We start from the raw sequence: 72,089 nt of genomic DNA, 5'->3' as shown, positions 1-72,089 counted from the left end.
TAGGATGGCTAAACTTTACCCATATCTGACCTGCGTGTAGGTTTTCCTCATCTTTTGAGGATAAGTTAACCTTTGAACGTGGTTGATAATAGGTGTGAAGTTTTGCTTCCTCTTTCGTGATTGTGCGGGTAGAACCGTCACTTGCACTTAGTAGGATGGCTAAACTTTACCCATATCTGACCTGCGTGTAGGTTTTCCTCATCTTTTGAGGATAAGTTAACCTTTGAACGTGGTTGATAATAGGTGTGAAGTTTTGCTTCCTCTTTCGTGATTGTGCGGGTAGAACCGTCACTTGCACTTAGTAGGATGGCTAAACTTTACCCATATCTGACCTGCGTGTAGGTTTTCCTCATCCTTTGAGGATAAGTTAACCTTTGAACGTGGTTGATAATAGGTGTGAAGTTTTGCTTCCTCTTTCGTGATTGTGCGGGTAGAACCGTCACTTGCACTTAGTAGGATGGCTAAACTTTACCCATATCTGACCTGCGTGTAGGTTTTCCTCATCCTTTTAAGAATTTTGTTTTGAACCTTTCGACGCGCGGTTGTCAATAGGTTAGTGTTCAGTTTCCTTTCATGATTCATGCGGATAGACCGGCACTTTCATTTGATGGGATAACTGAACTTTTCCCCTTCAACTGACCTGCGTGTAGGTTTGCCATTTTTTGGGTTTATGCGGGTTTTGCCGCCTTCCCCACGCAACGACTTTCCACGTATTTATGCGGTGAAAACCGGCATATTCGTGTTAGTTCATAAAAATGTAAAATCATCAGCGTCAATGTTTTAAGGAGAATCGTTTCCATTAGAATTGGCTCTTGGCCTTTTCTTTACAAATTTGGAATTGATTTACATGCAAACTGTGTAAATGAGCTCCCTTCCATGTTGTTGGGATGGGAGTGCCATCGAGCCGATACGCACCTGGTTCGGGATCTCGTTCTTTACGCAGCATGCAGTCTCCACATTGAAGCTGGAAATTTTATTCGTGTTTTCCCCCGCTGGGGTTCTACACGCATCAGCCTGCTCAGCGTTCATTGCGCCACGAGGTGCGCGAGCGTCCCATCTCGGACGAATGCTTCGACCATGTCCTTCACGTCTATGCATTCTTCGGTGTTGTGGCCTTTTGTCCTGTGAAAGTCACAGTATTTGCTCCGATCAGCATTGTGACGATGTCGGATTATTTGAGGCTTTGGCCATGGGAGCTCCTCGGTGGCGAATATCTCGGTGACGCTTTTGGTGAGCGGCGTCCATCTGGAGTTCTTGGACTGTACGTTATCCCTTCCGCCTAACCGATGCTGCAAGCCGGATGAGGTGTCAAAGTTTACCCTTGACTGCCAAATGCCTAGCTTCCGTTTTTTGTTTAATCGGGCGGTAAAGACGTTCTCTTCCCTTGTTTTCTGGGTGTAGAGGTTTGTGCTCTGTGGGAGATCTCTACTTAGTTGCTTCTCCGTTTCCGCAAAGCGTTTAGCTGATGTCATGATGGCATCCCATGTGGATGGCATGCCATCTTTACCCGTTAAGGTGCGGATGAGCTCTGGGTCGTTCGCGCCCTGGATAAAGGCAGCGCGAACAAGATCTTCGCTGATATTACCCAGACTTAGCTTCTTCGAGTTGAAGCGAGTGATGAAGTCCAGCAAAGATTCATCTTTTTCTCGAATGCACTTGAGGATTGTCCATTGCTCCTCGGTATACTTTCTTTGCTGGCTGAAGTGTTGGCTAAACTTCTGTTGGAAATCAGCCCAGTCGTAGATGTGGTTGACCGGTAGACGATCGAACCACGCTCTAGCTGCCCCGACCAGCGTCATTTGGAACATATAACACCATGTAGGTTCCGTCCAACTACTGACGGTTGCCCCCGCTATGAACATGTTCAAATGATCGTCTGGATCAGATATACCATCATATGTGCCTATGCTGAACATTTGTTTAGCACTTTTTGGGGCGATTGCTTCCGCAATGTCCCTTGCAAATTTGGACGTTCCCGCATTTGCAACGTTTGGTCTGAATGTTTTGGAGAAGTCTCGTGGACTTCCACCTGTGCTTTTTGGTTTGAAGGCTTGTCCAAAATGCCTTCTCGGTTGGGAATCCGTTTCCTTACGCTTCCCTTTTGCCCTATGGCGAGGGTTCGCGTCGGAGTCGGATTCCTCCGAGTCATCCAAGTAATCTTCGAATTCATCAGCCTGTTGGACGTTGCGCAAGCGTTCGTCCAACTCGGCTTGGAATTCCCTCTGACGTGCCTCCGCCCATGCCTTAACTTCATCGAGTGTTTGGCGGGGGAGTCTTGTTCGTTTCTCTAACTGGGTATCGGTGAATCCCAGTGAGCGATTATTTACTGCACTTGCCCCAGCTTGGGTAGCTGGGGTAGTGTTCGTAAAGTTTACTTCACTTGCCCCGGCTTGGGTAGTCGGGGTAGTGTTTGTAAAAACTGTGTTGCCGGTATTCCCCCCAGTAGCTGGGGTTGTGGTTACCGTTGTTTCTTTAACCATCTTTGAAGTTTGAAAAAACTGGAGAAGAATAAAGTTCTAGCTTTACCCACGGATGGCGCCAATGAAGAAACACTAAGTGAACCCCTGTCAGATTACTGGTAACCTGGGGGTTAGATAGATGTTTCCCACGAGGGGTGAGACCCTGAGAAGATGGTTCTTCTGATAACCTGCAAAACAGACACCGTGAGCTTGTCACTGAGAAGGGGGGGGGGGGTTCCTCCTTGTGACCACCCTCCGGCGTGAGAATCAGACTAGATTGCTCTTTAAATATAAATGTATATTAAGAGATTGCTAGAGCAGATATCAGGTATAATATGATGATACAAGATAAGATGAGATGGTCATACCATTTGTGGTATTTATAGCCGAAGGTAGGTTTCCAAGGAGGTGTGGCCGGCTGCAACAGTGTTCCTGTTCCACCAACAGTGGCTTACGCACGTGCCCTGCTGGTAGTTGGTGGGTAGGCAGCGGCTGATAGTGACCAGGCCTGCTGTGTACTATTCCTTTTCCACCAACTGGCGGCTACGCACGTGGTATGGCAGTAGTTGGTGAGTAGGCAGCGGCCTATAGTGACAGTACAGGAGCATGCTGCTCGCCATACTGTTGTCAATAAGCTGTCGTATCTTTAGTCAGATCTTTTTCCCATACCTCGTCAGGTACAGTACAGAAGATCTTCCCGTATCGTACGGACTGGCTTATTTGGGCGGGAGTATTCCCCCTCCCGCCCTTGTGCGGGATTGTTCCCGGCTTCGCTCATTCCTTCAGGTGACACTGAGTGATTGAGAGCTAAGTGCCTTGTGCGTGTAGCCTTGCTGCGCGGGTGGCCTTCCCTGATGGCTTGTATCCGAGGCTGCGGGGACAGGCGGAGTCCTTCACCATCGGGAGGCATTTCCTGCGGGACCAGCTTGCGTACTGCGCGTAAGGACGTCACTTCTCTGAGCATGGTTGGTCCTGCGGATCCAGTTGGTTTCTGCGCAGACGTCCCTCTTCAAGGTGAGTCTTGCGGGTCCAACTGGACTCTGCTGAGACCTACCTCTTCATATTGGATAAACATTTTGTACAAATCATTGAACATAAACATACAAGTCGTCAAAGCTACTTTTATTTTTTTTCTTTATTGATTTTTTTTGTTTTCTTACTGCACCTTATAAAATATGATGTTTAACAAACTTTTGGATTTTCTGCTATGTCATACTTAATTTTATCAGTTTTTTACGTGTCTTTAAAAATTGCATTCACGACATACTTTTTTAATCAATGTTTTGATATTTAAGTTAGAGTTGCATCAACATCATACAATTCTCTTTACATACTTTAGCTCGTCAATGTCACCGTTGTAACGTGATGCCACTATCGCCTGGTTGTTATTAAAGGTATTTGTGGACAGTATTATAGTTATGTATGAAACTATATGCTATATTAAAGAATAACCTCATAATCATAATTTTCAATATTTATTTGGAGGTGTTTTAAAAAGTAAAGGAAAAGAAAAAGACTTAATCGTAATGATCAGAAACTTAAATATAAATAAATAAGATAAATAAAATAAAATTGATGAGATTGGAACGTTAGCTAACATGGAATCTTGAAAATGAAATTCAAATCTACCTATTCTAATAAAGTAAAATAATTGTGACACGTGTCAGTTTGTGGTTAATTCTTACAATTTTTTTCCCTCCAAAACTTATATATGGCAAATATAAAAAAAGTATTCACTTTCCTTTTACACTCTATTTATATTATATCTAATTAAATTATTCACTTTTATTTAAACTCTATTTGTATTATATTTATACATTTTTATACAAATAAATATTTACATATTATACTAATGTACATTGTTAAAATATATTTCACAACATACTTGGTGAAATTAAAAAATCTACAACAAACCATGTTTATTAAATATTGAAAATTTGTGAAAGACTTTAGCTATATCTTTTACGCCGAAAGGCCTCATTGTTTTAAATTTTCCTTCAGTGACATTGCTTCGTTATCGTATACAGATTGTAGAACAACCCATTCTCGATTTAAAAGTCAAATATATTTAATGATATAATACGACTATATTTGTAATACATTTTTTATATAATATAAAGAGGCTTAGTTATCTTTTATTAAATTATTCTTTGTAATTTATACATTAATTTATCCCGTGTAATACACGGGTTTCTAAAGCTAGTAATATTATAATGGTGTTTAATTTATTAAACATTAGTTAAAGACAAGGGGTAATTTGTAGCATGAAAAACACCACAAGCGCCAATGTTGTCATGTTAATGTAAGGTAAACTATTTTCTTTTTTTGGCGTTGGTTTTTGTTGGCGATTATTTTTAATAATTAACTTGTTCCAAAATGTGTTTTTCTGAACACGTAAACCGGCCCATGCTAGATCGTTTCAGGCCCATCACGTAAGAGGTAAATCAGCCTCACTCAACGGCAAGGCGATTGACGCTTAAGATCGGTTTCGAACCCACGACCTCTAGGTTATTGTTCCAAGTCTTACGCCCCCTTAACCAATTGAGCTACACGGAGGGGACTAATAATTAACTTGTTGAGGCTAAGGGTAACGAGGCTTGGTTGAGCCCCAAGTGATCCAATCAAAACCCGACACGTATGCGATGACATTTCCATGGATCAAGCCCCTCAACCAAACCCTAGAGGGTGTAGTGGTTCAGGTGACCAGGGGCTTGATCCAATTTTTTATTTATTTTTTATTTTTTGTTATGAATACAGTTATAAATTAAAATACTTCATTAAAACATAAATAAAAAGGAAAATAAAAAATACATATAAATAGCGTTTTTATTTTTGTGTCGCAAATTCCTTCCAAATACGATATTTTTCTTCCTCCATTAGCGTTTGGTCGTATGGCGGTAGGTGGCTAAAGTCTTATACTAGAAAAGCCAAACTCTTGAAACGATTTCTTTTATGTCGAGCTTCACCAATCGAGAAGATGCCACTTGACAATCTCGTAATTTCTTTTTTATAGTCGCCATCAATAACCGTTTTTTTCTCATTATCCCTACCTGGAGGGCGACTACAACCTTGGTCTTTTAAAAGACCTTCGAACAAGTTTAGGTCGAAGTCAATTTGATTCTCCGACCCGCTCGAAGAGACGTATGTGCCGGACACACTAGTTTTTGTACGTTTTGCCCCATCGGTCACGTCCTCCGCACATAGTTCAATCCATTTCGAGCACTTTCTTAGCACCTCCCACAAGTAGCCCTCGTCAAACGTCTTCACCACCCCGTACCTCCGCAACACCTCTTGTTTCCATTCATCACAAGTGAATCGGTAAACCGCGAGATCATTGGACCCACTCGGCCGCATTCGGTTAGCATTGCGGTTATGTATGTTGGTAAACAACCCTACATATTTACGAGTATCGGTCCATCGACCCGATATCATATTATCGGTACGAGCCCTACTCCCCACTTGATCATAAAAACATTCCCGAACCTTGCCCCAAAAAACTCGAGCTCTTTGAAAGTCGGCTACAAAATAAATAAAAAATGTAATAAGTACACACAAAACTTAAAAGATATATTAAACAATAAAATTCACGAAATAATTTACCCGCATTCCAATCTTGGGATGTTTCAATCCAAGCTTTCGCCAACGCAAGTTTCTCTTCTTTAGACCACGGAGTAGACTTCCGCTTCTCTGGTGCCAAAGGACCATCCGCTTCGCCGGCTTTCTTCCCCTTCTTTTTGTGGGATCGTTTTGCCGGCTTCTCCGGTGTCGGCTCCGGTTGTGTTTCTAGGATCCGAACAATCGGGTTGTGACATATCCATGAACGCTTGAAACGATTCATCATCCATGTAGTTCAATCCCTCGGGAAATTGAGTGTCGTTGATGTTGATATTACCGTAACCCGGGCCCGACATGGTTTGTAACTTGAGAGATTCTTAAATTATTAGAGAGAAATGTAGTGAGAATGGTGTGTTATTGTTATAAAATGGAGTAGTTATTTATAATGGGTTTGTAAAAAAAAAGATTAAAATAGCCAACGGCTATTTTTTAAAAACCAAAACCTCCAACGGCTCACTACAAAAAAATTGACTTAAGGCAACCTTTATTTCACATAAAAAGCTGCATTAGGTGAAGTTGCATTAGGCCTAATGCAACCTTTTTATTAGATAATGCAACTGCTTCTTTCAAATGCAACCCTTTAAAAGTGTTGCATTTGAAAGAAACAGTTGCGTTATCTAATAAAAAGGTTGCACTAAAACTAATGCAACTTCACCTAATGCAACTTTTTATGTGAAATAAAGGTTGCCTTAAGTCAATTTTTTTGTAGTGGCTATATATGCCCCACGGTCCCAGCCATGGGGCTCAACCACGCCCCGGCTCACTTGAGAGGTGTAGCGGTGTTCGCGAGCCACATCATCAGCCACGATGGACCGCGCCCCCCGTTCACCCGCCATTACCCTCAGTCTTAACTAATTCTAACTATACCTTTTAGTAGGATTAAGGATATATTATATTGCATACGTTTGTACTTATCCAACTTAACTTTTCAGAATTACGTATATTGTTCTTAGACTATAAGCTACTGCATATGATAAATTATAATCAAGAAAAATAGCTTAAACTAACAAATTTGATAATTTGGGGAGCATTAACCGGAAAAAAAAAGTGCAGAGTCAGCAAGGAACTTCATATGTGACAATATATCTAGAAGCACACGTTAGTGTTATATTTTAGTCCATGCATGTCAGCATGTGTGAACAGACTTGAGAGTTGAGGGTACGAGAGTATAGACTTGAGAGTTGAGGGTACGAGAGTATGTTGAAATATATTTAAATGTTTTAATTCAATAGAAAATTAATATTAAAAATATATATATGAGGTTTTTTTCTCATCACTTGAGAGGTTGGTTTCCTTTTAACAACAAAAAGAAATATCCAATTACAATAGAGAGCCTGATAAGCGGGCAACAAGCTACTCCGTCGTCCCCTTTTAAATTGCAAAACCGATCCCACTGAGAACAAAGTTATCGTTCTTCGGCGTCATAGAGTTACTGCACACATCCCGGTAAGATCCACACAAACATCCCCCCCCCCCCTCCGCAATCCAAACACAAGAATGTCCACCGATTGGAGAGTAAACCTTCTGTCAAGCAGATCTGACAAGAAATTCAGAAGAGCCTCATTTTTTGTCGGGATTCCTGCCTGTTTTAACATATCACAAAGGACATTCATGACCAAATCATGTCTATTAAAAACATTAATGAGTTTATTAAATCTTGATTTATAAAAAAAATGTTGTGTGTACAAATGAGCTAGGCTATATTAGATGGGGTTTTAGCTACAGCTGATCAAAATGGGCTTGCGATTGATTATTAAACCTTTAAACCAGTGAAGCGAAGCAGGCCTATAGTTGGGCCTCATACATTTTAGCCCAGTACTATTTACTGGTGTTTTAAATGTCAAAAGATAAACGTGTTTAATTAACGCCCTAAACGATCTCTGATCTTACCTTTCAAAATCTCTCTCAGTCTTCGTCTTCATCTAATATAGGGTTTCATCACGTTAGCGATTTTTAGTTCTTTTGTGATTCTAATTGTATTCATTTGTGTGTCAAATCTTCATTTTGATTATTTGAATTTTGTTGTCCATTTGATCTGGTTTGTGTTTCTTTGTTTTTGTATTGTTCTTGGGTTAAACAATTGTGATTTGGACTAATAAAATAAGATTCAACCTTTTGATCCTACGTGCGATTATACATGGGATTGTTTGCTACAAAGAGTATTTATCATGACAAATAAATTGTAACAAATAATCCCATCTACGTTTTTATTTATGTAAACTTTGAAGATAATTATCCTTTTACGTAATTTTTTATTAGCATCTAGCTTAAGAGATGATTTATATGTAAACTAGTCTGAAAATAATTACCCTCTTAATCATTTTTATTAACATCTAATTAACCTAATAATTAATGCTTCAATCTTTATACCTACCTATAGTTTTTAAAAAAAATCCTCAAAATGATATAAAAATTTATAGAAGAAAATAATAATATTATCATAAAACTGTTTTAAGGCCACTCAAACCAGACCACATAGTCACATTACACTTTTTGTCAAGATAAAAGGTTACACGTGGCATCAACCCATTTGATATTATCTCCACAATATGGATAACAAACTGATCACCTTTCACATAACCACTTTAACCTAACATATTCAACCAACCAACACTTGTGTTCTCCAAATCACAAACTTCTAATCCACTAAACAAATGGCATCAATGACAATGGCATCCTCATTCCTCGGTGGCTCCATCGCCACCACAGCCACCAAGCAGCCCACCAGCCGCCGTGGACTGGTGGTGATGGCCAATGCATCAAAGGTGGCCAGTGTTGAGAAAGTGGTGGTGGATGAGAAGAAGCCAAATGGACGTAGGGACATGATGTTTGCGGCTGCGGCGGCTGCGGCGTTGTCGGTTGCGAACGTTGCATTGGCGGATGATGAAGAGCCGAAGCGTGGGACGGAAGCGGCTAAGAAGAAGTATGCTCCGGTTTGCATCACGATGCCGACTGCACGTATTTGCCGGAACTAGGTGGTGCATGGATGGATGATCATATGTGAAATTGTTTGTGTTTTTGCTTGTTTATTTGATGGAAAACAAATGTTTATTATGCTCCCGAAATATTATCCTTTTTGGTTTATAATTATTATTAGGGTTGTCACTTTTACCCGAAACTCGGGTCGAGAAAACACGTACCCGAACCCAAACTAACCTGATCCGAGAAACCCGATCCTGAGAAAAGGCTTACCCGAATCGAAGTAAATCAGGTTGATTCTTGGGTCCGAATTCTAGGTTACAGGTCAATTTGAAAAACCCGAATAAACTTTTAGTTTTAAATTCATATATGTTATCAGAATTTAGTCCAAATCAACTGTTATCATTCCAGCTATTATGAATCGATTGTTTATTACTTATTAAGGTTTCAATTTATGATTAAAAGCAATTATAATTCAACACCCTAATCACGCCATATTGAAGACGATTATGTTGGTCTTATCTATTATGGTTGAACTTGTTAAATTTTATTCTTTTTAGGATGTTTTATCGGTTTGTTTTTCTTTTATTAATTGTTGGTAATTTATTTACATTAGAAGTAAAGAAGAATTTGTTGCATTTAAATTTAGGAATATATTTTTTTTTCTAGGATACTCAAAACCCGATTAACCCGAACCCAAATTACCCGAACCCGAAGAAACCATGAGAAATTTGGGTTGGGTTTCGGGTCTAGATTGAAAACTTTGAAACCCGAAAAACAACCCGAAAACACCCGTAATTATTATAAATGAATAATGAAAGATGGTTTGTTAATTAGGTCTTAAATATTTACATTTCCAATGAAAATGAAGCATAGTTTAATTAAGTATGTTGTCATACACTTTTGCTTAGGACAGTATGAAAGATAACGAAATTATGGTAGACGTTAATAAGCATTAGGCCGGAGGGTGTTTCATTGTTGATATTTAATCAACTTTATTCTCCCGGCCAATAATATAAGCATATGTAGATCTTCATCAATCATCATTGTTGCAAATATTTAGACTTCAAGAGAAGATTGAATATTTGACTTCTAGACTCTAGTACTTGAGGGTCGTTTGGTTCGTTTAATCTTTTAGAAGGACTTGTAAATAATCCAAATAGAAATTTAATGGAATTAGATGTAAAGTGTAAGTACGAAAAGTTAATAGAAATAGAATTTTGGACACATTTGTTGATAAAAATGACCATGTTTGATTTGTAAACATGTTAAAAAGGTTAGAACGTCGTAGTATCCATAGTGGCGACGAGGGGTGGCGGTGATGTTCGCGTGCAAGGCGAACGCGGTGGTTACCACGTTGGTTGTGGCAACTCATTTGGTGATTCTAGAAGTGGAGACAACAAGAGTAGTGGCGAAAGAGTGATTTGCAATTATGGGGAAAACGGCATTTGTGTTGGCAATGATGATCAGGGCCGGCTCAACGAATGTGGGGGCTTAAATCGAAACAAGATTGTGGGGCCTTTTCATACCAATTTTTAAGAAAGAAAATTGTAACCTATACTTTAGTAACAATCAAGCCTACCACCATAACAATACATTTATTTAAGTTTACTATACTCATCATAATATATCTATATATAATGTCTTTTTTTTTATTTGAAAGCCTTAACCGAGCGTGGGTCTAAAGCCCTAACTTGTTTTCACTGTCCCACGAGCCACCCCTGATGATAATGGGGTGCCAGGGTGGTGGTGAAATTTTAGAGTGTTGGCAATGATGATGATGGGGTGGTGGGGAAATTGTAGATATCAGTTCATATAAGCTAGATTCAACTTTCATATAAAAACTGGCTAAGGTAATGACAAAAACTCTTAAACACTGATATTAACATGGTAGGTTATATAAACTTTAAAAAAAACAAAAAATTATGAACGTGCTGTTCGCATAGAAACAAGTCTAACAATTAAATAGAAAAGAAATAAAAGGCCCTGGTAATATGAAGATAAACACTTAAAAGAGAGTCGAATATGACATCGAAGAACAAGGCGTAAACACTGATTCGAATGAGAGGTTATGTAGTAACCAATGTAGAAAGATCAATTATCACGTAAAGTCTTGAAAGTGTTTCACAAATAAATTCGTTGACTTAGAAAGTTTTGACTTGGTAAAACAGTTATCAAGATTAACATAAAAATGATTAATGTGATGACATTAAAAATTAGTTAAGATAACATAACAAAACCAAAAGTACAAATCTATCCTATTTATGAATTCCCAAGGCTAACCGTTATAAATTTCATCATCTTACTTGTTTAGTAAAGTGAACTAGTTCAAGAAATCACGGTCACAAAAATGAATGGCTCTCTATCGGTATCCACACACAAATCATGAACCACCATAATCTCAAGCGCTAGCAACCGAGATCTACTATGTACGAAACCTTAAAGTTATTTTTTTTATCGTGATATGTTCTGATCCCATACCATAAATGCATCATTTCGATTTATTTAATACGGTGGTCTCATATGAGAAGAAAGAAAGAGTTAAGCTAGGTAAAGATAAGAAATAAGACAAACATCATCATCATCATCGTACTCAGTATATCCCACCAATAGCAATGTTATGATAGGGTCTGAGGAGGGTAAGATGTAGACAACCTTACCTCTATCCCATAGGGATAGAGAGACTGCTTCCGGTGAGACCCCTGGCTCGATAGTAGTTTTGCATCAAGCCTTGGACATAAGGCACATAGCACTCAATCATCGGGACACCAGCTGATTGGTGCATGTGCCATTGTCTTTCGCCTATTAACGCCACCACATGATGCCTGATTAACCTTCCGCCACTTTTAACGTTATTTTCATGATATTAGTAAAATAACGTCAAAATTAGTGCAATTTCACTTTTGCCCACCCGAGGGTTCACACATATATACATTATATGCGCACACCGCAAGCAAGGCGTCTAAGAAATAAGACAAACGCTAATTTAATATCAAGAGAAACTAATAGTTTGATCAAGATTTCCTTCAAGTACAAGAATTAAAAGGACATAATATTATTATACACTATAAACTAGAACACTGATCAAAACTAGAACACTTGATCAAAACATACCAAACCTAGTTACACCACTCATGGTTACCTTATCTAAAAAATATTTCATGGTCACCATGTACAAGTCCCAACTTCAAATCTACAAGATTTGGTCCATCATCATCAAACTAATTGTTTCTACCACCACAACTCGTAGCTATATCATTGATTATCATTTTTATTATCGTGCCCCTTGGTGGAACCGGATCTTTCGTTTTATTTGCTAGCGTTTCGTTTAAAACCTGCATCGTTCTTCGAGTCGTCTTGCCAACTAGCAGCTTGGGTTGGGTAGGTGGGCACGGGAGAGCATGAAGTGAGGCTGGCCACAAGAGAGGAGCAAGTAACCACATTATTATATAGATGATGATTGATGATCGAGTGACGCAATAAATAATGACAGAATGCTTCTTATTTTCTATTTTGAATCATCAAGTGACGTAATAAATAATTAAATTATCATATACCGTAAGATATTATATTTCATATTAGGTTTGATGAATACTAGTCGTATTTCGATAAGGTTGAAAAGCGAGATAATGTTAATATATTATAAATCAAATTAAGGAAACGCTTTAATACATTCTAAGATTGTTAAAAACACAAAACACTTTCAAATGACATGTAGTAAGGTTTTTGATCAAAACAAAAGAACATAACAAGTATGACCAACACCACAACCCCCCCCCCCCCCACCCCCACCCCTTGCGCTCGCGTTTTTATCCAAGCTTCACCAATGATTAAAATTTCAAGTAAGAGATAAATTTATATAGGCAATTTCATTTCTTATCAATAATACAATTATTCAAAAGTAATATTCATGTCTAATACATCACCATTCAAGTTATTCAATGGACAATTGAAATTACTAAAAACAGCAATTTATATACCAAGTCCAACTACCACCCAAAGAGATATAGAAGATGTAAACTATGGGCCTATGGGGGACCAAACGAGACACAACCACAGTAGCACCAATCAGATTATCAATAATTTATACAAATTGCTATCACCAAAATAGGTGCACCATTTTCCTCATTAAATTGACTCGTAACTGCAACCGATTTACCACACGAACATTAATGATATCTACCTGTTTTATTTGTGTCGTCGTGACTCATAAACGACAAATAAACGCACATGCTGAAATTTAATTATTATTCATTAGATTTTAAATCACGAACATCTTATCAGTTATCACTAAATCAATTGACAAAAAGATCGACTAAAGTGACCAAACTTCATGTCAAATTGAAACCAATAATCTAACACAGCTTTGATAATCTAGAAGAGAATTGAAACCGCGACCATGTTAAGGCGGGTTCTTGCATCCATAATTCAGAGTTCAGACACATTTATAACATAAACCGGTACATTATTTCCTAGTTAAAATGCTTTGTATAGGAACAAAAAATTAACAGTTTTGCTAGAGATTTAGTTAAAACTAAAATTTTAACTTATCTGGTAATCTTCATTGTAAAAATGTTGACATTATTCATCGTGTTTAATTACTTCATGGCGTCCACAATCGATAGTTGTTTACTTGTTTACAAGCATTCAACATTTATATTATCGATGGCCCAACTGCAAAATAAATATTTTGGAAGATAGCAAGCGTTCAGTTAAGATTAGCCATATCCAGTCTGACCCAAGGTAGATAAAGCCCATTTGAAAGGTAAACCAACAGGCCCAACTGCAAAATAAACTAATTTAGGAATTAGGGAAAATAAATATTTTGGATTATAAAATTGAACTAGGGAGTAAACCCGCCAAGTTGTGGACACAAATTTAGTTGGTATCGGTTAAGTTCCTTACATCAGCAGAACTAAATAAAATTAAGTTTCTGAACGCGAATTTGTTCGCCACCGATTAGGTTTGTGCCGGTATATGCATTATGCCTTAAAAATAAACTAATAGACGCCCAAAATAATATTGAAACTCGTTTAACATATGATACAAAAAAATTACATATTTCAAACGACGTTTATTCGGTCGATAAAAGATGGACATTGCAGTAGCGAATCGACCCAAATTCGGGGCGTGGTATCGGTTATGTTTGTTATGATATCGAAACTAAACCCAAAAAAATAATTCGGCAAAGTTAACATGTTTATAAAAATCACGCGTGTTGCATCGGTGAGTTGGCATAAATTCATTCAGTTTCAGTTAGATTCATTACAAATATGAACTAAACTTCAAATTAATTATCATATTTTAAATGGAAAAAAAGAGGGAAAAAAACATTAATGTAACAATTAAAAGATAACTCATAAAAAAAATTGAAAGTTGATACTAAACGGTCTCGAACCAAGGCTCCTAGGCAAGAGATAACAAAGATAGGTTAAGCTATCCAACCAAACCACAATCTTGGTTATCCATTGAAATTAAATCAATAAATAGTCAAACAAAAACTCAACTGTGGCACCGACGGTTGATTTTTATCTATATAGTATAAAGTATAATTGTTTATTTTAACACCCCCCTCTATTTAATAATCCAAACATATAATTATTGAAATCATGTATCTGCAGTCTCCTAACTATTTTCTTAAAACCATAATTTTCAGTTTTTTTTAGTTAAAAATAGTATCATATCGGACCTCTTTTTCATGTCGTGTAAGAGTAAGTTCCATATAAGTATTAACTAGTTGCGTGCCCCCACGCTACGGCGAGGTTGCACGCAAATATGACATCAGATGCGTAACCGGTGTTACTGTGACTTAACAATAGTATGCACGTAACACGACGATAGCATGCTCGTATTGCGGCATTGGAATCTTAACCGGTGTTAGTAAGCACGTCACACAACGATTCTGCACGCTCAGTCAGGTGTTGGTGCGCATGTAACGCTACATTGAACTAGTTTTGACCCTTAACCCGTTCCGCTTAACAATGTTTTACCGAAATTCGTTATGACTTGACCCCTTTCAACCCAAACTCGTCCCGACCCAAACCAAATTAACCTTTTTGTATCGACTCATTCCAAACTTAACCTTTTAGACCCATGACCCGAACGACCGAAACCGCCCAATTCGTTTGTCAGTCTCTAATGGTAATCACGTAACACGTTTAGTTTATAAAATGAAAAAACTATAGCAATACCATACTCAAATTAAAGAGAATAAAATACTCGTTTTTATGTTATAATGTTTTTAAAAAGATATTAACGTGTGAAAAAGTTATAAACGTTTAAACATCGTCGGGGTAGTTAGCTTAAAATAAGGGGTGTATATGTGACTATTATATAAATTAACAGAATGTGATTAAAGTTAATGGACCAAACTTGTAATTATTTTTTAATAAATTAAAAATAAACCGTACATGATTTTGGTTATGCTAAAAGACAAAATTGTCAAAATACAAAATTGCCCTTAAAATGCCTTAATCTTTTGCATTATAGTTTGTACTAAAAACAACAAGTTTGGTACCTCTTAAAAAGTAAGAGGTCCCTCACTCATGCTTTATATATAGCATAGATTAGAAGAATCAGAAGAAAATGCGTTTGCTTGACTTATTATATTATATTTAAAATTAATTATTATATTTTATAGGGTGTGGTTATTATAAAATAATTGTTCAATGTACGATAGGTACGCGAATCACACTCGAAGGCAAAAACAAAAACGCTCAAAGACAAAAATACTAAAAAGCTCAGGCAAAAAACTAAAATGCTCAAAAACGGTTTTCATGAAAAAAAAAAGAAAAAATTGATCGATTAACGATCCAAAACTGTTTATTTCGGTGAACCAATGATTAAATGGATATATATTGACGATTTCGAAATATTGTGATGTGATTTCATGAATCGATATTTGTTTTGTCATTCTTCGAATATGTGGTTAGTGATTCGACCCAAATTGTTCAACACACTTAAAGAAACTGTACCATGAACATGCATTATTATGACTAGTATGCCTAATGAAACAATAACAATTACATCACCTTGTGTATAATAACCATGTACATGTATGTCTTCATGCATTAATTATTGGTTTATAATGATTCAAAATTACCAACTGTACATCTTTGGTTGCATGTGAAGCACTGCGCACTATCATCAGCTTTTTACCAATATCAATACATGTAAACCGCTTTATTTTCAATGCCTTGTAGTTTACTTGTCTAGGCAGTACACTTTTAACTTTTTCTCATCTTCCTCCTTGATGCATCTTTGATCACATGACGAATCTTCAAGGTACTGCTAGAGATTGTGTGGATAAAGAGGTCCCATGATCTATCTATATCTATACTATATATAATACATCAAACAAGGGTAAATTAAGACACTCATTTTTAAGTAATTTACAACACTTAAAGCATGAGATATATGTGTTTGTAAGGGTAAACTTGTCTTTTAAACACAATCCATTCAACTTACAAGTTTGGTCCCTCATATTTAACCATATTATGTTTTTAATTTAAGTTGTAAACTAACTTCCCACCCCTAATTTTTAAACGACTATAGCCTTTTCAAACGTTAATATTTTTATAAAAAAATTACACCATAAAAACGAGCATTTTATTCTCTTTAATTTGGATATGATATTGTTATAATTTTTTTCATTTTAAATAAATTAACATGTTACGTATGGGTGTACAGTGTTGGTTTTCATAGTTTTTAAGTTAAACTTTCGACCGTTAATACTGATTTTTTGTCGTCCAAAACCAAACTCAGCAATTGAAAGTTGAAACCGAATCGTTACTAACGGCCTGGTTCCAGGTTTCACAGTTTAAACTTTAATAATAAATTTAGTTTAAAATAATTATTAATTTAAATGTACCATCAATTTTAACTAAACACCAACATAATATGATACTTGAGAGGATCAAAAATAAAAAATGATAATTTTAACCATATATATGGTAAATATTAATGGAAGATCTAGGATGTGAAATAATAACAACAAAGATCACAAAATGAATCGTATTTCAATTAGGTTAATTTGAAGTTGTATAGTCAAGTTATCTGTAATAAAAAGATTATGTTCAATTAAATTTTAACTATATCTAATATATATTACAAAACATATATAATAATTAATAGTAAAAAACATTAAAATGCATTCAACATTTACAGTATGGTCTGGTTTCATATGGCCGGTTGCCAGTATAAACCGCGAACTAACCGTTCACTACGTTTTGAAAATTTTGAAACCGACCAACAAACCGAAATAAAAAAATAGAAGAAAAAAGAAGTCAAGCCAATGACCGGTTACGTGATAATTTTAATCGAACCATAAACACTTATATTTGTTCGAAAAAAACGGATTTTAGTGCACATTATACAATAATTTACGAGGGGTAGCGTTATGAACGATAGGCTAGCTACTAATTTTGAAAATATTATTATAGTAAGACATCATATACTTTTTGAATTTTAGACTTACACTTAAATATGAGAAAAATAATGGTAGTGTTCATATGTATAGCTACTGATGAACAAAGATGAGTAGGATTATCAACATATATTACCTGGAAATATGAACACAGAGGATGGAGATTGGCTTCGATCAATGACTGCAGCACATAAGAGGAAGAGGAGAGGCGACAGATATAGTAACCGACAACCAAAATTCAACCCTATAATATATTTGATTAGAACTAATGGGTCATACAAATTAAACCCATGGCCTATGGACAACATAAATTGAAGAGAATAGAGATTAGAAAAATAGGAGGCTAAGAATGAATGTGGTTATGACAATTTTCATTATTTTTGTTTATTAGAATAGTTGGATTAAAATTAAATGTTTTCTAAAGTTTCATTAAAAGTAATAAGTTTTTTTATATATATTTATATTATTTATGACGTTATCCGGGTTAAACACCCGTTTGTCCTGGTTGGTCCGACCTTTGACTCTGTAAGGCGTCAAGACCAGGTCTGAAAACATTGATTGTATAGTGTAGTTTAACATCAATTTGTTTTTGTAATAAGGTCAAGCTACAATTAAATAAAATGCGATTCAATCTAATTTAATTTACTTTTTTTTTTTTCTTTTTTGATACAATTCTTTTGTTAATCATAATAGAGTTAAATTTTATGAACTTTAAATCACGAAAACAAACACACCAGTTTCATAAAACGATAATAGGGGATACAAGACTTATAGTAAATAAGAAACCACACTTGAAAAAAAAACAATAACAAACCAACCAAACCCACTCGGAAACATGAGATCACCCAACAACCCGATACCCACTTGGAAACAAGATAAAAAGACCACGAGATCAACCGACAAACAATTCAAGAGTCTTGTTTTTTATGATATTATGTTGATGCAACTTAAACTCCTTGAAATCTTCCTCCTTAGCAAGCAACATCGGAAAAAACTTGAGTTTGCTATCAACTCCATTTTCAAAAGGAAATTTACAAGTTAAGTGTAAGTCCTCACTCATGGATAAAGCCAGTAGTATCTGTCTCACTTGATTAGTCAACATTGGAAATTTGAAATCGATGGGCAACTGAAACGTATTTGTGGAGCAGGTTCCAACGTACTGGACAGCCATAGTATTGCCTCCCCTGCTTTCCCATTTCCCTCCGCTATAAAGTTTTACTTTTAAGCTCCCTCCGGTGGATTCACCTGCAGATGATTCACCTTTGGACAGTTTTCGACATTCTCCTAAACATAAGAAGGAAAATATATATATATATATATATATATATATATATATATATATATAATGGATAGCATATAGAGGCACTTTATCAACAAAAAGAACAAAGAAAATAACATACTCAAGATCTAGGGGAAAAAACCAAGAAATATATTATATATATACAACCAGTTTGGTATTTATAACTGTCGAAACACGAGATGAATCAGACCTGATCCATGACGATGTTTCCACGGATTTCGAGATGAACGAACCACGTCTTGATCTTCTTCTCCGGCTGGTTGGGATCTGCAATGACTTTTGGGGGTGTGGAGGTGACCGCTAAGAAATCTCCAGGATCTCTTGTTCACAGACACAAAAATATGGTTGTGGCTCTTATTGAGAATGACCAACCCCTAATAAGGAGGTGGAGACCTCCTTATATAGGGAGCCTCATGGCCACCATCATGGTACCCTAATGGGCCTAGCCCAGTTAGGGTTACCTCCACAAAACCCCCTCAGCCCAATAACATTGTATTAGTCCATATAATAAAATAAGCCAAACATAATAAATTTAGGGTCGTAAAACCGGGTTTAGTACCATACTCCTACAAGCCCCCCCAAGTCCAGCGTTGCTCCTGGGCGCGCAAGCGTTTAGGTGGAGCGCTGGACTTTATGAGGTGTGTTAGGGCGTGAGGCGGTTTTTTCCCTTTTCTTCGGCCTTATCTTTATTGTCTTTGAGTTTTGGGAGGTTTTCTTCATGATGGTGACGTGTTGTGGTTTTTATGATAATGATGGTGCACTAGCATGAATAAGATATAGCACGCCGAATAATAAAAGTCTGCGCGCAAGGCGACTTACGAGCTATGAGAATAATAAAAGCTTGCGCGCGAGGCGACTTACGAGCTATAAGAATAACAAAGCTTGCGCGCGTGAGGCGACTTACGAGCTGTAAAAATAATGAAGCCTGCGCGCGAGGCGACTTACGGATCTATGAGAATAATGAAGCCTGCGCGCGTGGCGTCTTACGAGCTATAAGAATAATAAAAGCTTGCGCGCGAGGCGTCTTACGAGCTATATGAATAATAAAGCTTGCGCGCGTGGCGTCTTACGAGCTATAAGAATAATAAAAGCTTGCGCGCGACGCGTCTTACGAGCTATATGAATAATAAAGCTTGCGCGCGTGAGGCGACTTACGAGCTGTAAAAATAATGAAGCCTGCGCGCGAGGCGACTTACGGATCTATGAGAATAATGAAGCCTGCGCGCGTGGCGTCTTACGAGCTATAAGAATAATAAAAGCTTGCGCGCGAGGCGTCTTACGAGCTATAAGAATAATAAAAGCTTGCGCGCGGGTTTAGTACCATACCCCTACAATAACATGAGTATAAATCAGAGAAATCATCTTACAAGCAGCAAGGGGGAGGCAATTAGGTCAGAAGCGTCGGTATAATGAAGAACGAATCAATGTTTTATACAACCTTATTTTGCAGTTAGCCCCTCATAATATCATGATGTTTGGAACTTTCTAAAACGCACATGTGTTTTGTTTGAATATTTTAATTAAATAATGTAGACAACTTTATATAATAAAATCACACGGTGCAACTGGATGTTATTAGTGAGTGTTAAAATAGTCGAGTTACGCAAGAGTTCAGTTAAGATTAGCCCATATCCAGTCTGACCCAAGGTAGATAAAGCCCATTTGAAAGGTCAACCAAGAAGCCCAACTGCAAAATAAACTAAATTAGGAATCAGGAAAAATAAATATTTTGGATTATAAAATTGAATTGTTTATTTTAACAACCCCCTCTATTTAATAATCCAAACATATAATTATCAGAAATCATGTTGGGTTGGATTCATACCTTTAGTGAATGTATCTGTAGTCGACTACTCTCCTAACTGTTTTCTCAAAACCAAAATTTTCAGTTCTTTTTAGTTAAAACGTAGTATTATATCGGGCCTCTTTTTCGTGTAGTGTAAGAGTAAGTTCCATATAAGTATTAATTAGAAGAATCAGAAGAAAATGCGTTTGCTTGACTTATTACATTTTATTTAAAATTAATTATTTTATTTTATAGGGTGAGATTACAATACAATAATTGTTTAACGTACGATGGGTATACGAATCACGCTCAAAAGCAAAAACAAAAACGCTCAAAGACAAAAATACTAAAACGCTCAGCCAAAAAACTAAAATGCTCAAAAACGGTTTTCGTGAAGAAAAGTAAAAAATTGACCGATTAGCGATCCAAAACTGTTAATATTTCGGTGAACAAATGATTAATTGGATATGTGTTGACGATTTCGAGATATTGTGATGTGATTTCATGGATCAATTTCATGAATATAAGTATTCTTGTACCTAATGCACATTAAGCAATTACCTTTTCTTATATTTTATATTATTACTAGACACAATGGGATGTAAGATCCTTCACATGGTTATAAATATAAAATTAGAAACTATTTTAACAAGACCAGCCACCCCCAGAGGTTTGATACATATGCCTGAGAACATCCTGATTTTCATTTTTCTGACCATGACCGTTTATTCAGTTGGAATGAGATTGTATGTGTGGATCAAACTCATTTACACATGGGCAATGTAAGACTGATTTCCACTAATTATATTTACAAAGAAAAACATTAGAAGGTTACACCTTTGCCATATGGCTGGTCTAGGTGTCTAGCTACACATGTGCATGTCAACTTTTGTAAGCCGGCCAGCCCCATTGAACCGTCAAATAAGGGGGTGTTTGGAATTCCTTATTTTAGCTTCTTATAGCTTATAACTTACGAGTTATAAGTTTTAAGGTGTTTGAAAAACTTAGGTTTTGTGAGTGTATAATGTATAAGTTACAACTTTGTAACTTATACCTTATGCCTTAAATAAGTTATAAGGAGGTAAATAAGGAATCTCAAACACCCCCTCAGTAACGCAACTTATTCACAGATCGATTCTCAAAATATTAAACATTACCTGGTGTCTTGTTATTTCAGAAAACTCTTTTTCAGAAAACTCTCACTGATACGTATTAAAACTCATTTTTAAATTTTATAAGTTTGTATATATAAGATCACCTATGTAATTACAACAATATAGAATTCCCAAAAATTAAATTGTTTAGCAATTTAAATAATATAACTAAAAATGTAATTTAATATATTCATCACGAGATATTAACTTCTGATACGAAAATGATTCTTAGTCCTTAATTTCTTGTAAGGCACGTGTTCTTCTAAAAATGGATAGTTTTCTTGAACCAAATGTTTAAGAGACCACCTTATTTAATTCAATAAAACTAGTCATTGTGTCCAACACCACAATTAGTGTTAATATCACACGACTTTGTTCAAAGAACGCGTATTCTAATAATTTTGTTTATTTACGTAATAATTTTCAGAAGCGTAGATACATCATATTCATGTATGTATACACATATATATATATATATATAATAAACTTAGAAAGATAACTACATCGAAAGATGGCTTAATTTAGAATGATCACTAATCAATTCACTATGTGTGTAATGAATTAAAGATCATACCTTTCATTTAACATGCTTGACAGTTGACACAAAATATAACTTTAGATGTACCTGGATCAGGCTAGGGTGTTAAAAAACACATCCATCAAGTTTATAGTGTAAACACAATTGTTTTATACACACTTGTATCTTTTATTGAAATAATTTATTATGTGTTAATTAAAAGTATTACGTTCATGCCAAACCCGAAAATATGCTGGTTGTGTATGGCTTCACTCTCTAACATAGTTTTCAATTTTGTGTCGTCTTAATTCGTATAAAACTCAATGTTGGGGTTCCATATTGAATTCAACCCACCATCCTTAAACAAAACTAAGTTAATGCTGGTCACGTATATACTATTAATGGTTAGATGCACCATCACATTATTAAGTTTATGAATATCATGTTCTCTAACTATTTTTTTAATTCAGGTTATAGTTTTTAGAATAGCTAGACATTTTGTACTTCAATTTAGCCAAATACAGCAAATCTTTCCGTTGTCAATCAATCAATCAATCAAATCTAGTAATATCAATATTTTCCCGCTTTGAAATCTTTAATTTGTTTTTAGTTCTTGTATATGAATAATTATTAATCCTTAACTGTTCTAGAGGAAGAAATATTAGCCTCAAAATCAATTAAGAAATTTGGCATCCAGACGAAAGATATATTAAGCTTTTCTGAAAGAACATGAATACAACTTAAACCTATAAACCCAAAGAACCTATAAAAAGTAAAAAACTTATGTACAAAAACAAATAAGTTAATCGAATATAATCAGCCACAGATTGCAACAAGATTCAAGAAACCAACCCTTTGAAGAAATGAACCCACAAAAGCATAATAACATTTTACCAACAAAATTAAACCTATGCAAGATTTTAGCCGCAACAGCCTTCATTCTATACATTTTAACCGTGTATCATAATTCTGAATCTTCCATCTCCTATTTACCAGACAACAAAACATTGAATAAAGCCGCTTTCACTTCTTCTTCGCCATCGCCTTCACCATCACCTTTAGCGTCTCTATCTCCGCCTACAAATGTTAGCCACCTGGTATTTGGTGTCTCAGGATCCGTCAAGGCGTGGCGTGACCGCAAGTCATATTTCAGGGAATGGTGGCGGCCAAACATCACGCGTGGATACATATTCTTTGATAAAGAACCCACCGCGGATATTCTCCCATGGCCTTATTTTAATCTCCCTCCATACCGCGTGTCTGAGAACACCACAAAATTTAAGGTGTACTCCAGACACGTGAGGCCTGACGTTATCAGGATCGTGAGAACGGTCCTGGAAACGTTCAGGGAGGGAGATAAGGATGTTAGATGGTATGTTATGGGAGATGATGATACCATTTTTTTCTTGGATAATTTGGTGGAGCTTTTAGGGAGGTATGATCACACCAAATATTTCTATATTGGTGGGATATCCGAATGTGTCAAGTCGAATTTCGACTTCTCCTACGAGATGGCCTTTGGTGGTGCAGGGTTTGCGTTTAGTTATCCGTTAGCCGAGGATTTGGTCATGAATCTTGATCGATGCATGGGGACTTATCCGTTTTATTTCGTTAGCGATCAGATTTTGAGTGCTTGCATTGCTGATCTTGGTGTTTCTCTTACGCCCGAAAAGGGGTTTCATCAGGTAATATATATTCATCTTATATGCTATGCTAATGCATATATTATGTCAAGTCCTAATATATGTCATGATGGTTTACAGATTGATCTAGTGGATGACATTTCCGGGTACTTATCGGCTCACCCACAAGCGCCGTTGATCTCCCTCCACCACCTCGACATTGTCACTCCAATATTCCCCACCATGGACCGACATAAGTCCGTCAGACATCTCATGACCGCGGCTAAAGTAGACCAGTCGCGCCTTCTCCAACAAACCGTTTGCTACCACAAGCCAAAAAATTGGGCATTTTCGATATCTTGGGGCTACTCGGCTTACATTTATGAGCATCCAATTCCTCGAAGCATTCTTAGAAGACCTATCGAGACGTTTACTCCATGGAGTTTGAAACGAAGACCACCGGATTATATGTTCAACACGCGATTAGTCACCAATAATTCATGTGAAACCCCCCATGTTTTCTTCTTTCATTCCATAACCAAACTCGATAACAATAACAGTAATAGTAATACTAATACCACAAAAAATGAAATCGTGACGACCTATGTTCGTTACAAGCCACGTCAATTGCCGCCTTGTTCTCCAAATCATTCTGCGGATTATATTTCAAAGATTCGATTATACACTCAAGCGACAAAGTTAAACTTTGTAAGCCTGTGACCAACTATCCTGATAAACATATTAATGTGACAATATTATGTGATTATATATATATATATATTGACTTTTGCAATAATCCTCATTATATAGAAACATAGATATTACATCAACATAGCAGGTAGGCGGGCAACAAGCTGCGGTGAATGTTGTGATTATATATACAATGAAACTAATACTTGTTCTTTTGTTTCATCATTTAGGTTGAAAACAGAGGGGAATGCTGTGATATAGTGAATGTTGTTGGCAAGAACACGGTAGAAATCCGGATAAGGGATTGCAAGAAGACAGAGATCCTATTAGTTTAGACGACATATACATAATGTGTACCAATATATTTGTACAGTTTGTTAACTAAATTTTAGTTATTTTTTCTTTTGTATACACTTCACTTTTGTTTAGGTTTAATATTTGTAACTACTAGGATACCATTGTGTAGAAAATATATCATTAGTTATTTGTAATTGAAGTATTGTAATCAGAATTTGTATATATTGGTTGGTGATAATGAGAAAAGGCAAGCAATTCTATTATTCTCTTATATGGTATCAAAAACCTTAGCCGTCGTCCCTATAACATCGACCCGCGCTCTTCTTCCTTCATCGTCTTCTACCTCTTTTCCACCATGGACAACAAGCTTCAACCCGGATAACCGTAAAATATCATGAATTTAATTTCTTACAAAGTCACCCTTCCAACACTGACACTATCATATTCAACAGAGAATGGGAAAAAGTCACCGCCACTTATATCGATCTCTAGAATCGATCGATGCTATTCTCTTTCAATGGATTTATAACACGATTTCGAATGACCCTGCTTCACACCGTCACTACTAGAAAACAATACATTTTCCTACAAAAAGTTCCGACAAATTTCCTACGATAAGTAATTCCAACAAATTTCAAACGACTTGTCAACAAAAAAAACTAGCTATAATTTTGCAACAAAATAGTAACAACAAGACTTTTCGTTGGAAAATTGTTGCTAACTTACCAACAAAATCCAATAAAAGATATTTATCAGATTTTTTTTGGAATTTATATTGCATATTTGAATTTTTTTGTTAAAATTAAATTTTTTGTTGGAATTTCGTTGGAATGTTGTAGCATACATTTTTGTAGGAAAGTTTTATGAAGTTTGAAACAATATATCTTTGTAGCAATTTTGTTTGAAAAGTTATTAAAAAACAGTTGAAAATGATTTTCAAACATTTGTTTTTCCAACGTAACCTTTTTCTTGGAAAATTGTTAAAAAGTGAGGTTTCCAACAAATTTTCTATGTATATTATTAATTTCCTTAAAATAAATAAAATTAAAATAAAAAAATATTATAAACGAATATTGTAAAAAACCCCATAATATAGGAATAAAAACTAGTTGTGAATATATTTAACTAGTTTTTCTAAATACTAGTGTAAATTTTTTATGACAATAAAGAAGAAACATTTTGTCACTATGTCTCAAACGAAATATTCATTCCATTTATTAAAATTAAAAAACTAAAAAGTAATAAAACATGTATATTTATATATTCTTATTTACTTCCAGCAATAAATTGTTGTGTTTAATTAGTTCAGCAAGCTTAGAAAATAATAAATTTCATAAAACATTGCTTTCACAATCAATATTTCATTTTTATACTTATCTACATAGAAACATTTTCATGCATGTCAAATTAGTTCACTTTTAAAAGTGTAGAGTTAGAGAAAATTATTTTAAGTATTTGTCTAAAAAGGTAGGGTACGTAATCAAATACCTTATATATGTACGAAATGTAGCTTATCTAAAATTGTTTAGTTGTGTTCACTTTCAATGTCTTATAAACATGTGAAGGGCACGTAAACACCTACGCTTCGGTGAAAAAATTTAAGTTAAAACATTTCAAACATTTTCATAACTAATTCAACTTCTTTGTTTTTTCTGGTTGGATAATTGTTACCGTCATTTTCCCAAACCCGTGTTGGTTAAAAGAATATATATTTATCACAATGATTGTCTAAAAAAAAAATCAAAATGGTGTTTTTTATTTACATTTTTTTAACTAATCTATTATAATAAAAAAAATTATCTTTACTCAATGAATATATTGTAGTTTTTCTTTAATTTTTATTCAACCTTATTATTGTTATTGTTATTGTTAACAAACTTATTATTATTATTGTTCTTTTTAAATAAACCATGTTAAAGAAGACTAGAAGAATCATTTAAACATTAAAAGAGCTAGGCAAACAGTTAAATTATACGATCTCAATATCAAATACAAACAAAAATAAAAATTTCAAATAAAGTCAACTCGTTAACAACCTTATATCAAATGCAAATGAAAAGAAAAATGTCAAAAGCTATTCGACCCATTTTCACGAAGAAACTTTCTTCAATGACTAACAATCGAATGAAGAAAATAAATAAATATTGTTGGTTTGAGTTTTTATGTTTGTTCATTTGCTCGGTTAAACTTAAACAAATAAGGGCGAATAAGTCCACGCTTGTACCTCCTTGATTTGTGTTTATGGGCCAAATTTAGAAACCCGAAGACTTACTTGATTTATGGATCATCATATAACAAACATTTAGATGAGTACTTCAATCTCACGATCCTTCCCCTAAAACATGTTCGCATTTACCATTGATCTAGCTACATATATGCATGTTAACTTTTGTAGTTGTTAGTGATCTCTAGGTCATCAAATCATTTAGATAACCATGATTTACTTACGATCAAAGAGAAACATGATCAAACTTTGATATGAGTAGATTGTGTGGAGTTCCCTCCGGTTTAAAACTAATGTGATTTTCAGCTTCGGCAATTGACATGGGTCAAGGGGCAGTACCCCTGGCGAGGCCTGGGAAGCGTAACTAAATGTTCAGAGCCTCTAAATCTCTCTTAAGATTTACTCCCTTGATAGAAAAAACACCACTAGTAGTAAGTAGTAACCAAGTAATTAGTTACTATAGTGGGTATACAATCAGATAATTCAAGAATGAGAACGAAGTGGCGATGTATGACCATTATTGCTTATCTAACGACAATTATTTGAGATATTTCTTTACGGGATATTAACTTTTGGAACAAAATTGATTCTTACCTTTTCTTGGAAATCACGTAATGATCTTCTCTAAACGGATATATAGTTTCCTTAGTTCAATCAAATTGCATTTACTTGAACCGATGGTATAAGAGATCACCTTATTTAACTTGATAAGACGATGACTCCCACAAGTTTTGAGAAAGCAACATCTTCAAGTGTAGAGAAATATATATTTTTATTTTGTTAAGTTGATAACTAAGTAGGAATGTTATGAATTTGTTATTATTTTTTAGAAAAACGACTTTCTTATTAATATTACTCACTAGTGCCATTTTGTAATTTCCTACTTAAATCATTTCTTATTAGCATTGTGTTTATTAGACTTACCACTAATCATAGGCTAACTTTATGCATGACATAATTAATGAAATATTTTTTTCTTTTCTTCTTATTTTTCCTTATCCTCTTAATTGTATTCCAACAATAACCTCTCAAATTGTAAGTATAAAGATTAATTTAAAAATGTTCTAGTTAATTAGATCTTAAATATTAAATATTAATAGAATTTTAAGATAAGAGATCTTAGCCACAAAATATGTTTATATGGTATTAATCAAGTAATTTGACATCCCCAGACGAAAGATATATGTATCAAACTTTTCTGGATGCCTAGGAAGACAACTTAAACCTAAAAACCTTTAACATAAGTACAAAAACAAGCAAGTTAAACAAATATATATATTATCAACAACTGATTTTACAAGGGAAGAAGAAAGCTTTTGTTGAAATGAACCCACAAAATCATAATGATGTGTCAACAAGATCAAATCTATACAAGATTTTGGTCATTTCAGCCTTTGTTCTATACATTTTTATAATGTATCATAACTATCAATCTTCCATCCACATATTACCAGTCAAACAAACATTGGATATAGCTGCTTCTTCACCTACACCATCACCACCTCCATCTACAACTACAAATATTAGCCAACTGGTATTCACTATCGCGGGATCCGTCAAGACATGGCGTGATCGTAGGTTGTATTTACGAGAATGGTGGCGCCCAAACATCACGCGTGGATACATCTTTTTTGATAAAAACCTCACGGCAGATATGCTCCCATGGCCATCTGATTATCTCCCTCAATACCGTGTGTCTGAGGACACCACAAAACTGGAGGTGTACTCCAGACACGCGAAGCCTTACATCATCAGGATTGTGAGAACGATCCTGGAGACGTTCAAGGAGGGAGATAAGGATGTTAGATGGTATATTATGGGAGATGATGATACCATATTTTTCTTGGATAATTTGGTGGAGCTTTTAGGGAAGTATGATCACACAAAATATGTCTATATTGGTGGTGTATCCGAATGTGTTAAGTCGAGTTTTGACGTGTCGTTTGAGATGGCTTTTGGTGGTGCCGGGTTTGTAATGAGTTACCCGTTGGTTGAGGCTTTGGTCGTGAATCTTGATCGTTGCATAGAGACTTACCCGAATTATTTTTTTGGTGATCAGATTTTGAGTGCTTGTGTTGCTGATCTTGGTGTTCCTCTTACATTGGAAAAGGGGTTTCATCAGGTAACTTAATATTAAGTATCACATATGAAGTTATTTGAGTTGTAATATTATGTAATATTTTGGTAATGATTTTACAGATTGATCTAATGAATGACATTTCCGGGTTCTTATCCGCTCACCCACAAGCACCGATGATCTCCCTCCACCACCTTGACGTCCCCTCTCCAATTTTCCCCAACATGGACCGCCATAAGGCCGTTAGACATCTCATGAACTCGGCTAAAGTAGACCAGTCACGCCTTCTCCAACAAACTGTTTGCTATCACAAGCTTAAAAATTGGGCATTTTCAATAGCTTGGGGCTACTCGGCTTACATTTATGAGCAGTTTATCCCTCGAAGCATTCTTAGAAGACCGCTTGAGACGTTTACTCCATGGAGTTTTATAGGAGAACCACCACATTATATGTTCAACACGCGATTAGTCACCAATAGTCCGTGTGAAACTCCCCATGTTTTCTTCTCCCATTCCATAACCAGACTCACTAATAGTATACGTAATAATATCAGTAATAGTTCGACATATGAAATTGTGGTGACCTACGTTCGTTACAAGCCCCGTCAACTGGAACCTTGTTCAAATAATTCAGCGGATTATATTTCAAAGATTCGAGTTTACTCTCCTGCTACAAAACTAAACTTTGTAAGCCTATTGATACCCTTAAAAAAAGATATTGTGCACATAAGTGTTATAAATGATCGTATATATATATGATGAAACTAATAGTATATAGTTTTTTTGATGGTTTAGGTTGGAAATAGAGGGGAATGTTGTGATGTATTGAATGTTGAAGGCGAGAACACGGCAGAAGTCAGGATAAGAGCTTGCAAGAAGACCGAGATGATCGTAGTTTAGACGATATACATGTATACTTTGCTGATTGATATTTTGGTTACACAATCGACTTGTGTATAAATGTATAAGTAGTATTTCAGTTTTTAAACATTCACATATTTAAACCAATAAGAAAACTTATATCAATCTTTGCTTCCTTTTTTGCCAATAACTGGTTTGTTCTCCAAAACCTTGAATTGCCATGTTTTGCACAAGCCAGTTCTTGTTACGGGTGCAAGATCAGCATTCGAATTGATTTACTGCGAAAACTGAAAACACCTTTAGATCTCGCACCCTAATCATATGATTTAAATCTGAAATAACTCATTAACCATCTCGAAAAAATGACCCAAACAAAAAATAATATCATTTTTCAAAAATAGAAACAACCACGAGTCACTTCACTTTAAACTAGTCTTTATACACAACATTTCTCCTAAAATTTTCCAAAGTTGCTTCTAGAAGAAATAAATAAAATTTTGATAAAAAAACAAAACCAGATAGACAGTGACGGATCCAGAAAATTTTTTCACAGGGGTCGGAATATTTTTGGGTTGGTTACTTGGTACTCAGTGGAATACCGGTTTGAAAAAAAAATCGGTTCGGTTCGGCCATTCGGGTCGGGCTAAATCGGTAAGTAAAATTTTTTTCGGTGCGGTTGGTTGCTCTGACCGTGTTAATTCAGACGAGGACATAATAATCAAACAAAATATCCTACTATACTATTAAAACAAATGGGATTGCCTCCACATGCCCCTTCTCTATTGGTCCATTACCTTTGTTTCCAAATATATCTTACACTTCTCTAATTTTATTAACAATTAAATAAATCAAAAAGAAATTAAATTACTAATAATTAATGTAAGCATTTAACTTTAAGTTTCAAAATCAACTTTCCAATATTCAATTGTTTTAACTTTAATACCCGGTTTTCTTGATATTCAATTCCTTTTAACCTAATCACCCAAATCTCTCTTTCAATCGGCCATTATTTTACATCGATCCTATGATGATTTATTAGATCCTGCAAATTAATATAATCGATACCGGAGTTTGGCTAAATAAGCGTGATCGATGATAAGATCGGTAGTTAGGATTTAGGAGAGTAAATAAAGTTGGTTTTAATGTTTACAGGTCTTATGATTTGATCATTTTGATTATATTTTAAATAATACATATTGAAGATACCAAACGTGACAATTTATTAATTATGCATCTATTTGTGTTCAATAGTTATTATATGTTATATGAACGTTAAGATTAACAAATACTATAATACCAACATTAAAGTTGTTATTTTAAATTTCAATTATTTGTATCTACGTATAACAAATAGACCTAAGTTTGAATAGTTTTTAAAAATTTAGACACTCACTTGGCTTTATATATTTGGAAACAACCAAATATTACGTATTAAATTAGAACTTTTATTATATAGACAATAACTGACTAAATTTTGGTTTGATCTTTCTTATTTTATGTATTAAATTCATAAAATTCAAAATAGACCGTTACTTTTAAAACTTGTCTTGTGTTATGCCTTTGATCTCGCAACTTTTTCCTTTTTTTTTACAAATGATGTTAATACAATTACAGTTGTTTGATATTGCAATTAAAAACTTGTAAATACATTCTATTTTTGTTTATGTGTTCTAAAATATTCATCTATCCCATGTCTCACTATCGATTAATTGTATATATTTGGGTCTAAGACTCACATCTTCCACATCGTATCAAGGTATGTTTTCAGTATCGTTTCATTAATATATAAAATTTTGAAAAAGAAAGGGACTGTAACGAACTCTACTGAACGTTGGATTTGAATCACAGGCAAACGATGTTAAGCACATATGTGTATTCATGCGTAACATATATGGTAAAATGATCGGTCAGGTTTTCCTTTCATATTTTATTTTGTTTTTTTTCTTCTGTTTTAGAAGGAGAGGTCAAGGATATATCAGTCATAGCACGTGCCAAGTTGAAGACGATATTTGCCTAAAGGAATGCAAAATATGACATTATCTACACTATATTCGACTTTTTGTTTAGACTGGTTCAGGATACGGTGATTTTAAAGTTCAATATGTCATTCAACGGGTTTTTCTTTCATATTTTATTATGTTTTTTTTACTGGTTTTAGATAGGAGAGGACAATGATATATCAGTCACGACACGAATCAAGTTGAAGATGATATTTGCCAAGAGGAAGGTAAAATATGACATTCTCTACATCATAATCTATTTTTTGTTGGTTCATAATACTAATACTCTGATTTTATAATTTTAACAATGAATATTTAATTCAACGAGTTTTTCTTTCGTATCTTATTTTATTTTGTTTTCTGGTTTTGGATAGGAGAGGACAAGGATATATCAGTCATGGCATATTGGCATGTGTCAAGTTGAAGAAGATATTAGCCAAGAAGAATGTAAAATATGACATTCTATACACCATAATCTACTTTGTGTTAGACGGGTTTATGATATTACGAATTTAAATATTTAAGATATTCAAAGTATATAAATAAGCTAATCTTCTAATCTAGAAAGAGAAGAAATGGCAAAGAAAATATATATGTGTGTTGAAAGTAGAATGGTCAAATAATGATGGACCTGTTTTCCATAGGGGCGGGCCTGTTGACCATCAAAAGTTCGGTGTTGAATTGGCCCGTATGAAAGTTCGAACCTTTATCGTTACTTTTGGTAACTCTAGAAATTTGGTCGGTTTGGATCTTTCACTTCAATAATATGGTTGGTTTAGTTAATGGAACGTTTAGATTTAAAACATAATTTGTTAGAGATGAAAGGTTTTTATCTATCTCATAATAAAGTTGATAGGGATGTTTGATCTTTGAGAGGTAGTAATGGATATGGTTGTTTTTTTAACTAATAATTATAACCTGATTAATTTTTTTTTAATCTTTGCATATTTTGTTCAAAATGTTAATGCAGGGGTTGATCGGTTGTTTTGATACAGTTACGATCCAAAATAGGTTGAGTAACTATCCAAATACAAGTACATTTTGGCACGGTTTGGATTGACCTATAATGGTTTTTGTCCATCACTTAATAACACTTTTTATGCACTTAGCGTAATTTATGTCCACATAAGTTAAAGGATATAATATCGATTTCACATAGATACATCGGTTTAGTTTGGACAACTGAGAAGTACAAAAGGTGAATTGAATTATGGGCCTCGAAGATAAATCTTAGAGTTAAAATTAAATGGTTGGTTTATGTATTCAGTGTTATGTGCCGATTTGAATTAATAATAAAAGAGTTGAAGTATATTATTTTATATCTGCGTGTTTTGATGTATTTTGGTTTAATCCAATTTGTTATTCGGATAGAAATCATATCATTAATTTATATATTTTTTTACCTTTTTGTTGGGTCAATAAAATTGATAAGAAAATGCTGGAATCTTCTCAGCCTTCTCAATAATATCTAAGTATGGAACTTGAGCAAATTCAGGCACTTCGAGCAAAGTTTTCACTATCCCGAGCAAATTATATTATGCGAGTAAGGTTATCTTCTTGAAGTTTTCTAAGTGTCAAGCTTCGAGCAAGCTACACTTCGTCAAGCAAGGTTGTTATTCTATCGAGTACAGTTTTCACACAAGCAAACACTTGATTGTCTGAGCATAAACCAAGTTTACAAGCAAGCCTGGTGGGTCGAGCAAAGATAAAATAAATGAGGATCGCAAGTTTTCCTGTGAGAAGTAAGTGGATTTATTCTAAGTATTTAAAGTTCAATCTCGAGCAAGTTATAGTACCAGAGTATACTTTGCTTGCTCCAATAACCCTTAATGAAGATTGAAGAGATTAAGAAGAACAAGTTAAACAGAAGACATTTTCACGTTATAGTTTGTTTTGCAATTATCATTAACAAAAGTAAAAGCCAGTCTCCCACAAGATTGAGATATACTTGAGAGACTCGGTTTTTACACATAGTCAACTGTATGTAGCTTGATCAAAAGTGAAGAGTAAATACGGTGTTAAAATGCTTATTTTAGACAACAAGGTATAGCTACAAACAACACAGCAAATTTTTTTATAAGAAAACTTTTAATATTTTATGAACTTTATGTTTTTAAGTTTTCAGTTGTGTTTGTAAGCATCGTACTATAAAACTTACTTTTTCGTAAATTTATGTTTTTAATAGCTTTGTTTGCATATGAATATGAAATGCAATTATTAATTATATTGTCATCTCAAAAACATATTCAAAAATATGTTTTCCTTTCAAATTGTATATGTGTGTACTTCAAAATTTCTATATTTTCACCCGTGTCGTACACGGGTCAATAACTTAGTCATATAATAAAAAAATAAATGAAACGTAATATAAGCAACTAATATTACTTCTTGCTGTGACTATATACATTTTAACTTAACTTAAAAACTCAGTCTTCTTCTTCTTCCCGTTATCCCTTAGTAAAGCTAGTCAAAAATCACAATATTTACTTTTTCGTCTTCACTTTATTAACTTTTATGGCTCATTATTTTTTTTCATGGGTTTGGAAATTTACTGTTATATTCATGCATGTGACATTCGTCAAATTTGAGTCTCGAGTTATATTCGTATTTTAAACTTTTATTTTGTAAAACCACTCAAACATTTTTAGAACCTTAATTTATTTATTATATAATAATATTATGGACCTCGATTATCAATAAATTGATGTTTGTCATATTATAGAGTCGTTAAGAAAACATAAGGGGTCCAAACCGATTTTTCGTAAAATTGTTATGAGTTTTAAGAAACTTTAAACTCAATTTAAACTTGTTTGAAACTTGAGGGGTTATTTTTGAAAATATATATAATACATATATATATAAAAGAAACCCTAAACATAACTATAACAACACAAACAACACCACAGCCGCCCCATATTATACTCCCATTTCCGGCGCCGTTTTTCGGCGGCCGAAAATCGACTCTGACCATCTCAGCCGCAAACCACCACCCTCCTTCCCTCTCGGCACCTCCGAAATCACGCAGCCATCCAAAACCACTCCCCACTTTCCCCTTGCCGTTTTTCTGGCAAGCTCCGAGTTGACGGCGAGAAACCGACGTGAGCTCCGGCCACCTCCACCCCGTCTCCCCAACCACAAGCACTGGCGACGCCACCACCATCTCGGCCCCACTCTCTTCTTTTTTCGTTTTTCCGGCGACCGGAATTCCGGCCGCCGTGGTCTCTCCGTCCGCAGCCCTCTCTTCCCGCTATCCGTCTCCCTCTCTCATTCTCTCTAGTCTCTCTCTCTGCCATCGTCTCTCCCTCTCCCTCTATCTCGGTCTCTCTCTCTCTCTGCCTCACTCTCTCCCACGGCCTCTCTCTCTCTCTCACGGCCTCTCTCTCTCTGGTGGGAACATTCTCCGACAACCGTTGCTCGGCTCCGCCATTTGTTCTCGGCCAAACTTCATGGTAAGGAGATTTATAGTTTTAATCGTTTTTGTGTTTAACTCTTAACTAGTAATCGAGTCGCGAGTTCGTTTCCCCCCTAAACCGACTTTAGAGAGTATTTTGTTGAGATTATTATTATAAACCTCATCACTAATTATTATTATTATTATCATCATTATTATCATTAACTAGATTATTATTATCGTTATTATTATTAACTAGATTATCATTATGTTAATTATTATTATTATTAATAAGATAATTATTATCATTATTATTATTATTATTATTATCGTGATTATTATTATTATTACTATTATCTTTTAACAAAACTATTATTATTATCATTATTATTATAAATATTAAAGTTGTTATTAATATTATTAAATATCATATTATTATTATCTTCATATTATTATCATTAATTATTGGCAATAATATCATTATGGTTATTTTGTGAACTCGTTTAGAAATCGAACCAACATCGTGTATGGTAACATTATTTACTATCAACATTACTTATTATTATTACTATTTTATCAACAACACTTTAAATTTATACCAAGATTTTATTCTTTAACTATTATTATTAGTATAAATAATAATAATAATTATTGTTATAATTATTATACGATATTAGTATTAGTAATATTTATTGTTATTATCATTAACTTATATATATATATATATATATATATTATATATATATATAACGTGTTATAAAATTATTATTATCATTACTATCTTTATCATTAATAATATTATTATAAACTTAATTATCAATTCAGTTTTATAAGAACCGAACCCTTGATTTAAAACCCGTCTTGTTTCTATTTAATATTGGTTTAGTTATTTAAAAGCCCAAATAAAATAATATTATTTTATTTTAAATTACCATTAAGTACAAGTCCCTAATCGTTAACAAATTAACCGGTAACCCGACTAACAACCGAACTTTCTTATATAATGCTTCAAATGTAGTTTCAACTAAAGTTCAAGTTCATTAATATATTTTATTTATTCGTTTTCAATTAGCTTTTAAGTCGGATTCGTTCGTTTCGTTCACAAGCTTTTTATATGTCGATCATTTATTATTTCCCGGTTCGTCAATCGAGGTGAGTACTCTCATACCCCTTTTTCCATCTTTCGTTTTAGGGTGACATTTCATACTTATCAAACTAAATGCTTTATTTACTTGAATCTTAAACCCACAAACGTGATTGTATACCTTACTTGAATAATTGCTCGATTTGGTGTTCTATGCTTATTTGTCTATGTGTTTATTGCTTTTGGATGGTGGAACTATAAATCCTAGACCATTTGGCAACCCCTCATGGCAAGGTGTCGTTAACGTAATGCAATTAACGATAACTATAAAATCCTAGACTACTTGGAAACCCCTTGTAGCTAGGTGGCGCTAACGTAAAACTATTAGCGATTGTCAATTTATCCAAGTTGTTGCTTTTATTTATTGTTTTGCATACAAGTTTTGTGGCTTTTTATTATTATATACTTATATGCTCAAACTTATAAATTGCTCACCAACCTTTGTGTTGATAAACTTTATTTTATAAAATGTTACATGTTTGACTTTTGTTGACTCCGGGACTTGATGAAAACGTTACCAAGACCTTTAGGATATTAGTAAAACGAACAATATAAATGTTACTTGTATTCAATTTGTTTGTGTGAACGAGATGTGTTGATTATTGGTTTATGAAATAAATGAGTTGATTAAATATTGTCACTTTAAATAGTGTCTTGTGTATTTGTCCAATCACGTTGCACCCCGGCATGTTCCGCCGCCTTTGGTCGGGGTGTGACAGATTGGTATCAAAGCCACAAGACTTTAAGATAGGTGGTTAGACGTAACGACCTAGTATAGTCTTTACTTTAGGGTCCTTATACGTGTTGCCAATACGTGTTTACCTTACTTGATTGTTCAATACACTTGCTTATTTATATACTTATTTATTTTATCAAGACATAAATATACACATACACACACTTTCATAGTACTCCAAGGTATCCTTACCTTAAAACGCAAAAACATTAGTTTTTATTGTGTGTTATGGATCACGAGCTTAACTTGGATCCCATTGTTTAAAGTCTCCTTAAAGATTGTCTCATATGAGATGACCATTTTAAGTAGTCGAATGCGAGCGTTTCGCTCGCCATCCTAATTTTTGGTGTTAAAACAATAGGACTACGGTGATTTCGTGGACTAGTGTTTTGGCATGACGTTGTATCTCGATTTATTGTGTTATCATTGTTATTTGAGTTTAAAACATGAAAAAGTCGTGGTGATTACGTGCACATGTTTAGACTCCAACATGGTATTTTTGTAAAAAGGTTTTTAGTGTCCGAATGTCAAGTCATGGTAGTTCATGTACGATTTTTCCGCCTTTAAGTCTTAAAACTTTATTTGTACATTTCAATAACTTAAACCATTTTTTCTTTATTTTATTATAAATCCTTATCACAAGTCTTCATTTATAAAGTTAATTTTATATTGTGAATAATTCTTTTATACCTCGATTTTATGTAGTAAAGTTTTTACGCCTATTTTCTCATTTTGTTTTTTCACAACGATTTTATTTATATAAATTTCATCCATTGCGACCTCTTAGATATATATATATATATATATATATATATATATATATATATATATTCGATCCATTCACTATGATTTTTAATATGCCATCTATTTTCATCAAGACTATTTTAAACGAAATTCTCATTATATAAATTTCATCATATTAAAGAGATTTCATGATAAATGTTACCTTGAATTTTCAAGTAAATCTTCTATTATATAAACTTTAAATTTTCTTTAAAGTCCTTGTACAAAATTAGTATAAAATTTCATTTTTTATAACTATTCCGTTTATTTTGAACGATCCTTCCACAATATTAATTATCTAAACTTTTCATGACGTTTTAATTATATTACATAATATCCATGGTATAATTCTCATTACCTAAAATCTATTTTACAACAACTTTCATTATGCATTTTTGCTTCATTATAAATTTTCACCAACAAAACTTGCACCTTATGATACAACTCGTTTAAAATTTGTTATGGTAGTTTCGCTTTGATTTTTCAAGGAAATTCGCAAACTTATAGTTTGTAACTTTCTTGAAATCCTCACGCAAAACTTCATAGAAATTTTATTTAAAAAGAAGGATCGCTTACTTGTGATTTCTTGATTTACAATGCCGGTCATTTTAACTTACCATGATATTCTTCATTACACGATATTAAATAACGAACTAGGTAAAAAAAGGGGGATTTCATTTCGCAACTTTATATTTCCAAGACGACATTCATCATTTAATATTGAAACCTCATAACAAATTTTAACATTCGGCTTACGTATTTTAAATTCCCTCATAAGCAAAAAAAATTATATTATATTAATCTTTATAAGAAAAAAAAAAGAAGTGTGTGATTCACACGCTCGGATCTCAAAAATTCTATTTATATAATATATATATTCATGTATATGTGTATTAACTTGTAAATTTAAATTATCAAAAAAAATTCAGGGATGTTTCAAACATTGGTTATAAATTATGATACTTTCAATTAATACTTATTACTAGTCAAAAATCCCCCTATACACAACCACAAGTTCCCAAACACCCGCATCCCGTCAGTTACCACCTTAAATCAAACCGCCATTCCATTTCAAAAGTATTCTGAGCACTCAAATCTTTCCTCAATATGAACGAAACCTAAACATCCAAAACTATGCCCTCACCAACTCAAGCCACATGCAAAATCCAAGATGTACAATATTAACCCAACAAAAAGCCTTAAATACTGACACCTTTACGCCACGAAAACCTCTCAAACTTACCATCCAAATGCTTCAAAGACACGACAAACACATTCACCAAATGCCTTGAACATATACAAACCAAAGCTTACCCAACTAAGACTCAAAACCCTTCGACCCATACCATTGTCGAGTCACAAACTATATCGCCACACCGTTCACATCCAACCATAGAGTTTGATATCCAAATAGTAACCCAAACTCTCCTTGCCAAATACATGTATAAACCGAATCTCCACCCAAACTAGTCAAGATCAAATTATCCAACTTATCAACTTAACCCGAGCTCAAATAAGCAAAAACCTCACCTATTAGCCCAACCACTACTCACACAAATCATCCAAGCCTAACCCACTCAAACGACCAAAACTAAACAAACCCCATCAATCCAACTCAAGAAAACTCAACTATCCAAACGGACCTAAACACTCACACTTACCACAAAAAAATTTCCAAACCGTTCACCATACGAAGCCTCAAACCCCTCCCTACACATGCAAGCTTCTTTTTTCCCAAATTATTATTTTTATTTATATATATACAGCTAGTGTATTTATAACAACCTCATGTGATCAAATAATAACTTTTAAATTATAAACTCTAAATATATATATATATATATATGGTATCGTCATGACAACAAAAATTTTATTATGAGGAATTGTTTTCAAAAAGATTATTAAACGATTATATGCGTGCTTTCAAAGTTTTTAAATATTGTTACTTAAGGTGATAAATCTCTTAATAATTTTATAAATACGAGGTTTCATCTTGAATGTTGAATGCATGATTTATTTAGTAATAAATTTCAATTTTCACCATATTGCATAAACTCAATGACCATGCTTTGCCAATCTTTGGGACGCGTTTATAAATATCTTATATTGTAACATAAAATTCATGCTCAATAACGATTTACGCAAACTATTACTTCTTATTATCGCAAGCATCATCACTTTATATAATTTATTTTCATCACAATAACTTTATGTATACAAACTCCTTTAACAATTTGAGTTACAAGATTTACATTTAATAATGATTTAAATATTTTCCCTAGCAATGCGTTATCGCGATGCTTTGATATTATGTACATTTCTTGGAAACAATAAAATGGCTTTACTTAAGACCTCATTTTCAGTTTTTAGCCTATTATACGCTACGCGATTTACATATTTCGACATTAATTTCGAGTCTCACAATTATTGCGATTTTCTTTTCATTTAACTAGATGTTTCTATGACAATATTGTGCACATGAGATTTTCATTTTGTGTCTTGTTTATTCATGATCAAATCCAAACTATTCAATAACAATCTCGTTTATCTTTTAAACGGTATTTTCATAACTATGTTATTTATACTTGAGCATTTATGTAAACACGATTCTATGCATTATTCTATATCATTTCATCTAATCTATTAACGGCCTATGTGTGGCTGTCAACAAGTTTTGGCGCTATTAGAAACCGTTATTATAATGACGATTATATAAATTGTTTCACAATAGTACACGTATTCACGTTTTATCACATTTTATCATTTTTTTTTTGTTGTAAATCAATACTATTTTATTTATATTGATGCACGTATGCGTCACCCCAAAGAAACTCATCTTATACTCATGTTATCACATTTCATGTAATCATATCCTTAAATACTTATAACCTCAAGTTTGTTCACGTGTGAAACTCATCATACGACGTCATTGCAAGTTGTATAATCGTTTATCCCAACCTTATGTGATCATTTACTGGACTTTTCATTTCTATTTATCGGGTTTCATCTTATCAATTTTATTTAGTACCTCGATTTATAGACTTTGGCAATTATCTTGATGACTTTTGACTTCGAACCTATATCATAATGTTTACCCTATATTTTTTTTTATTTGATCGTCTTTACTTAATTTAAGCCGAATTGTTATTTTCGTCTTGGTTTATATTCTAAGACTTTAAACTGTTTCATTTATGTATCCCATTTTCCTACTTATTAAAAAACTCAATCCCGAAATTCTCAACCGCTAATACTGTTTTGTCAATATTGGTGAAATTCAACAAACTTATTTACACATCTATGTTAAATATTTCAAAATAAATATGTCTCGTAAACCACACAATGGACGAACCATGTGGACCATACGACAATCTAAATAATTTTGGGTGCATACTTAATTATCGAAATCCCCGTATGAAAGCCATAGTAAGTACACTTGTGTGCGATAACTCAGGTCTGAGGATGATAGCGGAAAGACGGTAGAAACGCGAGTTATGATAAGGGCATAGTGGATACGCTGCTGGTACTTCCTATATATAAGTGTATTTATCATGTTTCTCATTTGTAGCGTTTTTCGAGTCATGCAAGGATTTGACGTTATTTTTTGCTTAAAATTTGGTCATGCAATTATCTTACTAAAGACGATATTCGTTAGTAATTTCCTTTTCTTTAAGTTTATTTTAATTTCGGGACGAAATTTCCAAAAAGTTGGGGATACTGTGACATTCGTCAAATTTGAGTCTCGAGTTATATTCGTATTTTAAACTTTTATTTTGTAAAACCACTCAAACATTTTTATGTTCGAGTCATGCAAGGATTTGACGTTATTCTTTTGCTTAAAATTTGGTCATGCAATTATCTTACTAAAGACGATATTCGTTAGTAATTTCCTTTTCTTTAAGTTTATTTTAATTTCGGGACGAAATTTCCAAAAAGTTGGGGATACTGTGACATTCGTCAAATTTGAGTCTCGAGTTATATTCGTATTTTAAACTTTTATTTTGTAAAACCACTCAAACATTTTTAGAACCTTAATTTATTTATTATATAATAATATTATGGACCTCGATTATCAATAAATCGATGCTTGTCATATTATAGAGTCGTTAAGAAAACATAAGGGGTCCAAACCGATTTTTCGTAAAATTGTTATGAGTTTTAAGAAACTTTAAACTCAATTTAAACTTATTTGAAACTTGAGGGGTTATTTTTGAAAATATATATAATACATATGTATATAAAAGAAACCCTAAACCTAACTATAACAACACAAACAACACCACAGCCGCCCCATATTATACTCCCATTTCGGCGCCGTTTTCCGGCGGCCGGAAATCGACTCCGACCATCTCAGCCGCAAACCACCACCCTCCTTCCCTCTCGGCTCCTCCGAAATCCCGCAGCCATCCAAAACCACTCCCCACTTTCCCCTTGCCGTTTTTCCGGCGAGCTCCGAGTTGACGGCGAGAACCGACGCGAGCTCCGGCCACCTCCACCCCGTCTCCCCGACCACAAGCACCGGCGACGCCACCACCATCTTGGCCTCCCTCTCTTCTTTTTTCGTTTTTCCGGCGACCGGAATTCCGGCCGCCGTGGTCGCTCCGTCCGCAGCCCTCTCTCCCCGCTCTCCGTCTCCCTCTCTCATTCTCTCTGCCCCCGTCTCTCCCTCTCTCTCTCTATCTCGGTCTCTCTCTCTCTGCCTCACTCTCTCCCACGGCCTCTCTCTCTCTCTCTCACAGCCTCTCACTCTCTGATGGGAACATTCTCCGACGACCGTTGCTCGGCTCCGACATTTGTTCTCGGCCAAACATCATGGTAAGAAGATTTATAGTTTTAATCGTTTTTATGTTTAACTCTTAACCAGTAATCGAGTCGCGAGTTCGTTTTCCCCCTAAACCGACTTTGGAGAGTATTTTATTGGGATTATTATTATAAACCTCATCACTAATTATTAATATCATCATTATTATTAACTAGATTATTATTATTATTATCATTATTATTAACTAGATTATCATTATATTAATTATTATTATTATTAACAAGATAATTATTATTATTATTATTATTATTATTATTATTGTGATTATTATTATTATTACTATTATCTTTTAACAAAACTATTATTATTATCATTATTATTATAAATATTAAAGTTGTTATTAATATTATTAAATATCATATTATTATCTTCATATTATTATCATTAATTATTGGAAATAATATCATTATAGTTATTTTGTGAACTCGTTTGGAAATCGAACCAACATCGTGTATGGTAACATTATTTACTATCAACATTACTTATTATTATTACTATTTTATCAACAACACTTTAAATTTATACCAAGATTTTATTCTTTAACTATTATTATTAGTATTAATAATAATAATAATAATAATAATTGTTATAATTATTATACGATATTAGTATTATTAGTAATAGTTATTGTTATTATCATTAACTTATATATATATATATATAACGTGTTATAAAATTATTATTATCATTACTATCTTTATCATTAATAATATTATTATAAACTTTATTATCAATTCATTTTTATAAGAACCGAGCCCTTGATTTAAAACTCGTCTTGTTTCTATTTAATATTGTTATAGTTATTTAAAAGCCCAAATAAAATAATATTATTTTATTTTAAATTACCAATTAAGTACAAAACCCTAATCGTTAACAAATTAACCGGTAACCCGAATAACAACCGAACTTTCTTATTTAATGCTTCAAATGTAGTTTCAACTAAAGTTCAAGTTCATTAATATATTTTATTTATTCGTTTTCAATTAACTTTCAAGTCGGATTCGTTCGTTTCGTTCACAAGCTTTTTATATGTCGATCATTTATTATTTCCCGATTCGTCAATCGAGGTGAGTACTCTCATAACCCTTTTTCCATCTTTAGTTTTGGGGTGACATTTCATACTTATCAAACTAAATGCTTTATTTACTTGAATCTTAAACCCACAAACTTGATTGTATACCTTACTTGAATAATTGCTCGATTTGGTGTTCTATGCTTATTTGTCTATGTGTTTATTGCTTTTGGATGGTGGAACTATAAATCCTAGACCATTTGGCACCCCCTCATGGCAAGGTGTCGTTAACGTAATGCAATTAACGATAACTATAAAATCCTAGACTACTTGGAAACCCCTTGTAGCTAGGTGGCGCTAACGTAAAACTATTAGCGATTGTCAATTTATCCAAGTTGTTGCTTTTATTTATTGTTTTGTATACAAGTTTCGTGGCTTTTTATTGTTATATACTTATATTCTTAAACTTATGAATTGCTCACCAACCTTTGTGTTGACAAACCTTATTTTATGAAATGTTACAGGTTTGACTTTTGTTGACTCGAGGACTTGATGAAAACGTTACCAAGACCTTTAGGATATTAGTAAAACGAACAATATAAATGTTACTTGTATTCAATTTGTTTGTGTGAACGAGATGTGTTGATTATTGGTTTATGAAATAAATGAGTTGATTAAATATTGTCACTTTAAATAGTGTCTTGTGTATTTGTCCAATCACGTTGCACCCCGACATATTCCGCCGCCTTTAATCGGGATGTGACAATGCCTAATAAGTGTTTCAATCCGTGTGAAGTCCTGTCACATAATCATTTCTATAGAAAAGGAATCCGTCAAAATAAAAGAATAAATAGTATAGAAATGAATTAAATACAACTTAAGAAAACGAATGTGTGTTTATCAATTTAAATTATTTAATATATTAAAATTAAATAAGTGACAACAATAATGATGATATTTTCTGACATTTAGTGTATAAAGTAATTTCTTTATTCACATTCTAACTTTTAATACTCATTTTTTAATATTAGTCTTCATCTTCTTTTATACACATGCACTCACCTCCGGCAACTTCCATGCACACCGGAAAATTTCCTCCGAGTTCAAATTCAATCATTTCTTTTCATCTTACACTCTCACTAGTTTCACAGGGGTCGAAGTCAAAATTTTACAGGGGTCGATCGGAATTTTAAGACATAGATAATACTAAAAAAAATATTTCACAGGTGACGGCCGAACCCCGTGCAAAGGTCCGCCCCTGCAGATAAATGAAAATTAGCACAAATAATCAGATACATTGCATAACTTGATCTAACAACAACACTTGTAGTAACCAAATGATTAGTTACTAGTGGGTGATCAATAAGAACCGAGTGATTAGTAGAAACTGCGTGGTCAACTAAAATTGAGCAACTAGTAAGGACTGTGCATTTAGTAGGAACTGGTGTTCGTACTATCAGTAGAAACCAAGTCAAATTCTATCATTAGTAGTAACAAAGATTATATTGAGAGAAGCCAATAGAAACTACGGGATACAAGTACTAATTAACCGTCGATTTTCTTGAAGTGTCAAACTAACACAAGGTATGATGAACCATTGTGTCATTTCGACCAAACATATACAATTTTTGGTCTACTTCTGGCATAGCATATATCGCGACATAAACATGCATAGTAGTTCTTGATTTATCTAATAATCCAACTAAAATTTCGAGTGACGGATTGACAGGTCAAAATATATTAAGTTGAAAATCATAAATGATTCCGTTCGTGTTAGATAACAATTTAATACCACAACTAAGATAAAGGTTAGTTTCATTCGCGAATGAGAACGAAGTGGCAATGTATTACCTCATTGGTTATCTAGCGATGAATATTTAAAATTGATTCTTGCATTTTCTTGGAAATCACGTACGTATTAATTGATAGAAATCTTGTATAATAAAATTAGAAAGAAGAACAGAATTAAATACGAAACAGTTTTGGTGTGTCTAAACTGAAGGGATGGTCCTGGTTATAGTGCAAATTACACAACCGAAAATAATAATCATTTTGACGCGTGGGCACGCACGAGTTCGATGAATTTCTAGTCCAGAAACCCAAATTCGCACCCCCGCGCGCATAAAACTTGTGGTAAAACATGTTATAAAGATTCAAATGGGTGGTAAAAGCTCTACCTTATATACCACTCTTTATTTTGTTCTCAATCCGATGTGAGACAATTTTCACCACTTCATTCTTAAGACTTCATTCACACTTTAAAAACTTCCGACATTAATAGTCTATAAACGGATATATAGTTTTCTTGGTATGCATTTACTTGAACTGAAGATATAATAGATCACCTTATTTAACTTGATGATAAGACTAGGACACCCACAAGTTTTTGATAAAGCAACATCTCCAAATGTTTAAAGAAAAAAATATATTTATTTATTTATTAAATTGATAATTAATTGGAATGTTATAAACATAAATGTGTTTGTTGTGGAAAGGCGTCTAAGGCTTTTTTATGCCATGCATGTAGGACTAGAGGTGCATAAATCGGGTTTTTTCTACTATCCGGTTTCGGGTATGGAATCGGTTTCGGGTATGATCGGGTATTGGAAAATCGGGTATTGAGATAAATCGGGTAGAGTTCGGGTAGGGTATTGAGGAGAAAAAATCAACCCTATGTACCCGGGTAGAGTATGATCGGGTTCGGGTATTGAAACCGGGTACGATCGGATATTAATACCCGGTTTTGAATTTGTACTTTTTTATACATTTTTTAATTTGTTTAAAATTAAAAATTTGCTTTGTAATGTATAAAAATGATTAAACTATATAACAAAAACCATAAATCCACTTAATTACAAATTATTTACTTAATAATATGCATTTTACAAAAACTTATACATAAAATTTGTGAAGTAAACATAAAAATATACTATAAAAACTCATGTATTAATTCGGGTATTAGAAAATTGGTATCGGGTATCGGGTATAGGGTATGACCGGGTCCGGGTATTTACGGGTATAAATCGGGTACGGTTTCAGGTACAGGTATCGACCTCAAAATGCATACCCTATCCATACCCTACGGGTAGGGTCGGTTCCTTTTTCGGGTATAGAATACCCGGGTATAAAAAAAAGCAGTTCCGGGTATTTTTTTCGGGTCCGGTTCCAGGTACGGGTTTTTGTGCACCTCTATGTCAGACTGTTCAAGCCTGAAACATCACCTCGCTCCAGCCTCAAGTAACGGTGGCTTTAAAGGGTATGTTATGGAGATTGGAGGGTCTTTTAGGTTATGTGTTATGGTTTAATTAGTAATTGCTAGTTAAACTGTCACGTCAGTGCCATGTAGGTAGTGGACTTTAACTAGCAACCGTTTACAACCGCGTTATGGTTTAACAATATACTCTCTCCGTCCCTCTACAAGTGTCATGATTTGAAAAACACAAAATTTAAGAAAGCTTGAATGATTGTAATTTTCGCTTAACAAATGACAATAATGCCCTTGACATTATAAAAACACAAAATTTTAAGAAAGTTTGAATGATTGCATTTGTGTAAGGGCAAACTTGTAAATTAGCTCATAATTTTTTAAAGTGGACATTTGTAATTGGACAAAATAAAAAGAAAGTGTGAACACTTTCAAAGGTACGGATCGAGGGAGTGTTAAAATAACAATAGAAAAAATATAAAAAGATGATTGGTCGAAATGGGGGGACCACAGCTCAAAACTTCCTCTCAAACGTTAAGGCGGTGGAGCCTGAGCCTTGAGTGTCATCTTTACGTCACTTGACGTGGTGTAGTTTTTGTTAACATGCCTATGTGGCAAGTTTGAAGCCCAGTCTTAACATAATAATAATGAGAGAGAGAGAGAGAGAAGACATGGACGTTTTATCAATCAAAACACGCTAGTTAATATGTGAGCTATTTAAAGCCTTAATGTCTATATGATAATGATGTAAACCACAATACATAGTTTTAACACTATTTTATAACTTCCAAATAATTACTAATTTCTTATTACCAAACATAGGTTTTATGTACAAACATAATCAATGAAATGTATATATTCATCTAATTATTAATTAGAATTGGAAAATTGGTTTTAAATCATCCTAACTATTTTCTATTGTCAAATCACAATCTCAACTTCACATTTAGCTGGTGATAGTCCCAACTAAATGTGTATTTATTTTCAACGGTCTGTGACTAACGGATGATTAATTTCGTTAGTATATTGCTTACGTGGCACGCACAACTGTCAAAAACAGCTTGGGTGGCACGATTACATGGCATAGACTCTTTATAAACATAGTGTTTTATCGTAACACAAAATCTGTGAGAGAGAGAACATGAACAATTGGAATTAGGTCCTTGTTCGTAATCGTGTGAGTGAAAGAAGAGATGGAGTTCAAATTTTTGTTTGTGCAATACTTAAAAAGATGTTTATAAAGAGTCCATGTCATGTAATCGTGCCACATAAGATGTTTTTTAACAACTCGGAGTGTCACGTAAGCAACAAACTGATGGAGTTAACCATCTGTTAGCCGCAAACCATTGATAATAAATACGTTTTAGTTGGGACCATCACCAGCCAAGTATGAAGTTTGGAAATGTTATTTGTCAATAATGCATTTTTAGAATTATTTAAAACCAAGTTTCCATTAAAATTTTAAGAGAAGAATCCTTATCACAAAATAGGTTTATATGGCATTAATCAATAAATTTGACATCCCTAGACGAAAGATATATAAAACTTTTCTGGATGCCTAGGAAAACAACTTAATCCTAAAAACATAAATGAAGTAAAGATAACATGAGTACAAAATTAAGCAAGTTAAACAAACATATATAATCAACGATCGATTGTACGAGGAAAAGAGAAAGCTTTACATGAAATGAATCCACAAAATCATAATAATCTGTCAACAACAAATCTATGCAAGGTTTTGGTCATTTCAGCCTTCATTCTATACATTTCTATAATGTATCATAACTATCAATCTTCCATCCACATATGACATATTACCAGTCAAGAAACCATTGGAAAAGCTTGCTTCTTCACCTTCACCATCAACACCTACAAATATTGGTCAACTAGTATTCACTGTCGCCGGATCCGTAAAGATATGGCGTAACCGTAGGTTGTATTTACGAGAATGGTGGCGGCCAAACATCACGCATGGATACATCTTTTTTGATAAAAACCTCACGGCAGATATCCTCCCATGGCCATCTGATTATCTCCCTCAATATCGTGTGTCTGAGGACACCACAAAACTTGAGGTGTACTCCAGACATGCGAAGCCTTACATCATCAGGATCGTGAGAACGATCCTGGAAACGTTCAGGGAAGGATATAAGGATGTTAGATGGTATATTATGGGAGATGATGATGCCTTTTTTTTCTTGGATAATTTAGTGGAGCTTCTAGGGAAGTATGATCACACCAAATATGTGTATATTGGTGGTGTATCCGAATGTGTTAAGTCGGGTTTTGGCGCCTCGTTTGAGATGGCTTTTGGTGGTGCCGGGTTTGCGATGAGTTACCCGTTGGTTGAGGCTTTGATTGTGAATCTTGATCGATGCATAGAGACATACCCGAATTATTTGTTTGGTGATCTGATTTTGAGTGCTTGTATTGCTGACCTTGGTGTTCCTCTTACATTGGAAAAGGGGTTTCATCAGGTAACTAAATATTAAGTTTCACATATTAAGTTATTTGAGTTGTAATATGTTATGGTAATGATTTTACAGATTGATCTAATGAATGACATTTCCGGGTTCTTATCCGCTCACCCACAAGCACCAATGTTCTCCCTCCACCACCTCGACGTCACCTCTCCAATTTTCCCCACCATGGACCGTCATAAATCAATTAGACATCTCATGACCATGGCTAAAGTAGACCAGTCACGCCTTCTCCAACAAACTGTTTGCTACCACAAGCTTAAAGGTTGGGCATTTTCTATAGCTTGGGGCTACTCGGCTTACGTTTATGAGCAGTTTATCCCTCGAAGCATTCTTAGAAGACCGTTTGAGACGTTCAGTCCATGGAGATTATTGGAGAACCATCACATTATATGTTCAACACACGACCAGTCATCAATAACTCGTGTGAAACTCCCCATGTTTTCTTCTTTCATTCCATAACCAGACTCGCTAATAGTAATAGTTCGACTTATGAAATTGTGGTGACCTACGTGTGTTACAAGGCCCGCCAACTGGAACCTTGTTCAAATAATTCAGCGGATTATATTTCAAAGATTCGAGTTTACTCTCCTGCTACAAAACTAAACTTTGTAAGCCCATGGATATCCTTATAAAAATATATTGTGCACATCATTGTTAGTTATAAATGATCGTATATATGATGAAACTAACAGTAGTTTTTTTGATGGTTTAGATTGGAAATAGAGGGGAATGCTGTGACGTATTGAAGGTTGAAGGCGAGAACACGGCAGAAGTGAGGATAAGGGCTTGCAAGAAGAACGAGATGATCCTCGTTTAGACGATATACATGTATACTTGGTTGATTGATATTTTGGTTACACAATCAACTTTTGTATAAATGTATAATTAGTATTTCAGCTTTTAAACATTCACATATTTAAATTGTAGTACATATTTCACCAAAAAGAAAACTTAAATCTATCTTTTCTTCCTCTTTTGCAATAACTGGTTTGTTCTCCAAAACCTTTAATTGCCATGTTTTGCACAAGCCAGCTATTGCTATGGGTGAAAGAGCATTCATACTAGTTTACTGCAAAAACATCCCGCCCAGATCTCGCACCCAAATCATACGATTTAAACCTGAATTAACTCATTAATCATCTCAAGAAAACGACTCAAGACCAAAAAATAATATCATTTCCAAAATAAAAACGTTAACAAATCACCTCAAGTTAAAACTAGTCTTATACACAACATTTTTTTCTCCTACAATTTTTCGAAGTTGCTTCTAAAACTGAGACGTGTACCCTGAGTCTTAAGAAAGCTAAATTTTGATTAAAAAAACTAAACCAGATGGATGAAAATTGGCATAAATAATCAAAATATATAAATCAAAATATATAGTATAATTTGATCTAACTTGAATTAGCATTGGCAGTCGGTTTCTTTCTCTTCTTGTGCTTTAGCTTCACTTCATCTTTTAGTGTTTCCGATTGTTCTTCTGGTGATCCAATGTTTGTAGCTTCGTGTGTTGAAGCAGATGAAATGATATCACAAGATTGTTGAGTAGATTTGGTCTCGGGATTCACTTGTCTGGATTCTTCTTTACTCGCTGCAGATGAAGGATTATGACGTTTGATTTTCTTTAACGATCTTTGTGTGTTATACGACTCAACCTGAAAACACACATTTGCAGATACAATAAATTTGAAAAATAATGACTCCCACATGCCATATCTATATTAAAATTAACAAACTCACCGCAATTTTTATTTTGCTTGTTATATCACCGGCCTTCACAGAAGCAATACGCAAACACTGCATAACAACACTCTGCAAGACTCCATCTCCCCCGGCTTTCTGAATAGCACAAACATCATCGTTTGTGTTGAGTGTAGCGGTCAATGATCCTCCCATCACCGCCTCTTCATGGTATGTGGGGTCAATCACCTAACATCACGAATTAAATTAAAACGTTTCCGCAATGTTTGTGAGTCAACCAAATGATCAGAATATCTGATCATAAGATTCAATTTACATACCACAATGTTTTCTTCACCAATAAACCCAAAAGTTACTGCAACTGGAAAATGATGAATTATTAATGGAAGCGGCTCCATCACCTGTGCAACAACACATAACACTATAGTTAAAATAATGACAGCTAAGCATAAGAAGATGGGTGTGTTTGATAAAAATGTCAAAATGGGCTCAGATGAAATGGTCAGGCAAAACTTTTTTCCTTTCTTTAATATTTAATAAATAACTGTGTTACCAAGATTGCATTTCAATAATAATCTGGAACTTTAAGTAAAAAGGATTTAAGAAGTTTGGTGCATTAAAATAGACTTTGGACGTTTGGGCCACTTTCAACCTGTTGAGACCAATTTGATCAGTGTCCCTTTTAGTTAAATTTTTTAACTGATCGTTCAATAAAAACACAACCCAATTTAACCTCTTCAATTGTAAATGGGTCAAAATTGCCAGCTCTACAATCAAGACTCAAGTGATTTTTGTTGCATATATAAACAGAAAAGGTAATACACTAATATGTCGAACCAAGTGCTATCGCAAGAGCTTTCTAACAGTGCATATAGACCTCTGTAAACGAACAGAACGACCACAAACAGGACTTGTTCATGTTCTTTCGTTTAACTTAACTAAACAAACAATCAAACACGAACAATTAAACGAACAGAAGTTTCTTGTCCATGTCTGCTCGTTAAGAAAATGAATGTGTCCATGTTCATGCTTGCTTATGTCCATTCGTTAACGGTATAAACATATTATAAAAATCCGCTAAGCGAACTCAATGCGCATAGGCCTCTCATGGGGCCTAAGCGCAAACGGTTCACAAATGTAAATGACTGAACAAGAATAACTGAGTGGAAAACAATTAAAAGTAAATGCGAATACCAATCTGTGTTAGCCTAAAAATAGTTAAACTAGACTAAATTGTATGGGTAATATTATAATTTCTTAAAGCTAAACTAAAAGTTAACAATCTAAAAAATTAAATAAGCATATAACATACATAGAGGGTAAACAAATTTAAATGAACGTTCACAAACATAAATGAATATATAAGCATCTGTTCATGTTCATGCGTTTAATTAAATAAAAAAGTAATGTTGTTCGTGTTCCTTTGTTTATAAAATAAACAAGTATAAACGAACTTTCAGTCAAACGGTTTACAAACAGTTCATTGAAATCGAGAAAGACAAGTTTGTTAATGAATATGCAAGATGAAACTCACATCAGGCGGGTGTACTATCAACTCCTGACCATCTTCTCCACCAAATGTACATTCAGGCCTCCTGAACGTTGAGAGTGCAGCCAATGCAGCAATATTGGCAGCATCAACAAGATTCCTGTTTATCAACAAGTTTAATAAAAACAATAAAATGTAACAGCAAGAAGTTACATGCACTTGAATTTGCAATAATGTATTTTTTTCCCTAACTTACCCTCCATTATCTATAATATGAAGGTCAATCCGAATAGACCATACGAACTTCCCTGCAACGACACAAAGTGACTCTGTATCAACAGCCCTGCTTTCCCTGCAAAATCAATCTCATTTATAGTTAAAAGAACGCCATATTAATTAAAATATTTAATAAACCAATACCTTAAACCACGATCTACAATTCGACCGAGTTCAATAGCCGAGTCACCAGGACGACCCGGTTCAAATGAAGGATCAGCCATAGGCGAGAACTCGGTAAAAATCGCAAAAGTGCCTTCATTTGGTCTATCTATATAAGGCTGAACTAGTTGACCCGTGACAAAAGCAATCACTTGAGTCTGACCAAGTTGCACCTCTGCTGAACCATCCTCACTACAATTATAAACGCGTGTCAGTAATCTATACTCATCTTCCAGGTTTTACACAAATAATATCATACCTGCCAAATCTGATAGTTAGGTTTCTGTAGTCAAAAGGTCTTCTACCATCAACCCTAATGTCGGAAACTAGCGCGCTTTCGATGAATTGCTTTTCGTTTACTGTCATTGTAAAGGTATTAGCTAGCCTCTGCTCCATTTTATGTTCTGCAGTTCACTAACTAAAATTAGGGCACCAAAAAAGCACAAAATGTCATACTGTAAAATACTCAATAAATTCGCAGTGATATTCTATGTTTAATTCTACTAAATATAAAACCAGCAATTGATTAATCGTACATAATATCACGTTTTCACCGATTAAAGTACATAGAAAGTTGATAACAGGCATTATGCAACAGTTTACAAGGATAATACAAAGGCAATTGAAGATAATAAATGAAAGTTGAAGTGGCTTGCCTGTGGACGGAATAGCAGTGACGGTGGCGCCGGGGAGGTTAGGGACGAGGGGTTTACAGAAGGGTTTTTGGCACAGGACAGACAGCAATAATGTAAGTAAAGATGATATTATTATTATAAAAATAGCCCCGTGACTATACAAAAGTGACACTAGTGTGGTAAAATTACTAGCGCATTGTTCTTGAGTTTTTTAATAAATAAAAGGAAAGGTAAGGAGAGAGAAGAGAATGAGAAAAAAAAAATTTTAATTAGGTGTGTTATTGAGTTGGAAAGGAAATTGGAGGAAAGGATAACTTATTGGGAAAAAACTTATCCTTAGTAATCATCCCGTTTTTTAAAGGATAACTTATTGAAAAAATACATCAGTTTAATCCCTCCTAACCTCATACTTCTTTTCTTTCCATCTTAAAAAAAAACTTAAGAATACTCATTTTTTAACTATCCTTAGTTTTTCTTTCATTTCTCTCCTTTAAAAAAGCTCAATAACATGGCGTACATGTTTGGTAATTATGATATTTAATAATTTAAATTTGAATTTAATTAGATTTAGGGGTGTTTGTTTTTTCTCAAAAGAGCTTCCTGACCTCTTTTGTCTGCACCGCGCAAACATTAAGGCTTACAGACTGTTTGTTTTCCGAAAGACAATTCATTAAAAAACGGTCTACGCGCTCTCTTCTTGACGCAGACCTAGACCGCTTACTTCTCACATCTTCTAAACATCAGTTCACTCTTTCACTGTATTATCCATCTCAAAACCCTAGCCCCTTCTCTTCAACCCACCCTTCCCGTCACCCCTTCCCCCCCAGCTCCGGCCGCCGCCCTCCACCACCACCACTGGCCGCCGCCCTCCACTTCCACCTACGGAAACAACCTCAAATCAGTCTCCTTAGTCAAATCCATTAGTGCCACCAAAGTCAAACTCTACGATGCAAACCCCACCATCCTCAAATCCTTCACCAACTCCGGCATCGAGTTCACCGTCGGAATCGGCAACGTCAAACCCTACCTACCTGCAGCCAAAATCACCTCACTCGCCGGATGTTTACTTCCGGCGATGCAGAGTATACGCCCTGCAATCAACTTAAAACTAGACAAACAAGTAACCGTCACTACCTCGCATTCACTCGCCGTGCTTGAAACCTCATATCCGCCGTCCGCCGGTGCTTTCCGCTCAGATCTAAACTGCAATATGTCTCCGATTCTCGATTTCCTTGCGAAAACATGTTCGCCATTTCTGATTAACGCCTATCTGATCTTCGCGTACGAACAGAACTCGAACAACGTGTCGTTGGACTATGTTCTGTTTCAACCTAACGCCAGAATCATCGATTCCGGAAACAATTTCCACTAAGAGAACATGTATATTTTATTTTAAAATTTATGTTTTATTTTAACAGTTTACAGACGTTAAAAAACAAACACACCTTTTTTTGCAGACTGCAAAGGTTTGGTCCACCTCTTTTGCTACATATGTTCGCATATGTGATCCGCATACTACAGACATTTTACCTCTTAAAGACATACAACACCCACCTTAGTCATGTTGTTTATACAAGAAAAATAATCAAAGTAACCAATAGTAGTATACATTTTATTAACATTATTCTTTGATGCAACAATTGCTTGTGTTATCGGTATCACTTGACTCAAAAACGTGTGTGTCATTCATTGTATCATAATTCATTTACATGATAGTTTACACTTTAACATATTCCGAAGAATGAGATAATTTATCAATTACAGATTCAATTTGAGATAAAAGTGTAGGCATTGACCATCCCTAAACATTTTCTCAAAGGTATATAACCCTGTTCGTAATCATCCAAAATCCCATAATAGGCCCAGTTTTTAACTTGTTATCACATATGGTCCAGTAAAAATCCAACTCATTCAAATACTTATTTATTTTACAAAAAAAGAACTAGAGCATTGATATATCAATCTTACAAGATGTCCCTCCAATTAGTCAAATCCCATTTGCTTCCTTGCACCATGTTTCACTTGATACCGTCCATGATCCAACTATCATAACACGTTTGCGTTCCATAACAAGTTACAATTATTGCAATATCATTTTAAACAAATATATTAGCTATATCCCACGAAACAAATTTTTACAATGCCTTTTGAGTCTAGTCTTTATGCATGGTCCTCCCAAAAACGCCAACTAACATACCATTAGGTATCCCTTGATACAAATCAATTACCATAACCATGTAAAAAATAAGAACACATGGCTTGCATCATCATACCCACTAATTGTAACAACGTGTATATTATATACACATGAGTTTGATGTAAGAATCAATACTTTACGAATGAGTGTGTTGCCTACTATGAAAAATCGTAGGCTACCATCTTCAGAAGCCATTTCTCTCGATCATGATAGTATCATCTTGTGAGTGTTTGGTACTCGTGTTAATCATGTCATGACATGTAATGTATTGTCTGACACATTTAAAAGATTAAATAATTAATAATTTGAATCTACATAATTTCTTTTTTGTAAATGTTAATAGTTTTCTTTTTTTTTCACGACAAATTCATCCATGCTTCTAAATTCCATAATTTTTGACAACCAATAGACCTAAACCTTCATCTTTAAAAGGAAAAAACCTTGCCCACACATTAGTATTGCTAGATGAAACACCATTTGATTTTATAGTGTTTTAGTGATTAAAATGTAAAGATCAAATTCATAATATAAAGTTAATAACGAAACCCATAAATAGCATGTTCAAACACCCACCCGTAGGCCTCTAAACAATCAGAATTAACATGAACACTTAATCAGACAAATATTTATGTTTATGTTCGCTCGTTTAAGAAATAAACATATTTGTGTATGTTTATTTTTGTTCATTTAAAATCTAAATGAACAGTTGAACAAAGTAAATAAATTAACGTTTGTGAACAAAATAAACAAAGAAAGCATGATTTCATAATTTAATTAAATGAACACTTTTTTTTCGTTCATGAACGAAAATAAACAAAAATTCTGTCGAACTTGAAAATGAAAAACCTAGATAAATCGGAAGGAAGGAAAGAGGCGTGTCTAGAAGATATATAATAACTGTCATTGGTATTTTCGAACGTGACCAAAACCAGAGAGCCAGCCAAATCACCCCACCCCCAATCTCAAACTTAATAATAATAATAATAATAATAATAATAATAATAATCACACTAATAATAATAATAATAATAATAATAATAATAATCACACTCTAGATTCATTCATTCATACGTCCGATACTAATCAAATGCCTACGGATCAAGCTGAGCTCACTTCCGATCAGGTATTATTCACATCTTCATCCACATTCTTACCACTAATTTCTCATTATTCTACATAGCTAAACCCTAAATACTCCAACTTACTTCCTGTCCTGTATTAGATCCTTACTCAATTTTGAATCTCATCGAGATTAACCTAATTACAGTTATTAGATCGTGACCTATCTAGTACGCAGAGTACTTATTATACTTTTTAGGGCTGCTTATTCAACAATTTCATGTGGAATTGTAAAATTGAAGTCAATTAGGTGAAAGCCTAATTGACTTACACTATTATTTTAACTGTTTCTGTTATTATTCTGATGAATACGTTATGGTTAGTTTTGCATAACTTATTGCATATTATTATGATTGATGTCAAGGTGTTGAGGAGGGACATACCATGGGAGACCTATATGACTACTAAGCTCATCACCGGAACAGCGCTTCAGTTATTAAGGCGATATGACAAAAAGAGTGAAACCGAAAGGGCGCAACTGCTTGAGAATGTAAGACTGCATATTTTTATTGTTTTATTATTCGTTTCCTGTGCGTTAATATAATAAGCAGAAAAATGGTGTTATAGTTGTTCAATGCCTATTTTACTTCCATTTTTACATGGTATATATTGGCATTTAGGGTAGAACTGACGAGATATATCTTTGTCACAGGATGGCCCATCTTATATCCGTGTTTTTATCCACATCTTGCGTGACATAGAGAAAGAGGACACTGTCGAATACGTGTTGGCTTTAATTGATGAGATGCTTACAGGTGAATATACAAATTAATCAAACCTACTCTTTGTTTTCCTTTGTGTGCTGTTTCATCTTTCTCATCTTGTTAATCATGCATCCATGGCTTAAATTAATGTTGCAATCAGTTAACTTACCGAGCATCCTTTTTTTGCAGCGAACCCTAAAAGAGCAAGCTTGTTTCATGACAAATCTCTCGAAGATGAAGATATTTATGAACCTTTCCTGAGGTTGTTTCCTTGCAATGTGGGCTGTTTACTTATAGTTTAATGTTAATGAAAGTGATTCATAAAATGTTTGTCACATTTATTTATGATTTTATTCATAAGTACCTGAAATAATCCAAACCCTGTTGCATTTCAGATTGTTATGGAAAGGTAGTTGGTTCATCCAAGAAAAAAGCTCTAAGATACTTACGTTGGTAGTTAGGTACTTAAAGCAATTTCATAATAATACATTAAGATTCATAGACGGTTACACTAAAACTTATTGATCTCTTTTTTTTTCTGTAATTATAGTGCTAGATCAAACAAAAATGGCCCGACTACAAATGGAGATGGCAAAAAGAAAGGCACCTCAAGTGATGATGTTTTGAAAGGATTAGTGGAGTGGCTTTGCATTCAGGTATGCTATATAATCTGATACATGGCTCGTATAAACAAATGTATTTTTTTTTATAATCTGAGTAAAATCTGTTGTTAACGGGTTTGTTTTTCACAGCTGAAAAAGCCTGCTCATCCAACCCGTAGCATTCCATCTTCTATCAACTGTCTAGCAACTTTGTTAAAGGAACCGGTTGTTAGGTCTTCGTTTGTTCAAGCAGATGGTGTAAAGCTTCTTGTGCCACTAATTTCTCCAGCATCCACTCAGCAGTCGATTCAGGTAACCTTAAAATGTGTTAGCTGTATTTTCACTGAATGTTGGAAGCTTATTTAGTTATGGGTGTAGGAAGAATTTTGTTATAAAACTACAAGAATTTTGTTATAAAACTACAAGGTTAGTAGGTAGTCTACAACATGTCAAAACGGTAACAGTTAAAGAAGAATGGGTCAAGTGGATTGACTGGATCAAAAGTTGACCACGTTATATTTTAAAACCATAAAGCCTCTGAAATAACTAAAACCAAACCAGACACGTCGTGAAAACAGCGAACTGATAAGACCAAGACCAAATGTTTTTAAAACCCATTTTTGGTTTTGGTTTGCTTTGAGCCCAAAACTTACTGAAATCAACCTGTGCACACTCCTACTTGACGGGTGGGTGTTTTGGACTTTTGGGTCAACCTAACTGTTTTGCCACCTACAATGAAACCTTTTTATTGCGTATGCTTCTTGTTTATTTTATCATAGAATATTACTAACTTGAGGTGTTGTGAAACAGCTTCTGTATGAAACATGCCTCTGTGTTTGGCTCTTATCCTACTATGAACCCGCAATCGAGTACTTGGCTACGTCTAGAGCCCTACCACGGTTAGTGGAGGTTGTCAAAAGTTCAACAAAAGAGAAGGTGTGTGTTCTCCATTAACTTTTTATAATCTCTTATTACTATTGGGATGTTTGGGTCATCAATATTTAATGATTGGTAGGTTGTGAGGTTGATCGTGTTGACTTTCAAAAACTTGCTTTCAAAAGGAACTTTTGGAGCTCAGATGGTAGACCTTGGTCTTCCCCAGATTGTTCAAAGTTTGAAAGTGCAGGCATGGAGTGACGAGGTGAGAATTACTAATTTACTATCGACATTTTAATATGTTTGGCTGTTTTGTTTATCTTTTTGGTTATTTTTGTAGGATCTTTTGGACGCGTTGAATCATCTGGATGAGGGGTTGAAAGATAATATCAAGAAATTGAGCTCTTTTGACAAGTACAAGCAGGAAGTCCTTCTTGGTCATCTTGATTGGTCTCCGATGCATAAAGATCCTAATTTCTGGCGAGATAATATTACGAATTTTGAAGAGAATGATTTCCAGGTATTTTTCTAGTAACTTCCTATACACTTTTTTTTTTCTTTATAGTTATCGATCTTTAGATACTTTTGCATTAAAAGATGCAAAATCTTTGGTTGTGACACCTTAAGCAGATTCCAGTATCCCACACCGTAGGGGTGTGGATGAAACCGAAAAAACCAAACCCAACCGAAAACCAACGATTTGTTTTTTGTTTTTGTGAAATTCAAACTTTGGTTCGGTTTTTGTTTTGCATGTAACTAAAACCTAAAATACCAAACTGAATTTATATATTTTCATTTTTCTTTATGGATTCTAAGTGATTTATAAGAGTTAAATAGATATGTATCTATGTGTTACCCAAATTATATAATTCGTTAGTTATTAATCAACAAAAAAAAGTTTTGGGCCCAAATTCATTGTTTTGGGCCAATTTTTTTTGCCTCTAAATTTTCATGCCCAAATGGTAAAACATAAGAAACCTGAACAGTTTTCAAAATCTTTTTTGCAGTTATTTTGGCCGTTAACCTTATGAAACCTTTTTGTCCCAATAGTAAAACCGAAAAAACTTTTTTGGCCGATTTTTTTTACCCTAGACTTTTTGGTTCGGTTTGAGCTCAAAACTTATCCAAACAGATTTCTGTGTGTCCCTATTGATTGGTATAACTTGCCAGGTGTTGCACCATCGATAAATGATTTACAATTTCCGGCCTTACCATAAAACAACAAAAAATTTCTACAACAAAACAAACTTTAGTAGTTTTGCAAACTGACAATCTTATGTTATTTTTGGTAGACTTTACGGGTCCTGCTCACAATATTGGAAACATCAACTGACCCACGGGCACTAGCAGTTGCTTGCTATGATTTATCCCAGTTTATCCAGTACCATCCTGCAGGCCGGGTCATAGTAACCGACCTCAAAGCAAAAGAGCGGGTCATGAAACTGATGAACCACGAGAACGCTGAGGTCACCAAAAACGCCTTACTCTGCATCCAAAGGCTTTTCCTTGGTGCCAAGTATGCAAGCTTTTTGCAAGCTTAATCATACTCCCTTTATGTTTAACGGTTTCCTTTTCGAATAAAGTTTATGCCTGTATTTTTTATGTTTATGAAATAAAAAAGTTGAGGGCTATGGATATTTATATTGTTATTGTAAATTAAACTTTGTCTATGTATTTAATTTGGTGTTTGCCTGTTGGGTGATGCATGCATCATATCTGTAGGATTTGACTGGCTTGTTGTATGTTTTGTCTGTTTATTGATTTGTTTTTTGGTTTGTTGTGTCATGTTCATGCCACTTTATAGTTTTGTTTTATTCTCGATTAATTCATGCGCCAAAATAAAAATGATTGGGAGAAATGGGGTTTTAATTGTTGCCTAATTTTGATATCATATTCAATTATTATAGTTATTAGTTGAAGTAGTAATTTTTTTTTTGAACGATGACTTTCAAAGTGATTGAATAATCAGCCACAGCTCTCGGAGAGAGCCCTAACCGCCTCACTCGGGTCAAAACTATGTTGTCTTAACCGGGCTCATGCTTGGCATCTGAGTTTGGCTAGGTGTTCCACGAGAAAATTTCGAGGCCCCTGTCACTTGACAGGAGTTGTCCGCCCACAAGAGCAAGCTCTCTGGGAAGGGACACTCTAATAGAAAACTCGTGTCGCCATCAAGATTCGAACTTAAGAGCACAACCAGTATCAAGCTCTTACCCCTCATTTGGCTGGCCACTTAAGCTAGCCCAGTTGGTTAGTTGAAGTATTAATTGACCATAGGTAAACATATTTTTTTTTTATGTTTGTTTATGATTAGGCTTCAATGCAAACCATTTTATAAACGGCTTATCTTACATTTTATTTTAGTAATAATTTAGAGGTGTTGAAGACAGAATCTATTATGCCAACAATAATAATTTAAAATCATAAACAAATAATTTGAAACATGTAAGACCAAGTGTACGGTTGGAAAGCGGAAGTGGGGAAAATTGCGACATCGGTTGAGTCACACAAGCGAGGGGTGCTTGAAGGAACTGATGTATACCCCTTATGTGATGAGGTACTAGAGTCGGTGGAACACGTGCTAATCCCATGCCATGTGACTATGGTTATTTGGCAATGCATAAGCATTTGGTGTGGTATTTTCCGGTCTACGCCTTCGGGGTTAGAGATCTACTTCAGGAACATTTAAAGATAAAGGCACACGATGGAAACAAGAAAGCTATCCAATCGATCATTCTTATGGCATGTTGTTGTGGAAAGCACAGACGGATGCTTTATTTAACAAAGCGTGGGTATCAATTACTAAAATAAAAGAATACATCAAACGGTTCTCATTCTTATGGGTGAAGAGAATATGGCAAGTCTAGAATGGGAAGAATGGTGTGATTTTACTTTTGAATAATTATGATTTTAGTGTATTGTTCTTTGTCGTAGTACGCTTTGGTGTATGTATTTTCTATGGTTAGTGGCTTGCTGGTATGCTGTTATGTTATGTGAAAGTTGGTCGTTCAAAAAGCATGTAAGACCAAATGTAGTGGAAGGTGATTGGTTAACTAAAAGTGCAGTCGCGTCACTGTCATGTAGCATCCGACACTCACTAACTTTTTACCCAAAGATGCTTAATGATCTAACAAAAAAACATTTATAATTAAATACTTTTTATACAAAAAAGTGAGTGGTTAGTTTGATTGATTGGAGGGAGGGGCTGGTCAAGGGCGAAACTTGTATTGTGGACCTGGGTGGCTTTGGCACCCCTGTTTATTTCTCAGCAGTGTAAATTTATGTTTTTTCGTCATAAATTTTTTATACGTAGTGTATATTTACTTGCTTTCATCCAAACTTTTTGAGTCTGCAAACCCCGGTTTATGAAAATTTTTATGTGTATTAAGTCCGGCCACCCTCAGCGTTTTCGTACAAGCTTTGCCATCTGGGCTGGTTAATGCACCAAATATCATAAACAACTTTTTACACATGTTTCAATAGTCGACGGTTAATAGAAACCTACATGGTATTGTTGAATTTTGTGTTATAAAAAATGAAAGGGGATAAAATGAAGTTTTAGATGATAAAAGATAAAAAACATAATAAAGAAGAAAAGGTTAAAAGATTTATAAAACTAAGAAAAAACATTATTGATCTTGTACAAGTTCGTGTGGATTTATGGAAAAGTAATAATTGCTTAACCATATACACATAAATAATTTGAAACGTACAATTGATCTAGTTAGTTGGATCTTAACCTTTTCTTATCCTCGTAAAAATTGAACGGCTTTATAGAAGATAACTTAGGAGTGGGTCCCATAAACTTTGAAACGTAATGTAAAACACATGGTGTGATAAAAAGGTAAGTACTAATTACTAATTAGATTGTAGGAAATGTGAATCGCTCAAGAAACTTGTATGAAAATTGGTTCCTTTTGGATTTATTAGGCGTGGTGAATGGCAATCACACGGGTCAAAAAATGACGGAACTAGACCTATCACCATGCTTATAATTAGAAACATCATTGTACGAGTTAGATGCACCGTTGTTTACATGACTTTTGTTACATACAAAGTTAGACATATTGTTATATTCAACAACGAAAAATCTTTTAAAAAAACTGAATTTTGGGTTAAATTTTGGATTTTGTAATATAATTTTTCACTTTAGTCTTAATTGTTACGGTCGGTTTTAATGATGTAATCTCTCTACTTAAAAAAAATAAAAAATAAAAATAATAATAATAAACAGTGTAGAAAACTCAGATAATCATTATAGCCCAATGTGTGATGTTACATGATCGAAATACTTTAAACGTGATTAGTTGTCTTAATCAGATTAATGCCCAATCACACGCTTCACTGGAATTTGATGATTTAAAATGCAAAAGACCATAACATTAAAAGAAGGGAAAATTCTTAAAATAGCCCATTTATAGTTAGTGTTTCCAAGTTTATCCCTCATAATTCAAGTTTCTAATTTTATCCCTTTGTTGTCTCGTCGCCGACGACATGATAGCGAACACCGACGATGCGTTGTATAACATAGGGTTGACGATGCGTTATGTTGCTAACGTAGGGTAGCAGCGATGCGTTATCACTAACGTAGGGTCTCGGCGTCATGTTATCACTAACGTAGGGTTCCGACGTCATGTTACATAACATGTCGCGATGACCTATTCCGGCCAACTTGTGCCACGTGTCGTTATCATATTTGTTTCGGTAATGCATCATCGGTGTTCGCTATCATGTCGTCGGTGACGAGATACCCAAGGGATAAAATTGAAAATTTAAATTATAAGGGATAAACTTGAAAACACTAACTATAAATAGGCTATTTTATGAATCTTCCCTTAAAAGAAATATAAATAAAATCCAAACGTGGGCAACCTTATCCAGGATTGATTTCACTATTATTATAACAGATTAAGGTACAAGTTTCTAGCACTAATAACAAATTAAACAAAAATAATCACAAACATAGATGCCAACATGTTGACCAGGCCCATCTCCCTATACAAATTGTCTTTTACTCCTCAAATTTGGATAAAACTAGTCGCATTAAACTATTGGCGTTCTTCGGGTTATTTATTCGGGTTTCAGGTTGTTTGGGTTGGAGCTCAAAATAAATTGACCCAAGAACCGATCCAAATAAGTTCGGTTTGTTCGGGTTTCTGGTTAAACGGGTCGGGCCAATTCGGGTTGGATTTCGGGTTTAACAAATTAAAAAAAATTATCCACCTTTAGCAATATCATAAATTAAAAAAAACATATTCCAAGCCGTTATAAAACCATAATATACAACCATAACATATATTATTTAGCAAAACATGAAATTTATCATACATGCATGCATTAGACGTGATGGAGTGTTGTAGCATGTGGATAAATACTTGTGTAGATTGAAGAAGCATGCTCAATACGTATTGGTTTAAATATTATACTATTTAAAATTTTGAATCGAATATACATTCTCAACATGCTTTATGGTAATAAAATACAATGGAATCCAATGCGATAGATCCAATATTAATTGGAGTCTTGAGAACAACCGAACAAGAATACATAAGGTCACTCTGTTACTTACCGCTAAACTACCTTATAAAATAGTGATACATGCATCGAAGTATTATACTTCGGGTTATTCGGATCAACCCAAATTTGGGTATTTCAACTCAACCCAAATACTGACCCGAATATTTTATCTCGGGTTCGGGTTAGGATTTTAATTGGTTCGGGTGAATCCGGGTCTCGGGTCGCTTCGGTTGGAGTTCGTTATTCAGGTACGTGATGTTTGCTATGCGTGTGGTTATAAAATATGATATGGGAGATTAGCTTTTGCACAAGATCGTGTTTTAAATTTATAAAAGTGATTTCTACTAAGACTAAATACACACGAAATACGCAAGTGCACCTATCGTGTATGTAGAATAGTATTGGAAAGAACCAAGTATCGATCCGTGGACACAAATGTTTCTAATAATGATCTTTGTTTTAGCTCAATCGGAGAGTTTTAATCATTTTGGAGTTGATTTTTGCTGTTTGGGGGAAGTTGTTTCTATATTTGACAATGGTCTTCGAAGGGCGATTGATGACATCGTGGTTTGTGGAGATCCGTTCTTTGGGGATCTCCAATGGAGGTTGGCGTCACTTCCGAACCGTTATGGAGGGTTGGGTCTCTGTTCGGCCGAGGATGTATCTACATATGCTTTTGTGGCTTCGAGAGCACAATCGTGGTGTTTGCAAGACCATATTCTTCGGGGTTGTGATATTTTATGGGTTGGACTCTGATTATGGGTGTGCGATGGATCGTTTACGTACTTCACTTCCAGATTTTGATCTTAGCGGGTTCTCTAATAAGGACACCGCCCCCCCTAAAGCCCAACATGTTGTGGCGAGTGCCTTATTTAGTGGAATCGTCAAGAGTTTAGAAGTGAAGTTTGATCTATCCCCTCGCCAAAATGCGGTGTTTGAATGCCTTCGGGCTCCTCGGGCTCAGGATTTTCTAACGGCCATCCCCATTGAAGGATTAGGCCAACGTATGTCGGGTTTGGAGTATCGGGCTATCCTTAAGTACCGGTTAATGATCTCTATGTTCCCGACGGATGAACCTTGCCCAATTTTTCGCAAGGTCTGTTTGGATTCTTTTGGTTGCATTGCAAAGAATTGTCTGGCTTTAAATACAGACATGATCTGGTTAGGGATGTTCTGTGTGATGTTCTTAAACGGGCAGGGATTTCTGCTAAAAAGGAGGCCCCTGTTAACTTTCTCACGAATCCTCTTGAAGGGAGGTCTACTTTACGACCAGCTGATATTCTTGTGTTCGGGTGGGCAGGGGGGAAACACGCCTGTGTGGATCTTACAGGAGTGTCTCCTCTTGTTGGGCTCAGGGACCGTGGGTTTGTTGTGGGTCAGGCTGCGTTGAAGGCTGAATCGGTCAAAGTTGTTAAACACGAGAAAGCTTGTTTAGATAATCAACATGTCTTTCTACCATTTTCCTTTGATACATTTGGTTTTCTGGCTCCAGAGGCTGTGAAATTTTTGAGTAGGGTTCAGCGTGTCGTACACGGAACCTCTTCAGCTTCTAAGTCCCAAAGCTTCGTTTTTAGCAGGATTGGCTTTGCTATTCAAAAGGGGGTTGCGGCGCAGCTTGTTGCCCGTTTGCCTGCCACTTTATTGTAATCGTTTTATAGTAAATTATATAAAACTTCGATATTCTTAGAAAAAAAAATTTAAACTTTTTATAAAATAGAAGTACTTATATATATATATATATAAATAATGTAAGTGACAAATAGAGAAATTCTAAATGAGTAAATCAATTATATGAAGGTTACCATCTAAGATCAAGAGTCCAATCCATTCTTCCTTGATGATTATTAAGTAAACTGTGATAAACTTGCCATAATAATATATGATAGAATAGTCCCTCATTTCTAAGTGAACATATTATATGACATAAAAGAAAATAACATGCATATTTTCAAGTCCACCCTTGCTTAATCTCATACTACCACGAGAATGTCAAATTAAGAAGGCAGGTAGTTTAGTAAAGTAGAAAGATTAGGATTGACTTCGATTTCTCAAATACCAATTCTGACACCTTCAGGTGCTTATAGTTTAGTCACACAACCTCCACTTTGTTGATTTAATTAGGTTATAATTACACATTCCATTAATATATGATTTCTTTAACTAACATGATAACCTAAGCAATCTTGTTAACAATGTTATTTCAGAATTATCAAAACTAGATAATAGATCATAGCTTATATCTCATCATTTTAGGTACAATATAAGGATCCATGTTTTATCTTAAATAAATTATCAAGGTATTCTTTTTACCATTTATAGTCTTTAAGAACATGAGTGAATCATGAATGATTGTTAATCATCAACCTTGATGTATTGAGTTAAAGTGATAACATTTTTCATCAAAGGATAATTACAAAATAACCATGTACTTTACCAAACTTGTCACACCCCGACCAAAGGCGGCGGAACATGCCGGGGTGCAACGATTGCTCATAAGCGCATGACACTATTTAAAGCGACAATATTTAACAAACTCATTTCATTTCACATCATCGAAAATGTCACATAACCAAATATTCATAACTCAAATACAACAAAATACAACAAAATATAGCAAATCAAATATTGTTCAGTTTTGCTAATATCCTAACGGTATTTGTGACGTTTTCTTCACCGAACTCCATAATCAACCTAGATGCAAACCTGTAACATTTCATAAAATAAAGTTTATCAACACAAAGGTTGGTGAGCAATTCATAAGTTTGAACAATAGATATATAGTATGAAAAGCCACAAAACTAGTATACAAAACCATAAATAATAGCTATAAACTTGGATAAATAGTTATCGCTAACAAGTTAGCGACACCCAACTATAAGGGGTTGCCAAATAGTTTAGGATTTTATAGTTATCGTTAATTGCATTACGTTAACGACACCTTGCCATGAGGGGTTGCCAAATGGTCTAGGATTTATAGTTCCACCATCCAAGAGCGATAAACACATAGTCAAATAAGCATAGAACACCAAATCGAGCAATTATTCAAGTAAGGTATACAACAACGTTTGTGGTTTAAGACCCAAGTATAAAACATTTAGTTTAGATAAATTGAAATGTCACCCCCAAAATAAAAGATAGAAACGGGGTATGAAGTTACTCACATTCAAGTAATAAACTTGAAAGATTGATTATTTGGAGATTTGCCGGAACGACGAGTTTAACGTATGAAGCCTAAATAAAAGAAAGTCTTGGATTTAGAAAGGTTGTCTTGAAGATCTTTAAATAAAATAATTGTTGCAAAAACTAATCGATTAAATTTCAAGGTTTAAAATGTAACTATTTAAGAATTTATAATAATAACCCTTTTAAAAAATGGAAGTTTGCTCAAAACCGGGTTAAAGTATCTAACCTTAATATTTACTTAACCAACGTTAAGTAATAAGATGGGGAAAATGCTAAAATGCAAGTTCCATTAGGCTAAATATACTAAAACGGGTTTTTAACGAGTGTTCGGGTTGTCGGTTCGGGTCTTGACAGATGGTCAAACCCAAAGTCAACTTTCCAAAATATTAATTGTTATGAGATAACTCATTAAAACATACTAACACTTAACCAAGTATGTAGATCTATTGTTTAGAACTAACAACGCACGTTAAGCAAGTGTTCGGTTTTGTCGGTCCAAGCTATGTTATGAGATCAAGTTGGATCCAACTATTCCAAGTACTTAAGAAAATAATTAAAATCAGTTTGTAAACTATTTTTTAAATAAATATACAAGTCTTGATAACTAAAAACACACTTGTGTGTCTTAAGCGAGTAAAAGTCGGTATAGTTCGGTCTCCATCTCACAAATAGTTCATAGATGGTTTCTACATGCCCAAATATCATAGAACTTGTATATTGGTTTATATATGAAGAAAACTTAAATTTTACAACAAAAAAAGTTAACTACAAGTCTTTTAAGCAAAAGTTTCGGTTTAGTTCGGTTTCCATCTCCCAACGAGTTCATAGATGGATTCCATATGCTTAATATCAAATAACTTGTAAAAATGATTTTTGAAACTCAAATCTAGCAATAAACATGTTTAAACAACTATTTTAACAAAACTAGTAAACAAAAGTTCGGTTTCCGGTTTGGACTAGTTTCGGTTAAACCGAGGTTAGTCTTATACAAACCCACACCATGGAACTTGTAAATAAGATGAACAAACTAAAGGGTTAGAAGTTAGTCATAAGTGATATGTATAATAAGTTATGTGTGTGTAAATATATATCAAGAACACGAAGTCCTCCATGAAGCCTTGCCTTATGACATTCGAAACTTAACCAACCAAAGTCGGTGGAGCAACAAATAAAGGAAACAATGGGTGTGTATTATATATATGTTGTACCACCATATTCAAGAGTTAGTAATGTTAGATGAACAAGTTAGAATGAAAGACTATAGTTAGTTTGACTTGAGAAGTCAAAACTTCAAGAATACATAAGAAATAACAACCTTGAATCTATGGAGTTTGAGAGAGTTTTTGGAGATGTAGCAAGAGTAAAATGAAGAAGATGGGTGTTTATATATAGGGAAGGAGTGAAGGGTTGGGTATAAAGATTCTTTTATGGTTTGCATAAAAATGGGTATGTTTAAATGGTCAACAATGCATAGTAAAAAAATATATATATTTTATATATTTTAAATGACAAGATCCAATATTTTATATATTTGAAATGTTCAGGTTACAAACGGGTCGGGTTTACATAACAAAAGTGACCCGAAATTGACGAATGTCACAAAACTAAATCACATGTTCATCATAATCATCAAGTAAAACAAAGCTTCTTCATATAGATTAGATGGTAAATGGAGTTTAGCTTGTATGAGCATGGTTATGAACATCAAAAGAGATGAAGATAACAAACACATGATCAAACTAGAACAATTAAACCAAATGTTGGATGAATATTCCCTCTTCAATGGTGATGGATGATAATGATAGAAGATGATGATGATAGCCTCCAAGCCTTCAAACTCTCTACAAGATATTCAATAAGAGTGCAACGTGGGTATTTTTATAAGTGAACCCGTATAGAATGTTTTCTTCAAGCACACTTGATGAATGCAACATGTTCCTCTATTTATAGGCTGTCTGGGCACTTAGGCACGACCCCGTGCTCTATGAGGCACGCCCACGTGTCCAGATGGCCAGTTTCATTAAATGCTCTGTCAAATCGTACATGATGACTCCCACGGGGGCGTGCTTCATGAGGCACGACCCCGTGTTTATGGTGATTTGTTTATATTTCTTTTGTCTTTTCTGAAAGGTGACCACGACCCCGTGTTCAGTTGTCCAATATTTTGTCTTTTCTTGCACATGAAAGCATATGGCCGTGTTCCATGGAGCATGGGGGCGTGTTTCAGTGTTTTCTTGGGTTTTCTATGATTTTTCTTTGTCTTTTCGTTCGTTTCTTCATTTGATACTTGGGTTTACCTGAAAATATAGATGATCAGCATTGGATCTTAGCAATCAAAGGTTTTAGATAATTGATAGTGTGTTTTATTTTAAAGGTATATAAAGATGTGTTAAAGGGCATAATCGCCTCATGGGTTATATTATATATGGAAATATTTATTAAATATTTAATTATCATATTTTCATCTAAATTTAACATGAATACATACTATAAATAATCCTTGTTGAATTACCAGAAAAAACACACTAGAACACCAAAAACACATAATGTAAATCTTTACTGAATCACAGTGTGTTATAAAACATAACACCAAAGTTTAGTCCAAATTTACAAAAAAACACCAAGAAAATCAAGAACAAAAACACACTATATTATATCTATGATTATCATATTTTAATCTAAAATTAAAACAAAACACCAAGAACATCATAATCTATTTTACAATGTGTTTACAATACAACACCAAATTCTTATCGAAATTTAAAACACAACACCAAGAACATCAACACATTATGTTGAACATGATGTACAAAAACACAATAAACATCATACTAAAACATCAACTATAAACACTAAAAACACACCAATCATTAAATATTAAAACTGATCATCTATAATTAAGTTCATAAAAACATCATAACCAACATTCATGAACAAAAACACTACATATAAACAAAGATTTAAAACACATTCAATCGTATGAAAAAATCATTTCCGATTATAAAATACAACTTTTCTTTTAAAGAAATACACTTTATGTTTTAATTACATGAATACAATTCAAATCTTGGCCACAAATCATAACACACTGATTTGCTTTTTCTAATTATAAAATACAACTTTTCTTTTAATAAAATAAGAATACAATACAAATTAATCTTCAACTATGAACACCTCCATCATATTTCTTTACCTTCTACCGCCATAACTAACGACTAATTGATTTTTCCGATTGATTTTTCGACATGCAATTCTCATAAATATCTCATCTTCTTCAAAAGGATGTATTAACTTCCAATATGTATTTCCAAAAAGAAGGGAAAAAGAATCGATTATTGCAAACAGAGCCGAAGATCAGCGGCGGTGGTCTGGGTGGCACTATCCCGACAGGCTATAGTGTTGTACATCGGCTGATCGAAGAGCAGAAAATGACATGACTATGCGATGGTTGATAACCAGTGGTGGCTTCTGGAGAAAGCCAAACATTGAACGTCGGTGATTGTTTCAAAATAAATTGAGAAAACAAAAGGGATGTTATGAGTCAACTATTTGATGTCGATGATCTTCATAAAACATAAACAATTTGTGTGTGACAAAATAATGAATGGAAATTTTTAAATAAACAAATCCACAAAGTCAGCAAAATTTCAAATTATATATTCCAAAATTAAAACATTTCATTATTGATCATCATACCCCTATGTGTTATATTTCATCCAATGGTTTAAATCATTTCCTACACTTCTTATGAAACATTGTCTTTTTATTATAACCTTGCTATGATAATATATATACACACACATATATATTTATATATATAATGGTTAAAATAAAAATACAAAGTTTTGTAAGAAGAGTATGAATGACACAAAATTTAGAGTTAGGAAACTATGTAGCATAAATCCTTAATCCTAAGAAACTATATGGTATATTAAAAACTATCAATCTCAACAGGGCCGGCTTCGAAAAGACGAAAAAAAATTTGGGCCAAAGGCGAACTCTTTTTTGGGCCTTAAGTAAAAGAAACATTTTGTTGTGTTTAAACAATTCAATTGTAAATAGGCTTATTTGATTATTATTTAAGTTGTGTAAAAAACTGTTGTATAAAATAAG

The 72,089-nt window shown here is 34.3% G+C and overlaps 5 protein-coding genes and 1 pseudogene across 5 annotated transcripts; 5 read left to right on the top strand and 1 right to left on the bottom strand.

The window, feature by feature from the left end:
* Positions 1-8,642: 8,642 nt before the first annotated feature.
* On the top strand, positions 8,643-9,128 carry LOC143550596 (photosystem II 5 kDa protein, chloroplastic pseudogene; annotated as a pseudogene).
* A 13,659-nt stretch (positions 9,129-22,787) lies between these two features.
* Positions 22,788-24,822, top strand: LOC143550606 (uncharacterized). Its single transcript, XM_077041225.1, has 3 exons — positions 22,788-23,860; positions 23,939-24,505; positions 24,718-24,822. The coding sequence occupies exons 1-3, from the start codon at positions 23,039-23,041 to the stop codon at positions 24,820-24,822; spliced, it is 1,494 nt and encodes a 497-aa protein (XP_076897340.1). The 5' UTR covers positions 22,788-23,038.
* Positions 24,823-28,422: 3,600 nt separating this feature from the next.
* LOC143550605 (uncharacterized) lies at positions 28,423-33,005 on the top strand. The gene is made up of 5 exons (XM_077041224.1): positions 28,423-29,130; positions 29,208-29,771; positions 29,880-29,975; positions 32,104-32,172; positions 32,916-33,005. The coding sequence occupies exons 1-5, from the start codon at positions 28,423-28,425 to the stop codon at positions 33,003-33,005; spliced, it is 1,527 nt and encodes a 508-aa protein (XP_076897339.1).
* A 16,201-nt stretch (positions 33,006-49,206) lies between these two features.
* LOC143550604 (uncharacterized) lies at positions 49,207-50,335 on the top strand. The gene is made up of 4 exons (XM_077041223.1): positions 49,207-49,512; positions 49,582-49,868; positions 49,982-50,126; positions 50,231-50,335. Exons 1-4 carry the CDS (start codon positions 49,207-49,209, stop codon positions 50,333-50,335), a joined length of 843 nt encoding a protein of 280 aa, XP_076897338.1.
* Positions 50,336-50,892: 557 nt separating this feature from the next.
* On the bottom strand, positions 50,893-53,584 carry LOC143550595 (exosome complex component RRP45A-like). Its single transcript, XM_077041215.1, has 7 exons — positions 53,406-53,584; positions 53,129-53,338; positions 52,965-53,060; positions 52,754-52,868; positions 51,540-51,620; positions 51,259-51,447; positions 50,893-51,173 (listed from the first exon to the last, which is right to left on the bottom strand). Exons 1-7 carry the CDS (start codon positions 53,540-53,542, stop codon positions 50,913-50,915), a joined length of 1,089 nt encoding a protein of 362 aa, XP_076897330.1. The 5' UTR covers positions 53,543-53,584; the 3' UTR covers positions 50,893-50,912.
* A 3,439-nt stretch (positions 53,585-57,023) lies between these two features.
* Positions 57,024-61,061, top strand: LOC143550614 (V-type proton ATPase subunit H-like). Its single transcript, XM_077041234.1, has 11 exons — positions 57,024-57,101; positions 57,462-57,587; positions 57,750-57,852; positions 57,991-58,063; positions 58,197-58,262; positions 58,352-58,457; positions 58,554-58,715; positions 59,214-59,339; positions 59,419-59,544; positions 59,620-59,799; positions 60,572-61,061. The coding sequence occupies exons 1-11, from the start codon at positions 57,066-57,068 to the stop codon at positions 60,818-60,820; spliced, it is 1,353 nt and encodes a 450-aa protein (XP_076897349.1). The 5' UTR covers positions 57,024-57,065; the 3' UTR covers positions 60,821-61,061.
* Positions 61,062-72,089: the final 11,028 nt, after the last annotated feature.

This window comes from Bidens hawaiensis, unplaced genomic scaffold (genome assembly GCF_021521415.1).
Source record: "Bidens hawaiensis isolate Kalapana, Puna unplaced genomic scaffold, B.hawaiensis_p1.1 tig00016116_1, whole genome shotgun sequence".
In the NCBI taxonomy this organism is placed as follows: Eukaryota; Viridiplantae; Streptophyta; class Magnoliopsida; order Asterales; family Asteraceae; genus Bidens; species Bidens hawaiensis.
The sequence above is the reverse complement of the archived record's forward strand: the minus strand, read 5'-3'. Positions and strand labels throughout refer to the sequence as shown.

Bases quoted from the DNA above. Each gene is read 5' to 3' on its own strand.
- LOC143550605 (XM_077041224.1), top strand. From the start codon at position 28,423: ATGTATCATAACTATCAATCTTCCATCCACATATTACCAGTCAAACAA. The intron at 29,772-29,879 runs GTAAGCCTATTG...TTGATGGTTTAG, and splicing joins CTGCTACAAAACTAAACTTT to GTTGGAAATAGAGGGGAATG. The intron at 29,976-32,103 runs GTAGTTTAGACG...TACTGGTTTTAG, and splicing joins GCAAGAAGACCGAGATGATC to ATAGGAGAGGACAATGATAT.
- LOC143550606 (XM_077041225.1), top strand. From the start codon at position 23,039: ATGAACCCACAAAAGCATAATAACATTTTACCAACAAAATTAAACCTA. The intron at 23,861-23,938 runs GTAATATATATT...GATGGTTTACAG, and splicing joins CCGAAAAGGGGTTTCATCAG to ATTGATCTAGTGGATGACAT. The intron at 24,506-24,717 runs GTAAGCCTGTGA...TTCATCATTTAG, and splicing joins AAGCGACAAAGTTAAACTTT to GTTGAAAACAGAGGGGAATG.
- LOC143550595 (XM_077041215.1), bottom strand. From the start codon at position 53,542: ATGGAGCAGAGGCTAGCTAATACCTTTACAATGACAGTAAACGAAAAG. The intron at 53,339-53,405 runs GTATGATATTAT...TTATAATTGTAG, and splicing joins CTAACTATCAGATTTGGCAG to TGAGGATGGTTCAGCAGAGG. The intron at 52,869-52,964 runs GTAAGTTAGGGA...GTTGATAAACAG, and splicing joins CATATTATAGATAATGGAGG to GAATCTTGTTGATGCTGCCA.
- LOC143550614 (XM_077041234.1), top strand. From the start codon at position 57,066: ATGCCTACGGATCAAGCTGAGCTCACTTCCGATCAG. The intron at 57,102-57,461 runs GTATTATTCACA...ATTGATGTCAAG, and splicing joins CTGAGCTCACTTCCGATCAG to GTGTTGAGGAGGGACATACC. The intron at 59,800-60,571 runs GTATTTTTCTAG...TATTTTTGGTAG, and splicing joins TTGAAGAGAATGATTTCCAG to ACTTTACGGGTCCTGCTCAC.
- LOC143550604 (XM_077041223.1), top strand. From the start codon at position 49,207: ATGGGAGATGATGATGCCTTTTTTTTCTTGGATAATTTAGTGGAGCTT. The intron at 49,513-49,581 runs GTAACTAAATAT...ATGATTTTACAG, and splicing joins TGGAAAAGGGGTTTCATCAG to ATTGATCTAATGAATGACAT. The intron at 50,127-50,230 runs GTAAGCCCATGG...TTGATGGTTTAG, and splicing joins CTGCTACAAAACTAAACTTT to ATTGGAAATAGAGGGGAATG.